This window comes from Tachypleus tridentatus, chromosome 8 (genome assembly GCF_004210375.1).
Source record: "Tachypleus tridentatus isolate NWPU-2018 chromosome 8, ASM421037v1, whole genome shotgun sequence".
In the NCBI taxonomy this organism is placed as follows: domain Eukaryota; kingdom Metazoa; phylum Arthropoda; class Merostomata; order Xiphosura; family Limulidae; genus Tachypleus; species Tachypleus tridentatus.
In genome coordinates, this window is record NC_134832.1 from 63,571,028 (window position 1) to 63,643,116 (window position 72,089).

Below are 72,089 nucleotides of genomic sequence, written 5' to 3' on the forward strand. Positions count from 1 at the left end.
GGGCTTTTGTGAACCCTTGTTGTACTTGGAAGAGTTTGTTTGTTTTGAATTTTGCACAAAGCTACTCGAGGGCTATCTGTGCTAGCCGTCCCTAATTTTGCAGTGTAACACTAGAGGGAAGGCAGCTAGTCATCACCACCCATCGCCAACTGTTAGGCTACTCTTTTATCAACAAATAGTGGGATTGACCGTCACATTATAACGTCCCCACGGCTAAAAGTGCGAGCATGTTTGGCACGACGCGATCCTCAGATTACGAGTCGCAGGTTTTAACACGCCTGGCCATGCCGGGCCTACTTGGAAGAGCCCTGAAACATTGATGTACTTGGAAGAATTTTCCTTAACCTTTGATGTACTCGAAATAAATGTCCTTAACCCTTAATGATATGATTATTTTTAGACTTATTCCATTCCTGGAAGAAAAATATGAAAGTTATAGACTGTGAATTTTATGAAAAATAAATATTTTTTAACGTATCACATTTCAAAACGTACTACCACACAGGTAGTACCACACATTATCAGGTATTCCTCAAGTTAAATCTTCAATAACATTTTACACCATTACATTTATTACGCATTTTTTTAAAGAATCTGAAATCACGGTTTACGAACATTATATACACAAACATATTATGTATTGTGGTGAAAGTAACTTGTTCAATAAGTGAGAGAATAATGGAATTATATTTATCAATGAAGGTACCTTACTTTGAAGGAAATAGGTAGAGTTACAATAGATTGTTAACAAAATTAAACATATAATAAAGTTCTTAAAACTTAATTTAGTTTTTTAGATTTTAAATCACAATAGTTGAAATATTTTTGTTTAGTTTTATAGAAAGTATGTCATGATATCTAAAAACGTTCTGCTAAGTTTCTGCGTAAAATCTAGAAGACAGTATTTTGTGTCACCTAATTCTGAAACATGTGGCTTGGATATTAATATTACAAGTGTGTGTGTTTTCTTATAGCAAAGCCACATCGGGCTATCTGCTGTGTCCACAGCATTACGAAGTCATGTTAATTCAACATTCTAAAGAAGAAACGTAACATTACAAAACAAGCAAGACAATTAATTAAGAGTTATTTTCAGTATATGTAGTAGTGATAAGATTATTAACAAAATCATAGAATTATGAGCATCTTTGTTGAAAGACTTCACAAAATAATTACTATAAGACCACATTAAGGTAGCACTGACCCTTGAAAAACGCTCCCAACATTTTAAATATTATATTATTCATGTTTAAACTAAATCGAAAGTTTAACTTTTTTTCCACTCAAATTACTCGTTTGTGTATTAAAATATTTACTAAATAACCTGCACTACGCGATAAGTCGAGTTTGTTTTATTTTAATTTCCACTGCACCATTAAACCCAATATTAGTATGGGCACATTGTTGTTACTATATATTACATTCTTCCACAACTTGCATTTTCTAAAATATAAAAATCTTTACCGATTGTTTTGTTATGAATTTAATTACCACTAACAAAGGCGGTAATGAAAATTAACTGCCCATATCTCGTTAACGCCGCAGAAAATTTGCAAAGATTTTAATTCAAGCTATAAGGATGTTCACAAAGACCACATGTATCAAGTTCCACTTGTTTTATGTCATTACTGAGTAAAGCTATAGTGTTAAACCAGTTTATGATATGCATTTTTTTTTATCTATACTACACTAATCATGCATATGAAACGTGGCTGAAACTGTACTTTCAGATATTATGACATGATACTTATGTTTTGTTTCCAACTTTAAAGTTATGCTTGTTTGTTTTTAAATTTCACGTAAAGATAAACGAGGACTACCTGCGCTAGCCGTGTAAGACTAGAGGAAAGGTAGCTGGTCATCACCACCCTCCGCCAACACTTGGACTACTATTTTACAAGTAAATAGTGGGATTGATCTTCACTTTATAACGCCCCGACGGCTGAAAGGGTGAACATGTCTGGTGTGACTTGTATTCGAACCCGCGACCCTCAGATTACAAGTCGAGCTCCCCAACCAACCTAGTCATGGCGAGCCAAGGTTATAGGTAATGTTTAAAAGTGTTAGTAATTTTTAACTGTTTTTAGCATGTAGATTTGTCCAATTTTAAGAGTCAGTGCTGCCTTAATTAATGTGTAAGTTACTTTGTGTAATGCTTGTGTATTACTTAGTTAATTTACATACTTTTCTTTTACAAAGTATAAACAATGCGATTCTTTTTTTTTTTAGATACAATAAGAGAACATTTAAGTAACAATTGATCTTCCATTCGTATGATACAATAAGAGCGACTCATACAAGGCTATTCTGCTATTGACAAACAAGCATCAGTTTCACGTCAGCATGCTTTAAGACAGTAACTTCAAACAACAGAGAATAGGTTATACTCATATGTTTCAATCATACATAGATTGTACTTTGTGTTTTATAAATGAACGAAAATGTAGGGTTAAAGAAGGTTTGATATCATAATCTCGGAAACAAAGACCAAATGCAGTCAGCTAAGAAGTATTATATCACAACGTTTATGAAAAGAAACATTTCTAGTTTATTATATTTTTATATTTTGCATCCTAAAACACTGACTGGAGTTCACATTATATGTGTGAATTTCTTTGGAGTGTAACAGCAGAGAAGATCGTGTTTGGAGAGGATGTATATTTATTGTTAATTACGAAACTACATAATTTCCTATCTGTGCTTTGCCTACCGCAGATATCGAAACCTGATGTATAGTGTTATAAGTCCTCAAGCTTGTCTCTGAATCACTGAAGGTATCGGATAAGGGACCAGCATAAAAATATCAGGCCATCCCATAAATAATGTCCGAAAATGTAATACAGAAAGTGTATCTTCTTTGTAGAAGGCTTTAATGACTAAAATATGTAGTAGGACGTGTATACAAATGTTCAGACAAATAAAAAAACTAACCCAACTCCAATTTTTCAGATCATTAATCAAATAAACCCTTATGAAGATGGATGTGTCTGAGGAACACATTAGGCATATAATGCTTTATGAGTTTTAAAAAGGCAATAGTGCAGCAGAAACTACACGAAACATTCAAGGCGATTATGGTGCTGAGTCTCTCAATGAAAGAAAATATCGAAGTTCAGATCAGGTGACTACAGCTTAAGCGATGTGTTCCGTTCAGGTCACCAAGTTGAGTTTTATGATGACTTGCTGCTGGCTGCACTTGATGAAGATTGTGCTGTAGCAGTTGAAGAATTAGCTCAATAGCTTAATTCAACCCATTCAACAGTTCACCGTTATTTGCAACAGCTTGGAAAGGTGTCAAAAACTTGGAAAATGGGTCCCCATGATTTGACAGAAACCGACCTTAGAGCAAGAGTGAACATTTGCACTTCTCTGCATTCTCATGAATGTAACTTACCTTTTTTGGACAGATTAGTGACTAGAGATGAAAAATGGATATTTTATAAAAATATTAACCACTGCAGACAATAGCTTAGTGCAGGTAATCTGACTAAAGCACAGCCCAAAATGGACCTCTGCCCTAGGAAAGTCTTGTTGAGCATTTGATGGGATATTGTTGGTGTGATCCACTTTGAGTTGCTGCAACTCAATGTAACGATTACATCAGACTTCTACTGTTAACAGTTTGAGAGCTTAAATGTTGCACTGAAAGAAAAGAGTCCTGCTTTGATCAATCATAAAGGTGTTGTGTTACACCAGGATAATGCACAGCCCCATACAGCAAGGATTACATCTGCAAAGAGTGAAGAGCTAGACTAGGAAAAACTTCCACATCCTCCTTATTCTCCAGACCTTGCCCCATCTGATTATCATCTATTACAAAGTTTGCAGAACTATCTTGATGGAAAGGAGCTTGGAACACATGAAGATGTTAAAACTACCCTCTTTACATTCTTTTCCTCCAAACCCCAAGAATTTTATGTAAGTGGAATTCAGAAGCTTGTGAATCCTTAGCAGGAAGTAATTAATAATGATAGAATATACATTATTAATTAATTAACAGTAAAAGCGTTTGAAATCCTTTCTGATAAAATTAGTTAAGACTATTTTAATACATTTCAGGTTCTTTTTTTTAGACTGGTTATGCTTGGTATGTTCGTACTGAGAATCAATATTCCAGGGAAAATATATTTGTTATTATTCTAGTTATATTTTGAAGTTAAAATTGTTTTATCTGATTTACTCTGAAGGAACCAAAAGTTAGCAGCATAAATAAAAATCTCGATGTATTATTGTATTTGTTGTTGTGGTCTTATAGTTATTTATTTCAAAACTCCAAATCTTAGCTTTCCATGATATTTACTATTAATATTGTATAGTCATTCGTTTCAAAATCGAAATATCGGAGTTATAGTATTTATTATGATATCGTTCAGTCATTTATTTCTGGAGTCTGGTCATGCCGTTTAATTTGAGGTATTAATAAACCAACTTAATATTTATAAGTGCAATACCTACGAAATATACCTTTTTATTATTGAACTTGAGAATAATCTTATATATACCCGTGTATTGTGCCGCCATTTGATTTTGTATCGGTTTCGTCTTTTTTTGTAAGACCTGAGAGACAATAAAATAGGCTTTATACAGATGTTTTCGAAGTGAGATTAGTTCGTATTATGATAGAGATTGTCACTGAGAAATAAAACAAAAATACAGTTTGTTATTCGTCACTAAACACATGAATCATTCAGTTCGAGATATGCCATTTGTTTTACAATATTCTGACTGTCATACCAACTGAGAAACAAACATGCAGGCGGCGCTAAACAAGTAACATTTTTTTCGTTCAGCGAAACTTCCTCCGTTGACGGTGTTAATGGAAATTTAACTTTTCTGATACTGTTTACAGAACTGGTAAAATCCATGTATTTTAATGTTTTGTGTAGTTAACAATTATATGAATGACACCAAGTCGACCGGAAACTGTTACACATGTGCTGGTTTTGTGTTATACATTTATTAGAATAAAACAATAAGGTCTGGTACTTCAGGCAAAAATAAAGATCAGAGGATTTAGTAGTTAATTTACGTTCTTATTTATACAGCGATGTAAAGATTTTTGAACAGCACCATAGTAAAACAATATACAGACCAGTATGTTTATTCATCTAGAATCGTGAACTTTACATGGCCGATCATGCATGACTCGTTCGGACTTCAAACTTAAGATTTCAGATATATTAATGGATTTATTTTATTATAATTTTTTGTAAATCTCATAAAGGTATAAATACTTTAGCTACTCCGTCAAAGATATTACAATTATTTTACAAACGTTTAAAGGATATTAACTGCTAAGTTACATTTGATACGTAGGATATCACTTGGTATATCACGTTGATGAAACGACTTTTGAAATTATAAGCAGATAATACAATGAATGACTTGTGTTTTATACTTTGTATAACAATAACTTTTATTATATTTCCAATAATCTCTTATTGCACGACTTGTTAATTTCCTTTCTTATGAGCTGGGCGTGGTTCGGTCGTCAAACATGCGCAGAGTGTGGCCTGGGCATGGTCCGGTCGTCAAACACGCGCAGAGTGTGGCCTGGGCGTGGTCCGGTCGTCAAACATGCGCAGAGTGTGGCCTCGTAATTAGTCGTTACTGAAAAAAAAAGTTTCGGGACTTGAGGACACAGATGTACTATAGAAGTAACGCTTAAATCCCAATATTCGGTAAAATTAACAATAAAACTTAAAATTGGTGCTGGGTATTGTTGGCTGGCCATTTTTCTTTTATATAGTCCATCAATCCTGAAGTAAGGTCAAGTACATGCAGCCTTCTTCTAGCTATATAATGAACATTCTAAAGCAAATGACATTCTTCAGACCGTAAAGAACAATACATTATATATATGACATGGTTTAGGTACATGACTTTTAACGTAATGTGAACTGTTTATCATAAGTAATATTTATACAATTTTTGAGAAGACTGACAACTGAGACCTGTCTGCTAGATCGTGGTGACATGGACTGTAATGGCCCAAACCAATTTAATATTAGGTATTCAACCGGCTCCATAAGAGCATACATTTTTTGGTCGTGATTATTCTATATGTCTGTGTTTTCTTCAGTTGCTGCATTGGTTTATTTGGATAGGCTGGAATTTCATTCGGTTTTAGTTCTCACTCATTCAGAAAATATGAACGATCTTACTTAATTTTATGATATTTGTTTGCAAGTTGTACCTTTATAAAATTAACGTAACTAGCAGTTAGTTTTAATAAGCTCAGAGTAGTTTGTATTCTAAACTTTAAGCATTATTTAATAGTGATATATATAAATGTTTGTTTTCATTAAATATATTAAGATATCTTATGCTTCTGTTATAACAAATGAAGAATATTATAAGTAAAAGTTTTGATAATATCAGTTTTACTTATACCTGAATTAGGGATTAACAATCTGTGTAATGAAGCCATTAGTACACTTGTAGGAGTAATAATAAACACATGTTCATTATTTGTTGTTATCTTGTCTGAATTGTCAATACGTAATTGGACATTTGCTTTTTAAAAGTGCAAAGTTACACAATTGACTTCCTGCGCTTTCTCCATCGCAGGAATCGAACTTCGGATCTTGGTATTGTAAGAACGTAAACTTTCCAGTGAACTCCAAGGAACAATCTAAAGTGGAAACTATGCAACGATCTAGTTAGTTGTCACTTTAATTAATACATAAAAAGCTAAAAATTAACAAGAGTTTCTCATGTTGAGATTTAATCAATTACGAATAAATGAAATATATCAAAGAAAAGCAAATGAACCATTTCATAAAATAGTGAGATGTTGGCTGTTTAGTAAATTTTATTTGTACAAATATATGTGTAATAATAACTCCATATATATAAAACACTTGGGTTTGATGTTAGACTAGTGTTAGGGTTTGTTTTAAACTAATGAATTAGGAAAAACTTCTCTTAATTTACTTTTTCTTTGAGCATTGCATCTTTAATACACGATTGTAATTTTGGTTATGATAACACATTTCAAACTCAAGCTGAATATCAACAAAGTACTAATTAATGTGTTCTAGTTATCAAGCTGTTCATAACCATATCGATTATATCGGTCTCCGCTGATTTATAGCATAATGAATAGTTTGATGTTAACCAGTATTTACTTTTACTGTCGAGTTAATTATTATCGTTAAGAAAAGACAACAAAACGTGAAGGTATTAAATTCCATCACATTTTGTATCAAGTAAAAAATTACAGTTGAGTGCTTTAGGTTTTAACACTTGCTTTCAATAAAAATACTTTGGTATAAAACGAATTTAAATGAATGAAAGTCGCTTTGGTTTGAAGTTCGCGCAAAGCTACACGAGGGTTATCTGTACTCGCCGTCCCTAATTTAGCAGTGAAAGGCTAGAGGGAAGGCAATTAGTCATCACTACCTACCGCAAACATTTGGGCTACTCTTTTACTAACGAATAGTGGGATTTACCGCACATTTTAATGCCTGCACGGCTGAAAGGACTGCGATTCGCTTTAGTACTTACTGAATCCGAAACTTTATAGTTACAAGTTATGAGTTATGAAATAGTAAATCTAAACACACTGGAATGAGATAATGTTAGACCATGTTTTTGTTTGTTTGTGGGAATTTTGATTGGCATGGCTAGGTGGTTAATGCACTCGACTCGTAATCCGAGGGTCGCGGGCTCGAATCCCCGTCACATTAAACATGCTCGTCCTTTCAGCCGTGGAGGCGTTATAATGTTATGGGCAATCCCGCCAGTCTTTGGTAAAAGAGTAGCCCAAGAGTTGGCGGTGGGTGGTATGACAAGCTGCCTTCCCTCTAGTCTTACACTGCTAAATTAGGGACGGTTAGCGCAGATAGCTCTCGTGTAGTTTTGCGTGAAATTAAAAAACAACAAAAACAAACAGTTAGTTGCTCAAAATTAGGAAAGGCGACAGATAGTATTAGTTATTTTTTCATAAATATAAAACCTTCAGTGTATATTAAGGAACGTTTGTTTGTTTTTGGAATTTCGCGCAAAGCTCCAAGAGGACTATCTGCGCTAGCCGTCCCTCATTTAGTAGTGTAAGGTTAGAGGGAAGGCAGCTAGTCATCACCACCCACCGCCAACGCTTAGGCTACTTTTTTACCAACGAATAGTGGGATTGACCGTCACATTATAATGCCCCACGGCTGAAAGGGCGAGCATGTTTGGTGCGACCTGGAGTCGAACGCCTCCACTGCAACCCACCTGGCTATGCCGGGCCATACTAAGTAATGATTATACTATTTGCAATAAGATGATATCAGTCTATATTCTTTCCTGATCTCATCAGCTGAATTGAGTAGAAACCAACAAACGTATAATTTAAAACATTGAAAGTAAATAACTATACTTCAGGGGAAATAAAAAAAAACACACTGATAGTGAGAATACTATTGGAAACTGTTTAATAAACAATTGATTTAAGTGTAAACATTTAAATTATTCTAGTGAAGAACCATATAAGAAACGATAATGCTTCTAGTATAAAGACAAAAAATGCCGAAGTGAACTATTACTAGCAGGCATGATCTGTTTGTCTGTAGTTGAGCACAAAGCTTCACAATGGGCTATTTGTACTGGGCCCCCCAAGGATAGCAAAACCCGATCGTTAGCGTTATAAATCAACACGATACGATAAAACATTATCGATTCTTGACCATGTTGCGCAAGAGTGATATTAAATATTGATTAATTTTCATCCACACGGCTAAGCCTCTTCTATTTTATTTCGAAATAGAGTTCGAGCTTATTCATTACGACAGATTTTGTTAGTATTTTCAACGATAGTAAGAAATAACTATGTTGTGTCTATTATAATACAAATGTTGATTATTTGAATATTATTTAATAAAACTAAAACCAGGGAAACTTTGGGCTTAAATAAAATCTTATCCTTCAGAATTTGTTTTTGAGAATCACTACCTAGACTTCCAGTTTGACGTCAGGGGTTTATAATTAACTTTCTTTTTAATAATTAACTCCACCTCTCGACGTTTATAGTCTGCATCGTAAAAAGAAGAATATGACGTCACTCTAAGATTCAATGTAAAGCGATGTTTAACCAGTTGTTGTTTTTCATCTTTCTAAACAACAGTTTTATTCGTATAATAAAAACTTAAAGTAATCACTGGTTTATTCTTTAAGAGTTAAATGTTATTGGTCAATGATGTTATCACCAACTGAAGAAATATATACACCATGAGGCATTTTTGAGGGCTAAACTCAGAAACCACAGACGAACAGGATTGGTCAATCCATTCTGGAGTGTATGCGTTTATTCAATTGCACAAAGCAAAAACTATCTTACGCATACAGTTATGAAAATTACTAGACATGGTCATAACAAAACCCATATGTGACGAAGTGAACACTAAACGTCACTGCTGCCCGCCCCCTACGAAATGAACTTGCGATCATGTGAGTTTCATCGGATATTATTCAATTAACTAAATCTCACTTCCTTTCTTTTGGTTAGGTCTTTAAAGTATGGTGTCTGCCATGTTTGGCTTAATATTTTTGATATTTACACGACTATTGATCCGTTAATTCTTGCTTTCGATTTGCTCGAAAACACTCATCACATACATATATATATATATATATACATATTACAAGTTTTAAGTATCCACTTATGCAACATTAATGCGTACAGGTCACAAAATTGAAGGAAGTGTATATTTGAAGTCTGTGTTTTTTATCCGTGATTTATGTAGCATTACATCACAATAAGACCAATAGAATGTCTTTTTTATTACAAATCATTTTAAATGGTTTATTTTCCTGCATATCTATTTCTCTTAAGTGAAGTGTCATATTTAGGAGCATATCCTTTTATGATAAAAAACGAATCAAACGTTCAAGTCTTGTTTAACCTTATTTTATATCTATAGGTTAGTTCCAGTCTCTTTTTATTAAAGAAAATGTTTATGTTTATATCTCTTACAAGCTGCAGTTGTAGTAAAAATGTATGCACAAAACTAGTGATAAGGAGTTAGGATGTCGAAAAAAAAGTTTTCATTTTTGTTGGTGAGCAAAGAGCTTTACATTGGGCTATCTATGCTTAGCCCATTGAGAGCATAGGAACTTGACATTTTGAGTTATAAGCCCTCATACTTATCGTTGAACTTCCGAGGTAGGGTTTAAATTACATTTTGCAAATCATTTTCAACATTCTTTAGGGCCCATTCCCGATTTGGTTCTGATATACTAAATTAAGATATTATATACAGAATGCTTCTAATTGTGAATACACTAACGTGGAGAAGTGATAAGTGTATAATTTATAATGAAAGACAAATTAAGTTATTGTCAAATTAAAAATGCTTTTTATGTGATTGTTGTTTGAACGAATAAAAGCCTGTAAATAAATTAATTCATGCGTTTTAAGTTAAAACTTGAGAAACAAATTGTCAGCGGTGTTAAGTACTAGCGGGTTTAAATGTGTTGGAAAACACGATTACAGGGATATTTAGGCTTTGTATGGTTTAATGTACCGCGCAAGCCATTTCTATTATTCAAAATGAACTTTAACCTTCAAGTCACTTACCTTGTAACCGCCTGCTTAGCTAATGTTGTAGGAAGTTTTAACGCTAGTTCAAGATTGTATGTGTAGTTAACTTTGATTTTGAGTTCTTTTATGATAGACAAATTGTTTTATTAACGTAATATATCCAACTTAAATCTGTACAGTTAAATATTTCTTACCGATTAATCTGGATATATGTTAATACATTATGTGCTTGTGAAGTCTCATGAAGATAATATAATACGTCAGTTATTCAATGATTTAGTGTTTAAGGAAAATCAAGTACAATTTATGTATTTTAAGAAAAACAAAAACAACTGCAAAAACGTAAATAAATTTGCCTCTAATAATCGAAATGGTTGAAGTTACTATTAGTAATTATTTGTTAATTATTATTGTATGTTTACTTGGGGCTCTTATCCAGTGAACTGTGTCCTTTTATCCTTTCCTTGATGTATGTTTACGTTTACGTGAATATTTAATTATATAGCTGTCACTATATTCTGTATCACGCAATTAAAAAATCTTTAATTACACTTCTACTTTTGGGTTTAATTTCTAAAATCAATATGATTAATTTAGTGTATTTTACAAAGATATTTGACGTGATCACTAAAAAAACGTGATAACTCATAATATATGCTTGATATACGAACATTAAGCAGAAATGTTGTAAGTTATAACTGAAGTTGTTATTTGATCATAAAACCAAATAATTCCAATTAATACGATTATTTTAAGCATATAGAACTACATTCTTGAGCTGAGTTTATAAAGCAGTATACACATTTGATCAGTCAGCGTGTCTGTTTGTTATACATCATTGTTCTGAAGTGTAATCTATAGAAAGTATAAAGATAAAACATGTTTTTATGTGTTTTTATAAAACTGTTAAACACTTATGGGATAAAATGTTCTCCCAATAAAATCACGTTTCTTGTCCTTCTAGTTCAAAATTTTAAACAGGTGTAGGTTTTAGTTACATTTTATATTCTTATAATGGAGATTTTGAACGTTTACTTCTTGCCTGGTTTTCTACTTATCAGAATAAAGATTATATTAGTATTTGTTGTTATGCAAAGTCGCTTTTTTTCCTAGTTGTTTGTAGTTTCCAAACAATCCAGTAACTTTTGTGAGATTAATTTAATATGAAGTTTCTGTCAGAACTTTTCAAATTATTTATTAAAGCGGAAACATACACAGTAGGCTATCTGAGCTGTGCTCGACACGTGAATAGAACCCTAAATTTTAGAGGTATGCACCCTCACATTTGTCGCTTAGTCACTAGGAGGAAAGTTATTTAGTGACGATAAAAATATCAATTGTGCTTAAGCAAGTTTTCCGGTTTAGACATAGTAAACATACATTTCCTTCATTATATATAATTTTAAAGCAGAACGTTATACTTTTTTGACTCAGGGTAAGTAAGACGTTTGTGAATAAAGTTATTATACTGTTTGTGCTATATTTATTAGAATAAGAACAAAAACAGATATTCAAAATATACATAAGTACACAAACACTTAATCAAATTTATTTGAAAAAAAGTCCAATTTCGACTGTTTCGTTTTTTCAATGGGCTCTTTCATGTGGTTAAAAGAGAATGCCAATTCTATGGCCTTTTCATGAAGTTTATTTTCTCTCTTCAAGTTTGCATAATTTGAGAGCGTTAATATAACTTAAAACTTATGATGAAGTAGGAATTTCTATTTCCTCACTATCTTTTCCATTTTGTTCATCTTCTGAATTTCTCACACTGTTACCATCTTGAAATTTTATTATAGATTTTAAATCAATTTCATCACTTTCTGTTAAAAAATGCTTGTCAACGTTCACAAGACGTTTCATGTTCACAGAATAATCTGCATTAATTTTCTCAATCAGAGTTTGGATTTCACTAGAATCGTCATAATACACAACCTCGCCACAATCTGCACCATTATTAAGAATAAATCCACAGTTTCCAAGGCACTTTATTATGCATTCATCTTTTATGCCTTTGGTTGAATGACTTAAAAATGCAATTGCACCTAACACGTCAATTTTTATGCCATTTCAGATGCTCTCTTACAGTCGTCCATGTTTGCAATAATATGCTGAAGCATCAGTTCTCTGCATTTCAACTTTATACACTGCATAATTCCATTATATAGTGGCTGTAGATCTAATGTTGTACATAGAGGTAGAAAGACTAAACGAACACTTGAAAGTTGAACTTTTGGGTGGCAAATTGCATTATCTAGGAAAAGTAGAATATTCCTATTTTCTTGTTCCATTATTTTGTTTAATTCGTTAAAAAATTCCTCGAATATAGCACTTGTCATCCACGCTTTATTATTCGCTTTCTATTCCACAAGAAGTTGGTTCTTCCTTAAATTTTTGAAACAGAACGGATTTTCACTTTTACCTATTACCTATAGTTTCTCTAGTTTTCCATCAACAAATTCGACCAAAAGTACAGTCAGTCAATCTTTCTTTCGAATAGCGACCTCTGGAATAATGACGGCAGAAAAAAGAACAGAATATATTTAACCAACACTTACTGTAACAAAATGTTCAAGAATTTATTAATATTTAAACAAAGTATTAATTAAACAAGAATTTATTAATATTTAAACAAATTATTAATTAAACAAGAATTTATTAATATTTAAACAAATTATTAATTAAACAAGAATTTATTAATATTTAAACAAATTATTAATTAAACAAGAATTTATTAATTAAACAAGAATTTATTAATACTTAAACAAATTATTAATTAAACAAAAATTATTAATTAAACAAGAATTTATTAATATTTAAACAAATTATTAATTAAACAAGAATGTATTAATATTTAAACAAATTATTAATTAAATAAGAAATTAATATTTAATCAAAAACATTTTTCCGCCTTACTCAGGTTCTAATCCTACTTGTTGATAGATGAGTTAGGTGAAAGATTGTTTGTTTGTTTTTGAATTTCGCGCAAAGCTACACGAGGGCTATTTGCCCTAGCCGTCCCTAATTTAGCAGTGTAAGACTAGAGAGAAGTCATCATCACCATCGCCAACTCTTGGGCTACTCTTTTACCAACGAATAGTGGGATTGACCATAACATTATAATGTCCTCACGGCTGAAAAGGCGAGCATGTTTGATGCGACGCGGATGCGATTCCGCCACCCTCAGATTACGAGTCGCACGCCTTAACCCACCTGACCATGCCGGGCCTGTAGGTGAAAGTTAGTTTTCCGTCTGTGTTACGCAGGTTCCGCCACATTGAGGGCCTTTTGTAAGAGAAATATTAAGATAACGCTTCAAAATTTTGATATTTCCAGCTTGCACAGGTTTCCGCCTTAATGCAATTTCCGGCTTAGACGGGTTTTTCTATACTGTAGTAGTAAGTAGTTAAGGGTTTGGTATTTCAACAGAGATATAATTCAGTAAATCTATTTCAATCTTAACTTACTTGTTTTACTAATACAAAAATCCTTAACGCAGGATACATGTCAATTATATTTGCACACGGTTCAAACACTAATGTATTTCGTTACAGATGTATACACATTTAAAAATAATATATCACTTACTACAAAGTAACATTTTAAGACCTACTGTTTCAATTTGTATAACTGAGCTCCAAGGTAGTCAATATGGTAAATGATTCGAGTTATAGAATATTGTTAACACGCAAATTACTTTGTGAAAAACAAACTACATTTTAACACTTCATCCACTTCGTAAATTATGTTTCCAGTGCCTTTCTATGATTTGCAGTTAAGTATACGAAAACTAAAAGTATGCATGTATACAGAATACATGGTTTTAATTTCAATATTCGATGTATTATTCCGACGTGAATCAGTGAAATCCTATAGATTGAAACATTGTTGTTTCTATAATGAATTCCAATATAGATTGAAACGTTGTTGTTTCTATAGTGTAATACTATATAGGTTAAAACGTTGTTTATACAGTGAATTTCCATATAGGTTAAAACTTTGGTGTTTCTGTAGTGTACTTTTATAGGTTAAGACTGTTATTTTTATAATGTAATGCGATATAGGTTGAAACATTATTGTTTATATAGAGTAATGCTACATAGGTTATAATGCTATTGTTTATATGGTGTAATCTTATAGAGTTTGAAACGTTGTTGTTTCTATAGTGTATTTTATAGGTTGAGGCATTGTTTTCATATTGTTGAAACGTTATTGTTTTTTACGATTTCATTCTATATAAGTTTAAACGTTGTTGTTTCTATAGTGTACTTTTATAGGTTGAAGCATTGTTTTCATATTGTTGAAACGTTATTGTTTTTTATGATTTCATTCTATATAAGTTTAAACGTTGTTGTTTCTATAGTGTATTTCTGTACAGGATGAAACGTTACTACCTGTATAGTGTAACTCAATATAAGTTGAAGCGTTTTTATTTCTACGGTGTAATGATATATAGGGTGAAGTATTGTTATTTCTATAATATGATATATAAAACGTTGTTTCTTTAGAGTAATACTACATGGGCTAAAACGTTTTTGTTATAATGATATTCTATATAACTTATTCATATTAATATATTTTAATTTGAATAATTCGAAAAGTTTGTAATGGATCACAATAGGAGTGAGAAACGTATTAAGAATCAATATATTTTAATAGAGTGGAAAAGAAAATCTGGCTAATTCCTTCTTACATTTAGAAGATGTGTCAGAATTACAGAACACGCTAAACATTTTAGTCGACATACAAAAAGGTGATACGTAAATGTAAGCGTTCACACCGTATAAAAACTCATAGATAGCGCCACTGTAGTATCCCGTTTACTGACAAAATGTACTCACAAACGTAGCTAGTATCGACTGTAATTGAAACCCAGCCTGACTGGGTGTTATTAAAAAGACTATTGTACATCACTAAGAGTACGTCACGTTTTGAATAATACAACTTATAGCCTTTTTTAAAAGCTTATTACGTCAGTGAGACACGCTAGTTTTCCAATGAAGATTATTTTATATAACGCCTTGCTTAAAAAATATCTTAGATTTGCCAGTACAAATGTAAATTATGGCATATTAAACGAAGATATGTATATATGTGAAGCAGCTTGTTTTCATTTAACTTTACACAATGTAATATGTTAACAATTTATTTAAGATTCCCCGTTCCTTAAGAGCGCTGATAGTTTGAATTCCTCCAACAGGCAACAAGAAACTAAAATTTCACAGCTGGACATATCAGTGTAGTCCTCATTCTCTACTTATTATTGATAACACAAACTATTTATAGTGTCTGGAAAATTGAATCCAAACTATAGGTATATCCCTATCAATTAATGGAACAAGCAAGATATTTAATGCGGATATCGTTTGTCGAAATGAACTATACAATTTACCTTTGAATAACGCACTAGGGAGAAAGTCTGCAAGAGCCAAGAATCAGACTATATTGAAGTGTATTTAATGTTAATTTCTTTGCACTGCTATATTATAATAGTTTGTTGAGAATATGTTCGTCTCTCTTTGACTGTTATGGAATATAGTCATAAACTAGTCACTCTACAGGGCTTAGTACAAACTGTACTTTGAAGTTCTGTCAGTAGTCCCTTAGGGCGAGGCGAAGAATGGGCGTCGATTCTCCAATAAATCTTTGACAATTACTTGGCTTTATCAGATAGAAGATACTTAAGAATTATTATTAAAAACTTCCAAGCCTAAGGTATGGTATCTCCTTCCTAAAGAGGTGTGACTTTTTAATTTTTGTTGAATTATGGCTGGCAGTATCTAACAGACGTATATTTTTATGATAAGTAGAGAATAAAATAATCTCTAAACTTATCAGCCGGTCTCATCTGTGTACGTTTCTTTTTCATAGTCATTTAGATTTATTGAAATTTGGCTGCTCAAAAGGAAACCTTCAGATCGTACGAACAGATAAATGTTGTTTTCATTGTCAATTCGTCAGTTGTCAAGCCTAAATTTTCCTATGTATAGCCTTTCGGGCTTGTTTCCAAGCATGTAGACATAGCCTTCTTTTCTATTCTGTGCGCCTCTGAGAAAAGAAGAACATAGATACAAGTATAAAAGGGGCATTTTTTATGGGTTGTAGGAACAGGCAACCTTTAGAAAAAAAAACCAAGACTTGACTTTGTGTGTCAATTGGCATTAGTAAAGGTGAACAGTGCATTATTTAGTGTTCTTTCAAAAGATTCTCACAATAGACTGCCAGCTGAGATTTGGGAGATCAATGGTTGCGCCCGGCTACTCTCGCAATATGCGTGGACTGACAACAACAGATAAACTGTCGAGACCGTTAAGATACCACGTATTGCTAAAAATGTTTCAGTATTTCATTACCATAAACATGTACTTCTTACAATCACGGTATTAAAAAGATCCATGTAATCAGAATAATATTTAATATATTGTAGACATTAAGTTAAATTATTAGTACTGTTGTAGAAAGTAGTACAATAATTGCAACCTGCTCTCTGTGAGGGCATGTTGGAAAATATAAAATATCCATCTTTTCACAAGAAATTACATAAAAATACACAATTGGTTTTAAAACATTTTACAACTTGTGCAAAATAAATATCCAATAAAATTCCGATTATCCACATACAAGATATTAACAATAGATTTTATTATAATATTGATACAATTGATCATTTTCTTTCAAAAGGAGCAATATAGAGCATGCCTAGCAGTTAGAGTGGTGGGCTGCCGACCGTCATGCCCAGAGTTCGTAATACATACTATTTAACACGCTCCACACTTTTAGTTATGAAACTAATAGGTGTCCTCTTTCTGTTTTTAGCCATATAAAGCTCTTGTAGCAGTGGGTAATGATGATTGGCTGTCTCTGGCCAGTAGCTCAAACCTATGGTCAAACAATTACACCCGAACCTTGTTAGTTCAGAAATCTTCTTTGATTAAAGTCAGAGGACAGTTAAAACGATTTTTAAATGAATATATCCATTATTCAGCTCAATTTGCTAACATTAAAGTGAGATGATGATTTTGTAAGTCTCAGAATTATTTGATTTCATCATTGTTTTAAGAGATTTTAACATTGTGACGTTATAATAGTTTGGAATAATGAGATCAGTTCTTAGACTTTGAGATTATGATACAATGCATATTTTAATAGTTTGAAAGAATGATATCAGACTTCAAGTTTCGACACTGTGGTGTTATAATACCTTGGAATAATGAGATAGGACTTCAAACTTTGACATGTGATTTAATAATACTTTGAACTAATGAGATCGGACTTCAAACTTCGACATTGTGATGTTATAATAACTGAAAATGATTAGACTGTTCAATACAACCTTAAAATGAATGTTTATTTTTGTTCGTAACCCAATGGTGAATGAAGCTAGATGTTTCTGAAAACATGCTTGAAAAGCACAAAAATCCATGAACTTTTTAATTGTCGGTTGAAATCTCGCTATTTAAAAACGAAATAAACTCGCAATAATCACTTGGAACTTACCAAAATGGACAAAGCTCATGAAAAAAACGTGGAAAAAGTAATCGAGAGATTCTATTTAAGTTCTTGATAACTGGATGTACAACCACAACGTAAACACCTAATTCACAAGGGTAAATGTGCTAACCATCGTACTTAATACAACTATGTTTGAATTTTTTTTTACTGTTAAAGTGACGATATAGCAGAAGTTTTATTTATATATATATATATATATTCAGAGTGTTCAATACATACAAGGTTAATGAAGCATTTCCTATAACATAAGTAATGAAATAGCATTTTATATTTTATTAAATAGGTTGTAAAGTAATACTTTAGATAAAAAAACAGGCCATTTGAGTGTGCAAGTAATTTTATCATGAGCAATATTAATTACCTATTCGATTAATACATAAGTTAGTTATTGGAAATTATGTCGGTAAGTCGATGTAACTGTGCACGTGTGTCGTTATAACGTAACAGAATCTACTATATTTTAAGTACACCGTGTACAGGAACGCATGTTCTAATTGAAAAAAAAAAGTCATTATACACCAGAAACGGATATTCTAACTGCAAAAAAAAGTCATTATACACGTCTTAACAAAACAAACGCCAGGAGTTTAACCATTGAATTCAACCTGTGATTTTGCACTGAAACAAAGTAAAGCGTTAAAAAGTCCCCACGGTTATTTCGACTGAACATGCAAGATAGTTTTGCTCTAAGATAAAATAAACTGCTAAAACCCTCGTGCTTTTTGACTGAATGTACAAGGTAGAAAAATGTGTTTAAACCCTGGTTATTTTTGACTGAACATGCAAAATTACTTGTTGACCTCATTTATTTAAAAAAACAACTGATGGTTGCTCGACAAACACGATTTCACGTGTAGGTCCTGAATAACATGTAAATATATATAAATACTGTACAAAGGGATATTAAATATCATTTATGTGTTTAAGATTTCACACTGACACTTATTCTTTATTATGCCCCTGAACATTTTGTAATGGACAATATCTATCAGTAATGAAATGCAGAACAACTGATTGACTGATACTTGTATATAGAACTGAAGTATCGCGGCTAGAACATTGGGCTTTATGATCCACAAATTGGCACGCACTGGACCATCCCAGTGCTGCTCCTTTAGGAAGAAATTTCTCAATTATTCCTATTATAAAAATGTGGTTCACTTTAAAGATCTGCTATGTAGATTATAGGAAATTTTTATAGTAATTTTCACAAGATTAATATATTTTTAAACAAATTTTTGTTTATTTCTTTTTAATATCATTTTATGAGTAATTTACTGAGAACTTTCCTCACTATCAGTTAATGTGTTAAATTGTTATATTATAGGTTTGTATATTTTTATCACTTGCCAAATTAACAGCAGTTTAATAAAATGAAAATAATTCGCGAACTGACTTCCCTGTTTAACAGAAAAACAAACAGACTCAGAGATTCTCAGTGGCTTGTAGGATATATCTTTTCTAATGGTTAACACATCTTGCTTGAGGGTCTGTAAAACTCGTTCTATCATCCCATTTATTTATTTATTTATTCTTGTTATATAATAGTACATAAAACAAATTCTGAGATTTCTTGAATTTCGGGATTTTAAATATAAAGTTACAGCTCGTGTAAGTATGAGAAAAATCTGTCTTGATTGTTACTTACAATTGTGCCTGTGTTTATTGTTACTTATAATTCTGTCCGTGTTGAATGTCATTTTTTCGATTTTTGTAGTGATCAAAAGTACTAGCTTACTCCCATAAAAAAACAGACCACAATGTATATTTCGAACATTCTATTTGATCAGTACTGATTTTCTTCTCACACTGCACCTCCTAAACGGTAAGACATCCAGAATCATTTATATTTATATTCATTATGGTGTATCTTAGAACCCGCTGTATTATGTTCATTTAAATGTTGTAGAACCAGATGTATTGTTACCGAAATAGGATGTATTAGAACCCACTATATTATCTTCACTATAGGACGCAGTATAACCTGTAGTATTATGTTCATTATGGGATATGGTAGAATCGTTCTATAATGTTCATTATAGGATATAAAGACCCGCTATATATTTGTTTATTACAAAGTGTAGCCGGATCTACTAGATTATTAATGAGTTCCTTTCTTGTGATATTTCTTGAAAGATAAAGTGCTTAAGCCTTTTAGAAATTAAAAAAAATCTCAAATAAAATCCCACAGTTTGCTTTGTTGTTGTGCACTTCATTGGTGGCACCACGTAAAGGGTGTAAATAACAAACTTTGGTATGTACATTTTCAGAGACACATGCTCTGAAAATAAGTGTTGACGTAACGAAACTGATACTTGCAGACGGCTTCTTCTTACATACTTCTAAACCAGCTTAAGAAAATACGTGTTATTACTAAACACGAAACGCTTTGAGACCACTATTGACGTAAATTTAGCTATAATTGTATGTCCTGGTTTAAGGGCGTTTAACATGACAATAGTGGGTGGATGTTGTAATGTCTACAAAGAATATAAGCAAGCTATTCTATTAAAAGGCGTGAATATATGCGCATATTGCCTCTGGAAAGCGTACACTCGAATTTAAACTCACATCATTATATTCATTGATAAAGATAACAATTATACTAGTTTCATGATGTCAGGTTTAATAAGTCTTGATAGAAAATGATAAACCCCCTATCTATTACAGAGTTTTTATCAATTATACGAACTCATACAAATATGACCTTCACAGCCTGTCTGGCATATTTAAGCAAGGTAAAAAGCATTGCCTTTATTCAGAGTTTAATAAGCCTTTGATCACGAATACTGCTATACTAATAGAAAGATAAAAATGTGAATGTGTTTGGGGTTGTCGCCTCCCTTTTGTATTTTATTTTGTTTTTTACTTTCACTCACTTCCATTTTGTATACCGAGCTTCTCTGTAGCCTTCATTCAATCTTTGTGATATATCTGTATGCTTACTCAGTCACAGAACCTCTCTGATTGCCATCTTGTTCATTTAGACCTGTATTTGTTCTGCCACGCAGAGTCGTATCCAAGTATGCGTTTTCTTTAGTATTATGCTGGTTTTCGATATTTGATAAACTGGTACAATTTAGTTTGTTATCTGTAGTAGCCATCTTTTAATTTAGTAGTGATAGACTAAAGGGAAGGCAACTAACTAGTCAACACTACCCAGCTCTTCGGTTACTTTCTTACCAACGAACAGTGAGATGGACCATCACATTATAACTCTCAAACGACTGAAAGGCGAGCATGTTCGGTTTGACAGGGATTCGATATAAGTTCATATCTATCGATCGATATTTACATAAGAATAAATTTCTATACATATATATATATAGAAAACATTAGAGTTTCATGAGTGATCCAGAAACCTATGTAGACAAGGTTTTTATTGAGTGTATAAAATATATTAAAGCCTACATATTGAAAGCGATGCAGTTTTGTTTGTGAAAGTAATATTTAAAGGTTCAAGTAGAAAAATTGGTTATTTGCCAAAAAAAAACTCCGACAGAAAAACTATGAAAATTTCTATTTTTATGACCAATAAACCTATGAACACATCATGTTCGTATGTAATAACAGCCTATTTTTAATCTATTTTTCTTAAAAATAAACTGTATGTTTTGTCTTTATGTTGAGTTTATTATCTATAGTGAAAAAACGTAAAAAACAGAAATATTTTTTCTTAATACAAATACCTGTACACATTTAGACAGACATGCATCGTTTTTGGCCTCTTTTTATTCTTAATAATTGTGCTATAAATTATTAACTAATTTAAACTATTTAAAATATTTATCTATTTGCAATGGGCGCCAACACTGAAAATTATAGTTGCTTAAGTTTTCTGATCTAAGCCTAAAATAATTTATTTCTAATTAATATTTTTCACAGTAATTATGACCTAAGGTCTCGTGAGTGGTGTCGAACATTGTAGGAATAAATGCAGTAAGGTTAGAAAATGAGGGTTAATGAAACCACATACGGAAACGTAAAAGTAGATGTAAATTGTATATATAATGTAACTTCAACGCCATTTGCATTCGAAATGACGTATTCATGGCCAAATGCAGAACGTTTAATTAAATGTGTCTTTATGCTATACATCATTATCATGATAGGAAGTGAGGAATTATTCTTGTGAGTGCCATCAATATACGTACAGTCATGTGCACAAACGTGAAACGTGATTAATATCTGTAATTAATTATCTAGAATACTGCTTAACTCGTTCTACATATATACGAGAAGGTTTTACAGATATACTGTTTGTTAGATTGCATTAAGCTAGTATTGATTGGACAGGTGTAGTCTGTAATTATTTTTTTTCGTGATGTGTATAGTAGTTATATGTGTGATATTTTTAAATACGTGATGGTGCAAAACTATCGAAATTATTAAGAATGGCATATTTTATACAAATCAAAACTGATAACTGTTCCGTACTGAAATCGACGAATAGGCGTTAGGATTTATCATTTATAATATTGTCACGTAACTGTTCTGTACTGAAACCGACGAATAAGCGTTAGGATTCTATCATTTATTAAATTATCACGTAATTGTTTTGTAGTGAAATCGACGAATAAGTCGAGAGAGTTTTATCAAAAATTATCATTATGTTAATAAGTAACCTTTCTGTAGCGAAACTGACAAATAAGTTGAGGGTTATATCAGTTACCATTATATTGTTATGTAACTGTTCTATATATAAATAAATAGACAAATAGACTTTTAGAATTGTGAATGCGTAATTTGATCGATCATCGCTATACGTCAATAAGTTATTTAAGAGGTTCTTACATTTCGAAAAGAGAATCGGTGAAGATTTGATTCCTATAAACGTATAGGCTTTGCTTACTGAAATATAATACGAAACTAACCAGTTGGAATACATTACATCATACAGGATTTGAAATATCGTCCAGGTAGTTTACATCAGGGCCAGTATGAGCCGAAATGATTCGTTGTTACTATACATCAAGATGCTTAATGAACCGTCTGATTAACACATATCATGGCCTGTATGGCTTGAAATTAACAACCCTATTAACGAACAGCGTAAGTTGTAGTATTTTGAATGAATTGATCAGTAAAGACACAATTTTAATGTGTAGGATTTCTAATGAACTGTCACTGTAACGTATCACAAAATCTGAAATGGAAATGTCAATTGTAATTTAATGTCACAAACTGTTACATAGATAGGTATAAAAATAAAACGTCAAGGGCTGAGTCTAGGTATTAATTTTTTTTCTGTAAACAGAGGAGATTAGAAATGACATTAAAGTACAATTTTAAACTTGTACCTGGAAAAAATAGCTGCTATCCAAAAATATGTATAGACAATAATACTTCTTGAAGTGGTTGTAGGGATTACATAAGCTGTCATATTGGTGAGTCAAACATACTTCTTGAAGTGGTTGTAGGGATTACATAAGCTGTCATGTTGGTGAGTCAAACATACTTCTTGAAGTGGTTGTAGGGATTACATAAGCTGTCATGTTGGTAAGTCAAACAGACAGTAGGAATTACATAAGCTGTCATGTTGGTGAGTCAAATAGACAGTAGGATTACATAAACTGTCATGTTGGTGAGTCAAACAGACAGTAGGATTACATAAGCTGTCATGTTGGTGAGTCAAACAGACAGTAGGATTACATAAGCTGTCATGTTGTCAAACAGACAGGTTTTTTTATCCTCGTTCACATGAACATTTAAAATCCTCATCTCATGTTGTTGAATACATGCCTAATAATAATATTATTATATTATAATAATATTACAAAACTAAATACTGTTGTTAACAAATATGAAAGTGTTCACTTATATTTATTTTAATGTATATCTCTTGAATAGAACAAGCTTTTAAAGCTTCATTTATATATTTGACAGTTCGTTAATGAAATACTTAAACAAGTTTGCCATTGCTAAATCAAATGTTTTATAGATTAGTACTGTTACAAATTGTCACGTGATTATCTTATTTTAAATCTCTACCTGATGATGTCAAGCAAACCTGGTGAAACGGTGTAAGAAAAATGAAGAAAAGTTTCATAGATACATGTGGCTAGCGGTAGTGTTGAACAGAAAATAAAATAAGTTATAAAAAGTATTTGGTACACTTGATACACACATATATAAATACTTAAAAATAATACATATCTTTCCCAATTCTTCATAATTCAAAAGATCATGAAATAAGCGACCTACTGTTTTGGATGTTTGAAGTTATGAAACTATGAGCAAGTCAATAATGTAATTCAAAAAAGTCAGTTACAAAGTTATAAAAGCCAGTAAACACGATAATAGCAATTCTGAATGTGTTTGTTTTCTTATAGCAAAACCACATCAAGCAATCTGCTGAGTCCACCGAAGGGAAACGAACCCCTGATTTTAGCGTTGTAATTCCATAGATTACCGCTGTACCAGCGGGTGACATTCCAAATATGAGTGGTATTTAAAAATAAGACAGACGATTAATTTGTGTTTGGTTTTATAAACCTGGTTTTTTAGGAAACCGATTTTTCAATTTTTATTTATATTCTCTTGTTGAACGCGCGAAAAGCCTAGTTGCTTTGCGCCATAAAATGCGAAACCCACCCACTCTTGTTGAACAGTAGCTATGTATAGTTTGGTTTATAAGCAAATCATCTGATAATTAAGTCACAGATTTATTGACACCAGTTATTGGTGATGAATGCATCGTAAATAAACTCTTGATATGCCATGAACTCATAATTTTTCAACTCAATCGGGATTTAGATTTATTATATAAATACATTTATATTGTAGATATTAACGCCTAGTCGTATTTTTAGCTGATGATTTGTTTCCTTTAATAGAGTTTTTCTATCTATGATTGACCTCCTGATAGGCTTCATATCTCACAAAACACATCTCACAACAAAAGCGAATTCTCGGCAAGTTTCCATGGAATTCATTTCAATCAGGTGTTGTCTAGGTTAATTTCTAACACCTTCATGCAAATGATGAAGAACTAGCCAATAATTAAAGAGTGATCCTCGGTGTATGGATATACATATATAAACATCCAGATAGAAAACTGAATAATCATTGTAAGGCACATAGGTTGATATAAACACTGATGAAAAGGTAGAGGAATGGGCTGCATATAGGACAGATAAGTTGCTTATGTATATATGTAATTATGGGAGAGATAAGCTGCTTATATATATATATGTGTGTGTGTGTGTGTAATTAGACAGATAGATAACGATAATGTATTTTATAACTTTGAACCTTGTACGTACGGGTGTTAAACAGTTTCAAGAACATTATAAACTTTTAATGCTAAAAATTAAAAAGAACTTTTAACTGTTTAATCTCTACTGAAAATTAATAAACATATTGAGAACGCAGTAGCTCAGAGAAAACTGTGTTTCCACTTTTGAAGCACGTAACAATACTAAACATTTACCAATTATGTAACGGTACTAAACATTTATCAAGCATGTAACGGTACTAAACATTTATCAAGCATGTAACAGTACTAAACATTTATCAAATACGTAACAGTGCTAACACTTATTAAATATGTAACAGTTTTAAATACGAATCAAGCATGTAACAGTACTAAACATTTATCAAATATGTAACAGTTTTAAACTTCGAATCAAGCATGTAACAGTACTAAATATTCATCAAACATGTGACAGTACTAAACACTTATCATAATCGCTGTGTCCGTCTTTGCCTTCATGTATGATGAAAACTCTGGTTGTATGTACATTTATTTTAGTAACAACATTCATTCTGTATATTAAACCTTATACAACATTAGTTCTCTACATCTCTCTCAATATTTTGATTTTCATATCTATTCTGTAAGTACATATGTTTTTACAGTAAAATATGGATTAAATGATCTTGAACTATTTAAAAAGAAACATGCAATTTGAAATCTGCTTACTATCAGATAACATTAGCCACTAACACTGTGCTGCAGCTTTATTACATCAGATAACGTTAGCCACTAGGCTAAAATAACATTATTCTGTAGCTTTATTAGCAATCTAATTTATATGTAACTTGATTTCTGACAAGCCCAATCTGAGAAAAGATAAAAGAGAAAATTATACAAATCATAATATGGTAAAAAGTTTCTAGAAGGTGAGTTTATATCTCATTAAATTGTAATATTACTTTATTATTGCGTTTTAGTCTTATTACTTAGGTGTATATATCCCATATAAAAACCAAATATGTATGTATTATATTCTTCCCTATATGCTGAAAGTTTGTTTTTTTATTTTTGAATTTCGCGCAAAGCTACTCGAGGGCTATCTGCGCTAGCCATCCCTAATTTAGTAGGGTAAGACTAGAGGAAAGGCAGCTAGTCATCACCACCCACCGACAACTCTTAGGCTACTCTTTTACCAGCGAATATTGGGATTCACCGTCACATTATAACGCTGAAAGGGCGAATATGTTTGGTGCGACAGTGATTTGAAGCTGCGACCCTCAAATTACGAGTCGAGTGCCTTAACCACCTGACCATGCCAGGCTATACCGGTTGTACTAATGTGGTAATACAACAGTACAGCACTCTGTATTCTTTGTGATCGATGTATATGTTACTGATTCTGAATCTATTTAAAGTTCAGATCAAATTGTCACACATCTTTCAAGTAATAACATTAGCAATCTTATTGATTATTTGAAAGAAAGATGTTTATCTCTCTCCTTTCGTTGAAAGAAATTGGTATAGAGTCTATTTACGATAAAAGTTCTAATGTGTTTTATCAACTGTGGCTTGATTTTAATATTAGATGATGCATTTTCAGGGTACCAATAGCACTGAAATTTTAAAGCCATCCATTTATACATGTGAATAAAATAATTATATATCACACTTAAACCTAACAGTTACATTAACCTTTTTAACTACCCACAGCTACATAGTTATCTACTGACGTATATGTGTGGATACATATGTATAGTCATCTGTTGGCTATGTAACTCAAATGTTTGTGAAGAAGCAACTTTTACCTGTAAGAAAAAAATGGAGACGGCTTGAATAGATAATGAAAAAAATCTTTATTACAAATGTACAACCTGATGATCTTGTTGATACGTTGTACAACCTGATGATGACATGATCTTGTCTACACGTTGTACAACCTAATGATAACATAACTTGTTGACACGTTGTATAACCTGAAGTTGACATAACTTGTCGAGACGTTGTACAACCTGATGCTGACATGATATTGTCTACACGTTGTACAACCTAATGATAACATAACTTGTTCACACGTTGTACAACCTAATGATAACATAACTTGTTGACACGTTGTACAACCTGATGATGACATAATCTTGTCGACACGTTGTACAACCTAATGATAACATAACTTGTTGACACGTTGTACAACCTGAAGTTGACATAACTTGTTGACACGTTGTACAACCTGATGCTGACATGATAATGTCTACACGTTGTACAACCTAATGATAACATAACTTGTTGACACGTTGTACAACCTGATGATGACATGATCTTGTCTACACGTTGTACAACCTAATGATAACATAACTTGTTGACACGTTGTACAACCTGATGATGACATAACTTGTCGACACGTTGTACAACCTGATGATGACATAATCTTGTCGACACGTTGTACAACCTGATGATGACATAACTTGTCAAGACGTTGTACAACCTGATGCTGACATGATATTGTCTACACGTTGTACAACCTAATGATAATATAACTTGTTGACACGTTGTACAACCTGATGATGACATAACTTGTCGACACGTTGTACATTTCTAATAAAGGCCCATCATGACCATGTGGCTAAGGCACTCGACTCGTATTCCGAGGGTCGCAGGTTTGCACCCCCGTCACACCAAACATGCTCGCCCTTTCAGCCGTGGAGGCGTTATAATGTGACGATTATTTCCACTATTCGTTGGTAAAAGAATAACACAAGAGTTGGATGGTGATGATCAGCTGCCTTTCCTCTAGTCTTACACTTCTAAATTAGGGACGGCTAGCGCAGATAGCCCTTGAGTAGCTTTGCGCGAAATAAAAAAAACAAACACAAATTTCTAATAAAATTTTCTTTATTACCTAATAAAGCCGTCACTAAATTTAATTTTCTAAAAAAACTAGTTTCTTTTTATCCGGAAAGCTTATAGCGATGTGTAATGCTGACATTGAAATAGTATTTTTAATATATTGCCTCCACCTTAAATAATCATCGGACTTTAAATGGATATTTATTGTATGCCGTGGAAACATAAAGTGATAAGACAACAAACATTTTGAACAGGTCATAAATAAAAGTGTGCTTTTTAAACAATATATAACGAACATTTGAAAGAAATACTGTTGTACGTTGCTTTAAATATTATCTTACGTATAACCGAGATAATTTACCTAAAGGATTTAATAATAAAATATATGACTGTGTTTTACTTCCATTATGAAAACCAAGTATCTATCTGCTAAAATATGAACTGCCTATTGTTTTTGTCTTTGACGTAAGTTCAGTCAGCCTTTTAGTCAATAACGTATTCCATATACGAATCGTTTATGTTATGTTTTACATGACCTCATGTTCCATTTTGAAAGTATACAAAATCCGAATATTCTCGGAACACAGATTTATAGCTTCAAGTTAACTGAAGTCAATAACGGTGTTATTTTACAAATAAAAGAAACAAGAACGTACAGTTCAATCCTTAAAATTGTATTTATCACTGAACATTCAAATAATGTTAGTTATTAGTAATAAATTTTGAGGATGTGACATTTAATATCAAATCACTTAATGTTTCTTATTCAGAATTATTAAACAGTCAGAGAAGAGATATAACTGAGTTCCTGTTACGAAGATGTACAAAAATATGTTTCTGTTTTGACGCAAATAGTAACTGTACTGAAAATATAATTGAGTTTTGTATCACTGAATCATATATGATTTCTAGTGATTTCTTCTACCATTGAGAAAAAAAGCACGCCACAGTTTTATAAGGCTTATTGTCTAATATACTTGCATTTTCATGAAAGAAAGCGATTTTATTAAAATAATGAAATGGAAGTTTATAAGACATAACAATATGGGTATACACACGCACATTCAAGACATAACAATATGGGTATACACACGCACATTCAAGACATAACAATATGGGTATACACACGCACATTCAAAACATAACAATATGGGTATACACACGCACATTCAAGACATAACAATATTGGTATACACACGCACATTCAAAACATAACAATATGGGTATACAAACGCACATTCAAGACATAACAATATGGGTATACACACGCACATTCAAGACATAACAATATTGGTATACACACGCACATTGAAGACATAACAATATGGGTATACACACGCACATTCAAAACATAACAATATTGGTATACACACGCACATTCAAGACATAACAATATGGGTATACACACGCACACATAGGCACATATAAATCTATGCCTAAAAATTTCCCTCTTTACAATCATAATTGTATAATTTTTTTATATGTTTTCTCAAGAAGGGGTTTTAAAGACTTATCAGGATAATATGTTATTGAAACATTGACCATAAAGTTATATCCACTTAGGTATTATTTACGTTAAATGTCCCTTAAATAGAAATGTTGCACGTAATATATTTCAAAAGAGATTTGTTGAACATTTACGTTACGTGTTTTTTACCAGTTTTGTAGCCACTATTTTGTCGAGAATTGTATATTATGTGATCAGATTTCATAAGAGTTATGGGGTACAATGTTCTATAATACACAAAACAGTCACAAATCAATAATTTCCTTGTTTCTGAACAATTTATTTACAAAGCAAGATAACCGGACAATATTTACATATGACTTCGAAACATGACTCTTTGACATAAATATACATGGAAAATCAACTTGCAATCAGTTTGCAGTTCATGTCCTCTTTTACTGCATCAATTCCTTTACTTTTATGAATTACGAAAAGCCTGGCTTTTCTCTTTTCGTTTTTCAACTTGAGCATCAACTTCCAATAATAACTGAGCCTTTCACAATTCTTGAACTAATTAATAATTGAAAAGGTTAAAACAACAGCTACAATGTACTGGTTTCTAAACTCTAGTGAACCCTAAGCAGCTAGCCCTGACATATGTGTGGTTATGACATAGTAATGGTTGACATGGCACTTAATTAGAATAATGTTCCTACACTTTGACAAGAGAATTGATACTACGTTTCAAAATTATATATATAAATTAAATAAAACACTGAATATAGTATATACACACTAAATGTTTATAGACACAATTTACCCTCAATGACTGTAGATTTATGTACTAGACCAGTTTACATGAATATAAGTTCGCATTCCACTATAAATTTTTCTAAGCGCTAAGCCTAAATCTTCTTAAGTAAAATGCACGTTCTTTTCTCTTTGCTTACTTTATCCTAAGCACTTGATCGTTTTAACTTTGAGTAAACAGAATCTAGTAATTAATCCAATGTAACAAAGTTTTACAGCAAGTATAGCACGAAACATTAGTGGTAAAAGCCTGTAAATGTCTTTTCTTTTCCTCTTGTTTGTCGGCTTGCCTACCTACATTTAATCTCAATAAAGTTGCTCATTGAGCATAATTATGCATATGCATTCTGCTCACCTTGGTCTCGAACGTTCCGGATTATTTTGAAGAGTCGTCAGAGACAATGTCTTGAGATTTTGTAGAAGTGTCACTAGAGGCGGAATCGATTCTCATGGGAGGTGAGCAAGATGTGTAGGTTACAGCAGGAAGAGTTCCAAACATCGCACGTTCGGCGTGAAGGCCCGGGAATTGGAAGGCCGGTTGAAGTCCTGATTTTAGCGGAAGAGATGGCATAGAAAATGGGATCGATGTATGCATCGTTCCTGACAGCGCGGAGATTGTGTGGGGTAAAGGTATCGTATTTGGCGGCTTCGGATGGATTGCCATAGTCATGTTGAGAAGTTGGGGAAAATTACTTGAATGAAGTCCAGCTGATACAAAGGGAAAGTCTGTCGAGGAGATAGGAGAGGTCCACGACGCTGCCGAAACACACGGAAGAGAGCAAGGAAACGCCGGCAGAAAATTTGGTAAGACGGGCTGATGAAGAACTGGTCCAAGACTTTGGTAGGATGATGGATGGCCAGGGACTTTGTAGTCAGAAGTGATCAAGTTCTCGATTGTAAACGGTTGTTTTTCCATCGTCCTCGATGAGTCCGTACAAAGAGGCTGCAGGTGTGAAGGTGCTGCAGCTAAAGCTGCGAGTCGAAGTTTCGCTTGCTCCTGAACAGCGTTATGTGTGTCATTTTCTAGCTGCTTTAGTTCGGCGAAAGCGGCTGCCGTAGCATGCCTCAGCGAACGGGGCAACTTGAATCTCTTTCGACGTCGGAGAAAACTGCCGTTCTCGAACATATCCCCACATCCAGGGTGCAGGGCCCAATAGCTGCCTTTTCCCGGTCGGTCGGGTCGCCTGGGGATCTTAATGAAACAGTCATTGAACGAAAGGTTGTGTCGTAAAGAATTCTGCCACCTCTGCGTGTTTTTTCGATAATAAGGAAATCTGTCCATAATAAATTTGTAGATGTCGCTTAATGTTAACATTTTTTCTGGTGAGCTTTGAATTGCCATGAAAGTCAGAGAAATGTAGGAATATGGAGGCTTTTGATCTCCATAAGTGCTTCTGCCCGGGCGAGGCATTTTCACCCTAATGCCCCTTGATCTGTGAAGATTTTCGGAAGAAAAGACAATCCAACGCTCACTTCGTTACTTTTGGTCTTCCTTGACCAGAGATTTGCTGATAAAGCGTTCCATTGGTCGCGTCAATATGGCGGCTTCCACAAAGGCTCGCTGCACAAACAAGGGGTGACCCCGAGTGCGTGACTTCAACACCTCGCTCAGCTACCACGCGCGTTTGGCCCGATGGCAGCAATACAATTGATGCAGACAAAACAGGTTCAGAAACACCTATCTAGACACTCAAGAAGTCTTAGCCACGCTTCTTCTAATGAAAGCAGGCCCTTAAAACAGAGGCGGGTCCATTTCAGCCAATCGGTTTTCTCAAAGGACTGTCAATCTGACAATGGGGAGTTATCATGGGCACGCACGTTCACTGTTAGGTGCCCCTCACCAGAAGACATAATACAATGAACTTTTCTCAAAATGTAAGTACCAGGGCTTAGATTATGTAGCGGCTGTGAGTGTTTTTCAGGGTAGCTTGTCTGTTATACAGAGTCGTTTTTCACTTTCCCTGCTTGAACGAATTAGATGCGGTCCCGCTCGCACCTCTTTTTTTTTTTTTTCACGCCTCTAACACTCAGAATTTAACGATTCCTAAACTTTTGATTCTGTCATCCTGTGGGTAAAACCTTCTACGACTTAGCCTTTTCACTTCCCAACAACTGAGTATAAATGCTTAGCTCAATGTGATACAAGGGATAACAGGGAAGTGGAATAGCTCTTTTGTTGGTCGGTTGGCTTTTTGTGACTTTCGACACGACACCAACACCGGTGAAAGATAAATTATGCTCTGGGAAATTTTCTGGTTCCCTGGTTTGAGTGGATTGGGTCAATATGCATTGAGTTAGCTTCCACCGCAAATTCACCCTAACAGTAACCTTTATGTTGCTGCCAGTAAAACTCTATACCCTCTCCAACAATTCTTCTGTAAAAGTTTTTGAGGGTAAATTTCTATATAGATTCTATAAAAATATAAAAGGTTTTACAATAATTTCGGTTTCAAGTGGTTTACCTCCTTAAAGTGACAACAAGAGTAGTGTAAATGTGAAATTTTGTTAGGATTAAACACACTGTTTCAATTCATCAGCACACGTTCGATTTAAATATCTTATTGAGCTTTCAGTAACATACGACTAGCATAGAAAAGTAATATAACAGTAATAGAACTCTTTACTTATCTATTTGTCAATTAAGTTTTAAACAAGGGAAAAATATATATTGCTTTGTGTAGAAATGTAAATATATTTAACTTGACATGCCCATAATTGTGTGAAACACACAAAACCAGTTGCGTCCTGATGGTGTAGCAAACTTGTATTTATTTTCAAAGGTTGTCACTGCTGTATTTTTAGAGCAAAGTTACATAGTGGGTTATCTGCCCTCTGCCCACTGAGGTTATAAGTTCGGAGATTTACTACCGGTGACCCATCGCAATAGAAAAACTCTATTAATTTCACTCCAATCAGTGTATGCTGTGCCATTACACCAATATCTAAAACTGTTAATATTTAACAACAGTCAAGTGTTATTCACTGAACAGCAAAAACATTAAATATTTGAAGTATTATATATATATCTTCGAATTTCTTGAACTTAAAAGCCTACAATGCAATAGAAAGGTATATACTTTGGCACTACAAGAGTATATGGACTTGAAATAGCACTAATCAGGAAAAGTCTTGTCAAAATATTTACACAAAACTGTAAATTTATGTTTTACAAAGTTTAATGAAGTTCACACAGGTTAAATTGTACAACAAAATATTTAATTGGCTTGAATATTGACCAATCACATCTGAATTTATAATTTTATTTCTAATTTTATAGCACACTTTACAATATGGTATATTTCAAATTATTATAGAGAAGTAAGGAGAACAACAAATGTTTTATTATCTTTTTTCTGGCACTGATTAATGAACCCGATGGAACTTGCTAAATGGCACAGCTGTATATCTGCGAACTTATAACGCTATAAACCGGGATTCGATACCTGTGGTGGGCAGAGCACAGATAGCCCTTTGTGTAGCTTTGTGATTAATTTCAAACATTAATATGGAAGTTTGTCTAATAAAGGAGCCGTGCGTGACTAAATGGTTAACATCTCATACTGTGACCTGCGGGTCTGACGTTTGCGTTCTGTTATTCACAAATAACAAAAACGAAATAGTGCTTCACACATTGAGGTCGTGAATGCGTTATAAGTGTAAAGAGTAAATTCCGCTATTCGGTTAGACAGTATTAATGTAAGAGATGGCGATGGATGCTATTGACTTAGTCACCTACATCCTAGTCTATCATTTCAAAATTACGGACGACTGAATATCTGATGACAACAAACAAAAATAATCATGAAATACATTATATTAGTGCATTGCTATTTCTTAAAAAATATACTTTTATTTTTCTGTGATTTAAAAATGTTTTATCGGCGCTTTTTTAACACGCTTGTGAAAAGTAAAATTTCAACCGAGATACTTTCGCGTTAAATCATTTCTGCATTGAAATTATCTGTATTAAAAATTCAAAGTTTCTTATAGTTTGTATTAAGAGGTAATTAGTGTACACGTGTTGAGATGGATTATGATATTCTAGTTATTCTCCGTTTTCTGTGCCCGTTGGTGAGACAGCGATATGTTTACGGACTCACAACGCTGGAGACCGAGGCTCCATTTCCCGCGGTAAAAAAAGCAAGTAATCTTATGTGACTTTGTCCTAAAACGAACACCCTATTTTAATGTTTAATGAAGTAATCCTTATCAAACATTAAAGCTAAATGATATTAATGTGTTACTTTGCTGTCTTGAAGATGCATACGTTCTCCTATCAACTTTACCCAGGCTTCACGACTGTATGTTGATTAATATAAATAATAATACGTAAACATCTGTTATTAAACACACATTTTATTATTATATCTGAGAACATACAGATAGTTAGGCAGAAATCAGTATGTACAACTTTATACGGTTTAAACTCCATAGTCAGTTTACCAAATTCCTAAATAGAGTTTGCTTGTTTCAGAATATCGGTCAAAACTACTAAGGGATATGTGTATAGAGAGCCGCGTCTAACTGTGAGATGGCAGAAGGAAGGCAGCTGTTGAACAGTACCCATTGTCAACTGTTCACCTAATCTTCCTTGATTTGACAATTATTCCTATAGCACACGCACAGCTCCAGTATGGGAAGTGCTATGTTGTCGCAATGGACAAGAACCATGAATACTTGAATACAAAGTCTGGGCACGTTTAAATTGGCCACGCTCAGTCCTTCTAGACAGAGAAACTGGTATATGTACTACAGTTAGTTTGTCATTAAATTAAACTAATCATGCATAGCTTCAGCTTGTTGGCTCGAATATATGGATATACGTGAAGGACATCTGATTTGTAACATAACCTTCAATAAATAGATCATGAAACCTAATGAAGTGAGTCACCGTCTATCTAAATTCATGATGTCAGAAAAACACGAAAGTTCAAGAAATCTTGACACCATGTGATAAAAACCCTATATCCCGAATGCTTTCGAAAGGTTCACTTTTACTCCTGAAGAAGAAAGTCCATCTTTCGAAAACCCTCGGGTTTTAGAGTTTTTATCACTTGGTGTCAAGACGTCTATGTATATAATGTTCAAAAAAGAAAATAATAAATACACGTATATATATAAATGTATGTTATTTTTGTGTCACATGCCGATTGGATGAGAGAGTGTACTGGCTATAATTATAGTAAGGATTTTAATCAATACATTTAAAGGATGCAGAAGTAAGCGATTCAATAGATAACTTTTTATGCCGAGAATAAAATGTTGTAAGTTGCACATTTTTATATATTCGATCAGTTGCCTTGTAGTAAATATCCTAAAATTATCTTCAATATAAAAGCAGTAGAATTATGCATTTCAAAGTAAATAATTAATAGCCTTTAATTAAACATTAGTAAAAATATTACTGGTCGTTTTCTCAGGTGAGCACATGAACATGCAAGTTCTTTAACCAGCAATCATGTCTTAAAGAAAACCCTCGACTAAGTCTATTGTACAGGTTATTGCATATTTCAAATATGCACAAGCGCTATTAATAAAAATAAAAAAGTTCAATCAGAAAAATATATATATTTACACTGACAAAATTATATATGCACACTCAATAATATAATATATATATATATATATATAAATTCTAAATCAACATCAAAAGACATTCCAATACATTTGATTAGAACAAATACAAAATACAGTAGAAATTATTTCTGTATTGGCTTCATGATCCCTGCTGGTACAGCGGTAAGTCTACGGAGTTACAACGCTAAAATCAGGGATTCTATTCCTCTCGGTGGACTCAGCAGATAGTCCGATGTGGCTTTGCTGTGGCAAACACACACACACACACACACACACATTAGCTTCATTGAACAATAAGAGCAATATAGTTTGAAATTACTTATATTTACTGTTGATTAGAATCTTAAAAGTTCAGAACTTGGGAAATTCTTACTTTCAAAATGGTGTTTACAAAAAATGAATGAAAACATTTCGGTTCTGCTCACATAGAATGAACATAACCTTAGTCTTGAATGAATAACATGTGTATAAATACATTATATCAGCTTGTACATGACTACTTACTTTGTATGCAAGATAATCATCTTTTATTAGTAATTTTGTTAACTTATATCTGCAAACTAACCTTCGGGTATCATACCATAATAAAGAACTTAGAATGTCGTAAAAGCCAAATCTATACGATAAAATATCTAAGATAATGGTAAATAACTGCTTTTGTTATCAAATAAAGTCGTAGAATGAAATTATCAGAAAACCTGTAATATCCGAAAGAAAACACGAACTAAAAATCATGTTATAAGCAAATGTATGCAAGCACTGTTGTCAGCTATGTATGTTCCTAATGTTCTGAAGTCGGTCATGGTCGTGTAACTAACTACGTTATACTGTTGATCTGACGGTCCATTTTTCGTGCCTCGTTACCGTGAGAAACATCGCGATCCACTCTTTGGGGTCTTGTGTTCGTTATAAGAATGACAGTGACAGTAAAAATTCAACTATCCCATTACTGTGACTAAAGAGTTAGTGCCGGGGGTTGTTTACTAACTATTTTGTCTTTTGTTTATCAGCTATAAATTGGAGACTAGCGCAGGTAGTTTTGTGTGTAGCTTTGCGGGAGTGTTCGAAACAAACAAACTCTAGTACTTCATGTCTATTATTGGAGTATGATATTAATCCACTGATATTTATATTCACGGATTCTAAGAAATTTCAAAACTATTATTACGTATAAACTTCTTAAAACTTAGAATGTTACCGCGGTTGAAACACGACTGTTATCTGTTTATTAAATTATTGGTTGCAGTGTGGAGTTATATAAGAAATAATTTACTTGAAGAAACTTGGAACATTTTCGAATTTCATTTTAAGTTAGTAGGTGGCTTTAACTTTGTCGTCTTGTGACTTCCAAAAACGTCCCTAGCATATACGTGAAATTCCATTACGATATTAAAAGCGCCGTTGAAACTATTAAAGAAGCGTTTCACTGAATCGATATTTAATGATAGGTGGCCTGGCATGGCCAGGTGGTTAAGGCACTCGACTCGTAATCCGAGGGTTGCGGGTTCGAATCCCCCGTCACACCAAACATCCTCGCCCTTTCAGCCGTGGGAGCGTTATAAGTGACGGTCAATCCCACTATTCGTTGGTAAAAGAGTAGCCTGAAAGTTAAAAGTGGGTGGTGATAACTGCTTAGCCTTCCCTCTAGTTTTACACTGTTAAACTAGGGACGGCTAGCGCAGATAGCTCTCATGTAGTTTTGCGCGAAATTCAGAAACAAACAAATAATACAGCTTTATTAAGAACTAGTGATATTCTGCAAATTCGCCAATTCAGTTCAGACTAAGTTCGAATACCTTTATGAGTTAGTCAGACATTAGTACCCGTGTGTAAAACGTTCAATTGTATGGAAAATATCAAATGTTTTTTAATCTAAATTGTTGCAATAAACCAATGTTAGGTAAGCAATATATGCATGCCAAACAGTGAATTATTAAAATCTTCATATTTGTATCTTTACAGGTTTCTGTCTTTTTATTTTCTATTATATCAACACATGCAAATTTTTTTCAGTGTTAATATGTGTATTCATAAACTATTGTGAAAGTGTACAAATTGAGACATATTAAAATCTTAAGAATACGATCAAACTGTCTACACTAGAAACCAGCCTTTATATTTGTTAATTTTAGGTTAACTTTGTGTGATTAAAAACTCTTACTTTTAGGTAAGGTTTTGTTAATGTGTTATCTGTTTATGATATCTCGTGTTCCTTGCTATAACAATCAGAATCAGTATTTTGCGTGTCACATACATATATATATACATACTCTCCTATGTACATACTATACCATCTACCGAAGCTTACTTCAACATTCTTACAATGTCATTGATCATAAGTATATACTTAACTGCTATACATTTTAGACATTCCTTTTTTAATATATGCTGAAGACGTTACTAATAATTTAAGGTAGATGCCTAGGTTTTTACTATAGGTAAGCCTAATTTTGTAATAGTTTTCTTCAGTTTTGTGGTAATATTATCGCTTATATAAGAAATCAACCACGTATTCTGAGCTTTAAATGTATATTTCCTATTTCCATAGTTCAAGGAAGTATGCCTATTTTCTTTTTTTTCCTATCAAAATATCTTACGTTTTGTATATAATTCTTTGGCTAAGCATTTTATCTTTAAAGAATTATCATTTTCATTAGCCTCCTCCCACACTTCCCTGTTACGTGTTTTATCATCCAACGAAGATATGGACCTCGTTTCTTATTGCAGGAACGGTATATCATATGTAATGGAAACAAACTGCTTTATAAAAATAACAGTACTTATTTCCCTATCCCTAACAAGAATTATGGTATTTAAAAACGGCAAATTTGCGCTTGATGTGGCATAAATAAGTTTCAATTTTATTAATGTATGAACTGTATTTGAAAACTAGTGGAAACTAAAAGACCCTGAATTAGTGTTTCATACACTAAATATATCACTTTTTAATTTGTACCAGGTTGAGAATCTTATATTTCTTCCTATTTTTCAAGAATTAAGTGTGTTTGTTCAAGCATATGCATATGTTCATATTTCGAATATTGAAGAACATGGCATTACACAAGCAGATTAGATATTCTCGGATGTTCAGATCTGATCTAAAAGTCTTAGTTTTCTAGAACGAAAAATTAAAAAAATGATTTTCATAAAGAAAAACAAGCCTAAAATGAACAAATATAATGGTTGGCCTCTAATGTAGGGATGTTAACTGTAGTCTTTAGATTTTAACAAAGATAGATCTTAGAGGTACAGGTCATTACTTTATCTATAATCATGCAAATGACTATTAATAAACTCCAGCTTGCATTATGAACGTAAAGAATATTAATTTATATTTATTTAATAAACGACCGCAGTGTCAGGTTTTATCTCTTGTGTAAACCCAGTTTTTCAAAGTGGCTACAAACGTTTTAAAATAATAATATGTGTATTTGTTTTAATACATGCACCTGAAGAGCGTAGTGAGTTTCAAATTCATTAAATAATAAGGAAAGTGAATTAGTATCGAAACTTGAAAGTGTTAGATTTCCTCAGTATAATGTATTCAATCTATGTTAGAGAATGTGCAGTAGTAGTACATCTGTAATATTTACGAATTTTTATTCACAGTTTGTATTTTTGTGTTTGTAATAGAAATATGTATACTTTTATTTACCTTCGCATTTTTTGCAAGTGTTATACTAGGATTTTGGGTCCATATTCTTAGCTGATTTTCTAACACTAGTATAATAATACATGCGTTTTTTTATGCCTTTAGGTTTTCTATAACTCGCTTTTCAAAGAAGAATACATAATTATTTGTCGTAAAAAGTCAATTTGTACATTTCAGAAGGTATTAGTTTGGCTAAAAATATTTATAAGATTTTAAAGCGGAATTTACGTTTTATTTTTCCATGAGTTACAGTATTTAACTTAAAAGAAAATACATTTCGTGTCAACACTTGTTACCTTAAAGAAAACATTAACACGAAGATACTCTCATCAAACAAAACCCCTGTAGATATCTACAAAATGGTAGAGGTTGTATCAGTTTCAGTATGTGGGAACTACGATAATTTTACCTTTGGAAGTCAATCGCGTAACCACTGCACTTTAGAACCACTTTTTAAAGATTGAAGAACGTTTGTGTTGTAAAGAGTCCGAAACTTGTCGTGCTAGTTCTTTTTGCCTCGAGTAACAAATCTAAGACCACGAATTAAATAGTGTGTCTGTCTCCTGCCTGGACCTAAACTGTCGTTTGATTGCTGCGTGTAGACAGTGTTGTCTGGTGTAGATCTGTTGACAGTGTGTAGTCTCAGTTCAGTCACGCTAACCTTGCAGGTGTACAGAAGCTCTCACAGCGCCTCGCCTGGCAGACGTCTCAGCCACTCACGTACCGTTATGTCTGTCTGAAGTTGACAACTGCAAATAACACATACTGGGCTTACTGACTATTGCCCAAATGAGGGTCTTCTCTTTTTCTTGCAGTTTTTGAGACCACGGTAATCCGTATAAATTGGCTTGAAAAAAAATGCGTCTTTTCTTTTTATGTACCGCTTTTAGTTTTGAAGCGCTAACAACATAATAATCATCTGTTTAAACGGACAGATTCCCTGAGCTGGAAGTGTCACCGCACTTAGTCGTAGGTTACTTACGCTGTCACACACGAAGAGACGCTGCTAAAGTAACGAGTGAACGTCGAATGGATGTTCTTAAACAAAATGTATTATCAGAAGTTTCCTTTCTGTAAGAGTCTTATCTGCGAATAAATAGAGATAAAAAAACTATACATGTAAATACAACGAATCTCCTTTTGTTATATGTCCGAAAAACCTGCTTTATGTTTAAAAAGGATGTGGTTACACTTAGTCCATATTAAAAGTTCGCTGTAAATAAATGTGTGGTGTAACAAACATCTATCTATAAAATATTTGTTGAAAATATTAATAACAGTAAACTTAGTAATACGTATAGAAGATGGAAAACAAAGTTTTTCATGTATTGCTTTAATACCCGGAACGAAAACTAGCAACATACAGTCTCATCGAAGTATTGTTCACTTATTTCATGGCCCGGCATGATCAGGTAGTTAAGGCGTTCGACTCGTAATTTGTTCGAATCTCCGTCGCACCAAACATGCTCGCCCTTTCAGCATTATAATGGTATTCGTTGGTATAAGAGTAGCCCAAGAGTTGGTTGTGGGTGGTGATGGCTAGCTGCTTTCCCTATAGTATTACACTGCTAAATTAGGGATAGCGAGCGCAGATAGCCCTTGTGTAGCTTTGCGCAAAATTCAAAAACAAAACAAACACTTATTTCAACCATCAGAGGAAAGTGTATGACTGCTATACGCTGACCAGGACAGAGAGTCTTAGGAACTATTAAAGCTGATGCTTTTCCTACATAAGTTTGGACACCAGTCACAGTTGTTACTAACAGTCAGGTGGTAAAAGAAATTTCATGGGGTTTTAACACAGAAAACAAGTAGCTTATATAAGCTTGTTTGAGGTCAACCTAGTGTTGAGAAATGCAAATTAACACGCTTACCTCTGTGACCTCATGGTTACCAAGCCAACCAACCGTCAGCTAGAAATTTGGCGCACAAATTCAACAACTCGGAAGCTTCAAGTGATAAAATCTTTATTTAAGACTCCACAGCTTTGAGGAGAATGTGAAATGATATTTGTTTCAGCCTGAGCAATGGCAGAGAGTCCAATAGCGTATTTTAACATTTACTCGATCCTGCGCAATGGCAGTCTCCCATAACAGTGTATTTTAACATTTACTCGATCATGCGCAACGGCAGCCTCCCATAACAGTGTATTTTAACATTTACTCGATCATGCGCAATGGCAGTCTCCCATAACAGTGTATTTTAACATTGACTCGATCCTGCGCAATGACAGTCACCCATAACAGTGTATTTTAACATTTACTCGATCTTGCGCAATGGCAGTCTCCTATAAAAGTGTATTTTAACATTTACTCGATCCTGCGCATTGACAGTCTCCCATAACAGTGTATTTTAACATTTACTCGATCATGCGCAATGGCAGTCTCCCATAACAGTGTATTTTAACATTGACTCGATCCTGCGCAATGACAGTCACCCATAACAGTGTATTTTAACATTTGCCCGATCCTGCGCAATGGCAGTCTCCTATAACAGTGTATTTTAACATGTACTCGATCATGTTCATTGAATTGTGCAACTGCATAAAAGTAAATATCTGCAGTTTTAATCTTAATAACTCACTTTAATCATTCTTCCAGTGATTCGTACTCTGCCTACACTGCTTGCCTCTAGAGAATGAATTACATATTTGTAGCTATTTCGATAATATTGGAGCTTTTTCATTTTTAAACATGTGTTTTAAAAGACCCCTTGTGAATATTAACAGCTCAATCACTTGTTGTGTTTAGGTTTACTCTTAATGAGGTATCATCTTTTTTTCAGAGATTCGTGAAGAAGATTTCAGACATTTTCTGTGATAAACTTGTACAATGGGGTTTTCTTTATGCTTCTCAATATATCATATAAAACAATTTTTTTGTTAAAAAATATAGGTTTTGTATCTTAGGACGGCTAGTATGGGTATTTACACTTTTACTAAACAGAAAATAACGTTTCGACCTTCTTAGGTCATCTTCAGATTAGCAAAGGGATATTGGATATTCAAAAATCCCATGTTTGAGGAATAACTTCTTTGTGCTGCAGTTCTTTATCGCAGACTAATCGCAATTTACAGGTCTCGAGTTCGAATCGCCATCCCACCAAACATGCTCTCCCCTTTCGGTCGTGCTGGCGTTATAAAGTTAAGGTCAATCCCACTATTCTTTGGTAAAAGAGTAGCCCAAACGTTGGCGGTGGTTGGTGAGCTGCTTAGTCTTCCCTCTAGTTTTACTCTGCTTACTGCTAAATTAGGGACGGCTAGCGCAGATAGCCCTCGTGTAGCTTTGCGGGAAATTCGAAAACAAACAAACAAACAATACAGCTTTATTAGGAACTAGTGATATTCTTCAAGTTCGCTAATTCTGTTGAGACTAAATTCGAACACCTTCATGAGTTAATCGAACATTAGTACCCGTATATAAAACGTTCAGTTATATGGAAAGTATCAAATATTCTTGAAGTTGTTGCTACAAACCAATGTTAAGTAAACGATATATGCATATCAAACAAAAATATTTAAGAGAAGCTTTAAAAATTCACGCTTTGTAAGCGTAACATAAGCAAATGAAACCTTGTAATCACTGTGTAACTAAACAGCGACGTGATAGATATTGAACATTGACAGATACAGTTACTGACACATTGCAAGTGAGGTTATATCTTTGAGATGTTTTGACTTTACAACTGTATATTTTTCACTGGACGGCGCTATAATAGAAAATAAAGAAACTTAGACTTCTGGGATTTTTTTGCACAAAATGAATGATAATACAACTTTGATGACAGGAGTGTTTTCGTAATAACGCATTCTTGTAATAGTGGTGTTTATCCATGTCTGTTTCCCGTAGTATATGGTTGTTGATATGTCTTGGTATCTCAGGTTTGAATCCCCATTACACCAAACAATCTTGTCCTTTCAGCTGTGGGGGCGTTATAATGTTATAGTCAACCGCACTATTCGTTGGTAAAAGAGTAGCCCAAGAATTGGTGGTGGGTGATGATGACTAGCTGCCTTTCCTCTAGTTTTACACTGCTAAACTGGGGACGGCTAGCACAGGTAGTCTTTGTGTATCTATTCGCAAAATTCAAAAAAACAAACGAACAAATATCTTGGTATCCATCGCTTCCAGAAACTTCATGAAGTCCTTAACCTCGTTTGTGTGTGTGTCCGAACTGTGAATATATCATCAACATATCTGGGCAAAATCAGAAATGACTGATCGAATACTTCTTATTACTAATACAGAAATAACCCTTCTTAGGACTTTTCTACAGGTGACAGCAGATAAACAGCTGAAACTTATGGTAAAATACGTACATAAATTTCTATAAAGATAAAATACGTACATAAATTTCTGTAAAGATAAAATACGTACGAACAAACACAGCAGTTTATGTTTTGTAACTACTGTTAGCTAAACCATTAAAGTTGCATATAAAGTACATACAATATGGCACTTTATTTTTAACCCTAATGGTTGTTAAGGTATGCCAGGTTAACTTGAGAGTTATTTGTGGAATCGTATCTAAAGACAATTCTTGGTATTAATGTTCGTCTAATGTTATTTAAACGTCATGAACATTGAAAACCTGCAGTTATAATAGTGGCATCTAGTTAAAGGAAAGAAGCAAATTATTGTTGTTTATAGAATTTTTATGATTACAATTTCTACTTGACTATGCTGCATAATTATCATATAAGAAATCAGAAAACGTTTATGCCTACAATAAGAAAACTTGTAAGTCACGAGATTCTGCAATTTTCATTAGACCGTCGAAGGCAGACAGGGAGGAAACTGAAATTTTGTTTCGTACGTCATTACGTAATTTTCTACGTCTGAAAGAAATACCGCACGTGCATTCAACAGCCTCGAGGAGACACAATCCATCTGTTTCCTATCAGCAAAAGCGGCGAGAAATTGCGTGACATGATCTTTAATGCACTTACTTAACCCACTTTCGTTACGAATTCCTACGAAGCAGGGTTGAAGGTTATTTCAATCATCAGTTTTTAGTTTGATCCAACTTGATCTTCTCATCTCCACTGGATTTTAAATGATGAAAATACGTGCAATTTTGGAACATTTACGAGAAAATCTTCATCTTTTTGTCTTTGAATTTCATTTTATATAATATAGACAAACACACACACACATACATATATATATATACAATTTTATAGCAAAACTTGAATTATTTTTTGAGAAAAACTATAAAAATATAATTTGCAACTGAATTTTACACACAATAAATTAGTGCACGATTAGCATAAAAAAGGAATAAAAACCAAACAATTTATGTAACGTTAAGTAACCTTCATCGACTTGCTAGTTTATCGTAGTTTATACTCTTTTCGGTTTAAAGCACGTCTGAAACGAAGTAATAACATTTCTAAAACAATTTTTAAATGGGAAATAAATTTATATTTGTATGACTTTATATCCCACTATCTCCCAAAACGATTATATATATGTTATAGTAGCTTCTTCTTTTTTACGAAAAGTAAACTACAAAATATCATCTGTGACGTTGACCTTGTATATTTTAGGGTTGGCTGGACATAACGTTCGGTCAGCGAACGAAAGAAGTATAATATATTATAATAGTATTTGCGTTCCTGAATTCATTTATGCTACTGTATTAGATCACTGTCCAAAGAAAAAAAAACACATTAATTTAGAATTATAAAAAATTACTCTCATGAGAAACAGGAGAAAGCATAACATTTAATCCAGAACCCAAGAGATCATAAGACCTGAAGGCAAGTGCTGGACGCCGGCCCTGATGAGTACGTCTATAGCGTACATTCCCTCGCTTTGATCAGTCAAATAATTTTCATTTGTTTGTATATAATGAATTAAAAAAATAATAAATAATCTTGTTTGTCAAGTGTTTTATAAAGATCTTACTAGTTTCTATAGCCCGGCATGGCCAGGTTTGTTAAGGCGTTCTACTCGTAATCTGAGAGTCGCGAGTTCGAATCCCCGTAACACTAAACATGCTCTCCTTTTCTACCGTGGGAGCGTTATAATCTTGCAGTCAATTTCACTATTCGTGTAAAAATGTAGCCCAAGAGTTGACGGTTGCTGGTGTTGCCTAGCTGCTTTCCTTCTAGCCTTACATTGTTAAATTAGGGGCGGCTAGCACATGTAGACGTCGTGTAGTTTTGCGCGAAATTAAAAGAAAAACAAACAAATTACGGATAAAAATATCAAATTTTTGGAATGACAAAAATGTTTTTATAAATTTCGTCAAAATGTGTAATTAGAGGCTTGTTTTGCAGACATAGTTCCTTTTTTGTTGATTTTAATATGTTCATCTCTAATTTTTGGATATTATTACAGAATTAAAATAATTTAAGAACACATTATATTACTGTGATGAACTTATAGTTTGAAAGTTTACTGTCAATAACACAAAACTAATTGGTGTGTGAAAGAGTGGAGTGTCGTCTCTCAAGTTATCAATTTGTCATGTCAAATAAACAAACTGTAAATAATTTAGGAAACATTCACTCATTTTTTTATTAAGACATAACAATCGTGTTATTTAACAAAATGTAAATGAAGACGGAGTTTTATGATGCAACATTTACAAGCCTTTCCTTGCCATGTTTTAAGCTTTGATGTAATGAGTATTATAACACAAATACATTATTGAAATGTCACGATAAATAACAAATGACGTTGTTTGACAATATATATGACAACTGTTCTGTGCATGTGGTTTTCTTGATAACTGGAAATGTTCGTGTTCTCGCCATGACCGGTAAGAGTCAGTGTGTGAAAATTATAGCTACGTAACAATTTAATCGTCATTCATGACGTAACACTTGCACGTTTCAGTCTAAGATTTTTTGACAGCCATACCCTCATAAGTGACAATAAATATCTGAACGTTTCTAGAGAAGTTAACCAAGCAGAACGAAGAACACGAAACCTTCACAAAACTCTTACGCATGTTTATCTTTTGTTCTCTTCTCGGAATTTTTGTAGATTTTGAAACACTAGGTAAGCCCTCATACAATATTCCCGTACAGAATTTATCTGAAACCTCAATCTAAGCGTAAATCTATACAAAAGAAGACAAGTCATTGATACCTTCTTATTTTGCTGTCTCTTAAATAAAAGTCAGACAGACAAATGGCTAGGCCTCAGGATTTTCTGTACTGTTTATTACTTCGATTTTAGAATCATATTAATAGCTATCTGTGTAATTTCTACACTTTATTAAACACGTTCTTCGAAGATCAAATATTAGTTATATTTTCAAATTCAGTTTCGGTTCTTATTGTACTTGTTAACCAACTGAAATAAACTGTTAAACTGCAAGCTAACTGATTGATGTAGAATCATTTGTTTGGCTAATCGTGAATGTTAACAGAGAAGATTCTTTCAATTGACGTCTATTTTTCTAGCAAATTTTCAAAGATTATGAGCACACCCGATATTCCATATGTACCACAACGTATTTCTTTGTGTGTGTGTGTTTTCTTATAGCAAAGCCATATCGGGCTCTCTGCTGATTCTACGGAGGGGAATCGAACCCCATATTTCTTTGTATAGCAAGATGATGCATAGAATTAGAAGAAAATCTGAAAACTATAAAACAATTTTTCGCAAGGACTACAAAAGAAAAATGCGAATGTTGAAACATTTCTGCTACTAAGGGTCTTTGAGATGAGATAAAACAAACAACAACAAACTCTTCTACGTATCAATAGTGAATATCTTTGGCTTATTTTATTCTAAATATCTATTTTAAAAAGTTTGTACTTCTGAAGGAAGACTTTGATTATACAGAAAGCTCAGTTATAAAACATTTATTTATATATTTCTGTATTATTACAGTGTTATTCAAAGTTTATTTTGCTGAATTGTTGTTCAAATCTAATTTATAATAATTTGACAATTGCATACTTATATAACTCCTAAGTTAGGAAATAACATTTATTATTAGTTTAATTATTGCAATACAGCGCTGTAGTTGCATAGATTTGTAATATCTATGTATTTGTAAATCTGTTTCGTTTTGAATTTGGTGCAAAGGTAACCGCGAGGGATATCTGCGCTAGCCGTCCCTCATTGACAGTGTAAGACTAGAGGGAAGGCAACTAGTCATTACCACCCACCGCCAGCTCTTGGGCTACTCTTTTACCAACGACTAATGGGATTGACCATCACAAATAACATACCCACGGCTGAAAGAGCGATCATGTTTGGTGTGACAGGGATTCGAACTCGCGACCCTCAGATTACGAGTCGAATGCTTTATCCACCTGGCCATGCCGGGCCACCTATCATTAAATATGGATTAAGGGTACATACGTAAAGTTTGGTTAATAGCATGGTTTTTAAGATTGTGTAATTACTTCTATTCAGAGTTATAAGTAGTATATCACCTTCTTCGTTTAAACAAGGTCTGTTGCAATTGTTTCGCACATGCAAACAGATACGTAAAAACAACAGCAACAAAGAAATCCCAATTTTCCCCTCGTAGTTGTTTGCTTTGTCTTCAGATGTATCAGATGACTATCAAACAGATTGTAATAATATATACTAGTGTAGTTTCTACTGAGCTACATAATTGACTTCTGACCTCCCAAACAAACAAAAATTAGGCTAAAATCACCTTCTTTTTTTTCTCTGCATTCTGAGCTTTCTCTTTTTTAACACAAACTGACTATTAAGAATAGACTGCGTTAATTTAAGACGACACTGGACGATGTTCTATGACAAAGTGGAACGAAGTCGTTAGACTTGTCTGTTTTGAAGACTGGCATCAAAGCAGATACATTACCAGAACTGAATACATAAGAAAGCGTCACATTTCCGGTTACTTCAGTCACAAACAACATGTAAAGATCATCAAACAAATATTTTTTCATGTGACTGTCAGTCCAAAGGCTGCATACCAGGATGTCACGACACAAGAAAAGAGAAAGACTGGAACAACGAGAGGCACGTGATATTTCTGAGATACGGGTTTGTAGAAAGGTAGAATTAACAATAAGAAAGTTCAATAATTAATTATATATTTCAAGGCAATTCTCATCAGAGGCGAGTACTAGATCGAGAAATAAACATATTTGTGGAAAGTTAAGAGCAACTAGTAATTAACTATTAGAAAATATTCGTTCCTGTTTATACTTTCAGATCTAAAGAAAGTAAATGTTTGTATACAATTACACTTGTTAATTTCTTAAGCACGAACTAATTTTTATTGGGTAGATGACATTATATAATTATTGAATTATCTGACTTAGGTTTTGCAATGTCATCGGTACATTATAAATTTAATCAGAGCCCTACTGTATAAAAATAGGTCAAGAGTTCGAATATCGATATTTTCAGTTTTTATTTCATTGTGAAATGTATAACAAAAAGTTAGACGATCCACCTATCCAAGTATTTTCTACCTGGTTTAGTATTGACTTTAGCACATTACAAAACGATATATTGAAGACTGATTTGTAAATGTTAAACATCTCGAGAGCTTCATTCCTAAAAGGAATAATGAGGTATGCGGGAACAGATCCAACTGATTCATATTAGAGCACTTATTTAATGAATAGACGTGTATGTTCAGATCCTGGATAGTGTTTATTTTAACTTCTTCACAAACGTTTTAGCAATAACTATTTAAAGTTACATTATCATGAACGTTTCTAAGTTATTGTACTAATATTGCAGAATTTCTTATGAGTGCAACTGATCCAAGTATACATAATAAACCGACAATGATTTGTATCGAAAACATATTTACGATAATCAAAAACTGCACTGAGGTTTCACATAATGAAACTGTTGTAAGTTATTCCGTTATTTCTAATTTTCATGATTATGGTTCCTCAATAAAACCATAAAATAAAGGGTAGAAACAAGAATTCTCTTCTCGATTCAATGATCTATACATTAAGGCACAATAAAAAATAAAACTAAGCTAAATAACTGTAGCATGATACACAAATGTGAAGTCGTTTATGTTGAATTTGCGCCGATTTAGAAAAATGTGTGGAATTTCAGTTTTTACAAATGTGAAGTGAAAAGTAATAAATAAGCTAACCTCAGCCTTTGTATGTTAATTTCCAGCAATTTTTTTATGCGGGCAAAATGTACTGGTCTTAATAACTTTCTAGAAGCTAAAAAAACATCAAACTAATTTTATGTTATTTGTAGCCTATTAATTACTTTATATATATTAGCTTCAACACAATTTTAATTTTATAATATTTTAATAATTTTCGTGAATCTTTTGTAAAACGCATTTTATATTTGTTTTTAACTGTCTAACTGTATTTTATATTTGCTTTTAACTGTCTAACTGTATTTTATATTTGCTTTTAACTGCATAACTGTATTTTATATTTGCTTTTAACTGTCTAACTGTATTTTATATTTGCTTTTAACTGCATAACTGTATTATCGAATTCCCAGAACTTACATTTTAAGTTGCTAAAGGAATCTCAGTAGTGTTTGGTTTATCACTAAAATATACTTTATGAAGGCAGATGTTAATATAAATTAATGTCTAAGTTTATGTCTTGTTTAACTATTTTTTGTGATATATATTGCTCTTTGTATAGCTTTGTGCTTAACAACAAACAAACAAATATTTACTTACATAATAACAATGTATTCAAAAGAATATAAATAAAACGCTACAGTTGTGAAAAGGATTGGATTCAAAGCAGAGTAAATACACGTTATTTTGTCAGAATGATATTCTAGTAAATTTATAACTATTATTATTTTAAATTAGGGTTTACACTTTTTTTCACTTCCTTTCCTCTGGTTGCACGTGAAACTGAAGAAGGAATGACACCTTTTAAAAGCGCTCGAATTGTCTTCTATTTTCATACAACGAATTTCATTCATAAGAAATAAGCAATAAATATTTTATTATCCCCGACAACTCAATGATAAATCTGAGGGCTTATAACACCAAAAATCAGTTTTCAATGCTTGTAATAGGCACAGCACAAATAGCTTCCACGATTGGTAACAATATGTATTACCTTCATAGCTGAGACTGAGAGACGTTTGCGTGCGTTCTAACTTAAGCTAACGTTTACAGCTGAAACCTTTGCCTTCTTGCATGGCCAAGCGCGTAAGGCGTGCGACTCGTAATCCGAGGGTCACGGGTTCGGGCCCGAGTAGCGCTAAACATGCTCGCCCTCCCAGCCGTGGGGACGTATAATGTTACGGTCAATCCCACTATTCGTTGGTAAAAGAGTAGCCCAAGAGTTGGCGGCGGGTGGTGATGACTAGCTGCCTTCCCTCTAGTCTTACACTGCTAAATTAGGGACAGCTAGCACAGATAGCCCTCGAGTAGCTTTGTGCGAAATTCCAAAAACAAACAAACAAAAAACAAACTTTGCCTTCTTGTCAGATATATATTAAACTTTCTATTTGTAAACAAAATTCATTACAGAGAAATGAAAGTTGATAATAAAAAATCCGAAAAAAATTACAGAATTTTTTAAATGCTTCCTCCATGTTTTTAGTTTTGGAAGAATCTTTCAACAAATATTCTCACAAACAGTGTAAGTGTAACACGGCGTCTGATATTGGTAAAGATGTAGAAATGTAGTGAGACAGCTATATCTAAAAAGTAAAGACTACTAATATTAACAAAATGTGCGAGAAGTTTTTATTAATTTATAAAAATAAATCCTGATTTTCAAGCACTTTAAGATCACTTAAAAACTACTAAAATATTTTACTCTATTTAAGGGTTAGTAAGGTCTTCTTTCGGCAGCCGCAATATTGTGTAGAGAGGTCGCTAGTGGCACTTGAAAAACCTTGAATGTGTTTTTGTTGTTAGGCGCCAAACTATACAATGGAGCATATGTGCTGCTTAACGTAGGTATAAAACTCGATTTTTAGTGTTATAAACTCACAGACTTACCACAAAAGAAGGAGACATCGATTGTTTAATAAAACATTCGCTTGTAAACGTTCTTTACAATACGACTCCATACACTGATGAATACCTCACTTTTCTAGTGTAAACGAACTTTGCTCTTATCTTGATTTTCTGGCGTTTTTTATAAGATGTTTATGTATCACGTAGTAAAGTATTCGTAAAAAAACAAACAGATAACTAATTTAATACGTAACAATGTATTGAGTACAAGTATTGTGACTATTTGTATGAAGCGATTTATTGAAGGCTGATTTCTAGCTATTACATGTGAGCGAGTACCAACTATAATTATTGTATTAAAAACCTTTGTGTGACGTATAAAACTCACATTATTTTCTAACAAATATTAAGGGTTTTAAAGTGTGTGTGTGTGTTTTCTTATAACAAAGCCAGATTGGGTTATCTGCTGAGCTCACGGAGGGGAATCGAACCGCTGATTTTAGCGTTGTAAATCCATAGACTTACCGCTGTACTAGCGGGAGCAAGGGTTTTAATATCGACTATTCTCAAGTTCTGCGCTAAAACGTATCTATTTATTTAGTCGATTGTATGGTTGATTAATTTCAATCAATTGTCGTAATGCGAATTAATAACCCATTTACGGTTTATAATTGACTTCATTTGTTTTCCAGGGTTTTATATTTTATAATCAAAAAATGCTATTTAGATTTCTCTACACAATGTCATTGCTATTCAAGTATCTTTTAAAGAGTTAAATGAGTATTAGAATATTATTTGTTGTAAAGAATTTTATGAACAGACGCCATATACTCCATAAAGAGAAAAAAAAAATAATTTCAAAGCAATATATCACAAATGTGTAGGTCAGACGAGTGCGATTTCAGAATGATTACTGTCAGACACTACAATGCTTGAAAATACGATGTTAAAAGTGGTCCTAAGAAATTTATCACACTAAATCCTGGGTCCACGAATGAATTTCACCACCACAAGAAAGTCAAGGCTAGGAATATGTGATTATGTAAGTAAACCTCAAAACGATAAATTAAAGCGTTGGGAGTTTAGTTTGTTCCAAGAAAGCGTCTTCTCTAAAACAGAATAGTTGACAGAATAAAAGACTCTGCTTCTGTTTATTTTGGTAAAAACATTATGTAAAACTAAGGTCGATTGTGTCACTTTTCATTTTTCTCCCTATTATCAGACGTAATACAGTGAAACGTTATATTATTTTAGTCAAGTGAAAATGTTTTGACGTGACTTTCTTGAATAAATACACTTACACAATATGTTAATAAGAAGAAAAATGAGAGAAGCTTACATATATATGTACACAGTGTATTGTTTTAACTATTATTTTACCATTTTCGTAGCATTTTGTCTAGAAAAAAATTTAAATGTATTAGATAACCACAGCTGTCAGGTGCACACAGCTCTATGTATTATTTTTGTAGCTAATATAACATTTTTTCTATCATCTTTTATAAGTTATTACACCTATAGCGGTAAATAAGTGTTATTACTTAATACAGTTTATCTCTGATTTGACGTATGAGCTTTATTTCAAAAGCTCTTACGTAGCAATAAAATCCAATCATATGATAACAGGAAACACTGCTTATCTATTATTTTCAGAACACGTAAAGTGTATATATATATATATAGAACAATGCTATAAGATAAAAAAAAGTTTGGTTTCCGAAACTCTTCTTATGTCCGTGACAGCCACAACTTTCATCCGACACCAATTGTTACGTCACCTGATGGCACTTAGTCCCCACCCACTTCACACACACCGACAATACAGACCACTTGGGTCTCCTGCAGAGTGCCATTGTGGCTAGTCTTGATTACTTTCGGTCCCAGAGCGGGCTATCAGGCTTATTTTTGTAAGTAATTTTACGTGCTTAAAGGAAGTTGAGACAACATTAAGAGTTTTTGATTAACCCACCAGTGTATGACGAATATTTGGTAGAAAAGCATGATAATACACAATCAATTAACGTTGTCACTGGGATGGCTTTGTTGGTGAACATATTTTGGTTTTTATCGCCGCTGGGTGGCTCAACAAAAGAAAACGACAAGATTAATTGGTGGTTCCTGACAATTGGTCTCAACAAAGAAAGTAATTAAATTCATCGTCTTTTACTTTAGAAGTTACAATCAGATAGTGATAACACATAGAAGTCGTCTAAAACTAGTGTTTATGTTTTAAATGCTTTCTTCGTATAGAAAATAAGTCGTAACATAACTTTCAAAGACAAAAAAGCAGTTTTTAATAACGTTCATCATATATTTTGGTGCCCGGCATGGCCAGGTGAATAAGGCACTAGACTCGTAACCCGGGGTCGCGGGTTACGTTGCACCAAACATGCTCGCCCTTTCAGCTGTGGGGGGCGTTATAATGTGACTGTCAATCTCACTATTCGTTGGTAAGAGAGTAGCCCAAAAGTTGGCGGTGGTGGTGATGACAAGCTGCCTTCCCTCTAGTCTTACACTGCTAAATTAGGGACGGGTAGCGCAAATAACCCTCGTGTAGCTTTCCGCGAAATTCAAAACAAAACAAACCAAACCATATATTTTTTAACATTTGTTAGTTATGTCTTACGAAGGAATCTGGATGGTCTTATCATAAGTATTTTTCTCTTATTTTACGTTTGTATCTTTTATATTATATTTTTGATCTGATTAAAAACCTGTAACAAATAAACCAAAACGGCAGTAACACGTAAAATGATAAAATCAAATTTAATCGTCAGAAACCTAAGTTGATAGATTAAATCTATAATATGTTTCATATTACTTGGTTATCACTTAAACTACAAATTTGTTTTCATCCGATTAATTTGGGGTGAATCTACATATCTCGTTATGTTCAATTACTTTATGTTATTGTCTTATAAACAACTAGTGTAAAGATTTAATTAACTAGATGGGTGAAAGCATGCTTTTACGTAAAATACACAAGTGATCCTACAAATAGCAAGTGGAGTAAATGCAATATTTATGACGTATGGTATTTTCGTTTACTTTTTTGTATGTATATTTTTTTGAAGCCCTGTGACCAACAAGGTTATAGACCCACAAAAAACTAAGTACTGCACAAATAGTTGAAAAGCTGGTTTATGAAGCAAATAAGGTCTGTATAGACCTATCTGTACTTCTAGGGCTATTAATTTAAATAAAAACACCATAACTCTTTTAATATTTCCATAATTTATGGGCCTGGCATGGCCTAGCGTGTAAGGCGTGCGACTCGTAATCCGAGGGTCGCCGGTTCGCGCCCGCGTCGCGCCAAACATGCTCGCCCTCCCAGCCGTGGGGGCGTTATAATGTGACGTTCAATCCCACTATTCGTTGGTAAAAGAATAGCCCAAGAGTTGGCGGTGGGTGGTGATAACTAGCTGCCTTCCCTCTAGTCTTACACTGCTAAATTAGGGACGGCAACACAGATAGCCCTCGAGTTGCTTTGTGCGAAATTTCAAAACAAACAAACAAACCATAATTTATTTACGTCTTAGAAAATATTACGAAGCAAGGTTATAATAATATATGGGCAACATACAAAGAAAAAACACACGGAAATATGCCACCAGTATCACATTTAATCTGTTTACCTACACACACACACACATTTCCACAGCTGTTTCATCACAATTATATTGAAAAAGGCTTTTGTATACATTGTTTATTGGAACAAACTTTTTCAGGTTATTATTCTGTTAAAATGACCACAAACACAATTTCTATATAGAACTTTATATCTAAGATCCTAACCCATTAATACACACCCCCAGCAACCAATTAGCAATCCTTATAGAATTTAGTACCCCCCAAACTAACTTTATGTTCAATAACCAAAAACTACCTACAAATAAATGGACTGAGTATGGGGAATCCTGTGTCACCAGTTTTAGTCAACATTTTTATTACACAGCTTGAATCATAAGCGATCAATTCAGCCTTACACCCACCACTATACTGGTACAGGTATGTTTGTTTTTTAATTTTTGGGCAAAGCTACACGAGGGATATCTGCGCTAGCCGTACTTAATTTAGCAGTTCAAGACTAGAGAGAAGGCCGCTAGTCATCATCACCCATCGCCAACTTTCGCCAACGAATAGTGATATTGACCCTCAAATTATAACGCTCCCACGGCTGAAAGGGCGAGCATGTTGGATGCAACGGAGATTCGAGCCCGCGACCCTCAGATTACGAGTCGAACGCCTTAACCCACCAGACCATTCCGGGCTCACGTACAGATATGTTGATGATACAATTGCTGGACTCACATCTACACAACACATACTTAGTTTTTTCAATCACGTTAACTCGATACACCCCAACATTAAGTTCACTTGTGAACTGGAAAAAACTGAACAAACAGCATTTCTTAACCTCAAAGTCACTAGAACTGATACATAATTCAAAACAGAAATTCACAGAAAAATCACCCATGTTTGACAATACATTCCCTGGGACTCAGCACATGAAACAAAACACAAACGTAACATATTAACAAACCAAATAAACACAGCCACAAAACTATGTTCACTCGATAAAATTAACGATGAAATCAACAGAATAAAACAACACTTCATCAACATCAACAAAGGTTCTTAAAAATACCGTAGAAAAAATTATATTCACACACCTAGACCAACAACAAACAAACAACAATAAATCCCAAGATACGAGAAACTACAAAACCTTATACTGCTGCATATTATATGTTCCTGACATCAGCGAAAAAATAACCAACATTTGTAAAACACTTATAACAAAACACAACATTCCAGTAAACACCAAATTTATTCAAAAACCAGGTACAAAACTAATGTTCATACTATGTAAAAACTACACCGACAAACACAACACCAACATAATTTATAAAATACAATGCAACAACTGCCACGACTTCTATGTCGGAGAAACCAAGCAAAAAAATAGAAAAGAACACAGAAAAACACCTTCACTCGTTTTTGAACACTGAAAATCAAATAAACACAACATAACCATAGAAAACACCCAGATATTAAGTTTGGAAAAAAATATAAACAAATACAAAATCAAAGAAATCCTACTTATACAGCAACCAAAACCAAAATTAAACCAATATAAAGGAATACCTTATACCTATACTAATTAATAACTTAACATCAACCTGCAACGCCACCTACAATCTTGTATCCGTTTATAGTCTCGTTACTAAGACATATGTCCGTTAACGGTCACATTCAAACTCTCTCTTTCTTAACATGAAGATGACCTAGGAAGGTCGAAACGTTCTCTTTTTATCAATAAAAGTGTTAATACCCATAACAGCCATTCTGAGATACATTTTTATTTCAAGTGGATTTCTCGTCATCAAGTATTAAATAAATAATTTATATTTATTTTATATAATTATTTATGATTATATGTTGTTTTTTTCACATCAAGTTCTCGTTATAAATAAGTGGGGGTTGCGCTTTAAATATATATATAAATGAAAGTCCCTTGCAGTGTGTTAGCGGTAATTTACGGAGTTACAATGTTTACATCCAGGGTTCGATTCCCTATTATTGAGAGAGCATAGATAGTCCTTTGTATGTATTTTTTGCGCTAAAACAACAACAAAACACAAGAAGAAGCGAAAATCAAGGCTTTAACTGATTGCTTGACACTATATAAACAGCGTGGCATCAACAACTGAAATATAGTAGCATAACCTAAACAAATGCATCAAAAATAATTATTGTAATCTCAAATAACTCAACATCCTCACCCCATGAGAACTTTCTTTTAAAATTATGAAAAAAAAGTACTTATCAGTAGAATCTAACTTGATTCTTTTGTCGCTCTAACTTATAAATATTACACGTGCATGAAACTCTTACTGAGTAGATAATCATACGGACGAAGCTGATGGCAAACAATAAACAATAGACATGACAACCGTTAACCTTGTGTATGGCAACATGTGTGTAAAGAACGTTTCGGTTGTTAATATCCCAAATTAGATATACTTTGATTGCCTTTAACTAATTGATAAAAAATTCACCAACTCTAGATAAAATGATTTTCTTATAATCGTTTTTTTCTGCTGCTGTTTAAATCATTCTATATGAGACATTCAAAAATCAAAAGTAAACAATTTTATGGGCGCTTCAAATACGCTTGTAGTTTTTGCTTCATTGTTTAGCTCACTGCTGAATATAATGAGAAGAGTAAAGCAAAATGGTTAAGACACTTCGTTCTCTAGCTCGTGCATGTTCAACTGTATTAAACGTTAGGTGACTGTCAAAACACAATAATTTTGAGGAAGTTCTTTTTACTTAACCAATGTAAGTGTAGCTATAATAGTGACAAATTTAGATTCACAAAATAACAATAATAGTAACCTCAGGGTTGAATATTGAGACTTAGTCTACAAATAGACGAACGTAAGTTATAATATTTCATTAATTCAAAATATCCACAAATTAGTGTTTTGGTGATATAATTGCCTGTTTATATAAACATCTTTATCAATCCTGAAAGGAAACTTTATCAGTAAATTCGTTTTGAGTATACTTACTGTTTAGAAATATAATTTTGTTATAAGTAACAGTTTTTACAGTAGTCAACTGCCAGTAGTTCGCCAAGAAGTACGGCTCGCAACTGGTTTACAGGTATCGGCAGAAATGTATTGATAAGGCATTGGAGTTTATTGCAAAAATTTCCTTTCGGGTACATAGGGGTGTGTGTGTGTTTTCTTATAGCAAAGCTGCATCTGGCTATCTGCTGAGTCCACCAAGAGGAATCGAACACATGATTTTAGCGTTGTAAATCCGTAGACTTACCGCTGTACTAGCGGGGAACTTATATATTTATATGGAAGATAGCTAAAGCCGTTTTCTTGGATTTAGAACAAACTTGCGGCAATACACTCACAGTAGATTGTTGTGTTATTATCTTAAGGTGAGCCCTTGCTGAAGCACTTACGATCAGTAAAAAAGACGAAACACATTGAAGGCTATTGAATTCTCTAAAATAACCACATTATAAAACAATATATTTATTTTAAAAGTTTCTCAATGAAAAAATTCAGCTCATAAACAGGTGATGTTTTTCAAAGAATTGGGTTAAAAACGGAAGGAAATTGTTCCTTATATCAGAGTTGACACATTAAAATGTTTTTATACCTTTTATTACAGTTTCTGAGCTTCGCGTGTCTTGTATGAGCCTCTACATTCACTACCAATAGGACGTGTAGAGGTTAAACCTAATTAACTTGTTTTAAGACTTGCAGGAGGCATGTAATTATGTGACTCGATACGCTGCCTCATTTTACATACTTCACGTATTTTTTCTATTTATGTATCGTGTAAAGTGGTTATATCTCGTGCTAAAACTGCACACATAGGCCTTGTTTTTTATACTTACTGTCTAGATTGGTTTTCCGTTTTTAGCTTATTTGAATTGGGCCTCGTGTGCAAGCAACAAGCCTTCCTGACCCAACAGCGGCAAAAGTCTCGTGCAGGGAACTTGGAACGTGTCGCGTGACTCGTGTGAAATCACGATGTTGATTATTATTCACCTTGACGTATGGGATGGCGGAACTGATCGCCATTTTGTTCTGAAAAGTGCGGAAATGATTTCATGTGTGCACATCTGAACTCTTTTTCCCATCAACCAACAAGTCTGAAGTGAAGTCTACAGAGAAGAGAACAATTAACTTGATTTTTTGTTTTAGCAACTTCTAATTTGTTTACACTAGCTTCGTCTCTTTCCAGACAAGTAGCTAGTTGCTGGAAATATATTCGTTGTTTTATTATCATTTCACCGAAAATAGTTATATATAAACATACAGAATAAGTGTTTGTTGTTGTTTTGTTTTTCTAATTTCACGCAAAGCTACACGAGAGGTATCTGTGCTAGCCATCCCTAATTTAGTTGTATAAGACAAAAGGGAAGGTAACTAACTAGTCATCGCGATCCCACCGTCAAATCTTGGGTTACTCTTTTACCAACTAATAGTGGGATTGATCGTACATTATAACGTTCCTACGGTTGAAAGAGCGAACTTGTTATGTGTGACGGGGATTCGAACACGGGACCTTCAGTTATGAGTCGAGCGCCCTAACTATCTGGTCATACCTGGACCTGTACCGAACAAAAGCAACACCTTTCAGTGCGAGCTAACTGCATGCTCTATAGCACCATTTGTGTTTACCAGAACAGTATTAAAGAAGTTTGGAGAATATTTTTATATTAGATGACAAATATTGTATACGACTATGAATAAAATAATGATACGTTAACACAGTGTTGAATGTTACACGTAAGAACAAATACAAACTTTCACTCGTAGAACAGGCCAGTTTTATGAAGTGTGCACTGTGTATGCCAGTATGTTCTGGTTTTTAAGGAACGAAACTGAGAAATTAGGTATTTATAGGCGAGTTCTCATTTGAACTTCTAACAGCAGCAAGAGATTACACCTACTTTAATTATTAGGACAAAATTCCATGTTCCAGGCAGAGTGGGTCTCAGTGAAGGTTCTAATGGTGTTTTTTTGTTTGATCGTGGTTTAGCGCAAAACTACACAGTGGGTTACCTGTATTGAAACTCAGTATTTCATTGGTTTAAAAAGTAATTCTAGATTACTTCAGTGATCAGGTAGGTACGCGTTAATCAAATAAACCTTGGACGTCGTGGTACACAACCCGGCACGCTAACCACTGTGCCATGTATGACTGGTCCCCAATCACATAATGCTTTATTTAAAAAGTAATTTTAGATTACTTCAGTGATCAGGTAGGTACGCATTAATCAAATAAAGGTTTGTTTTGGTCTTTATTGGCGATTTATTATCTATGATATACCTTTTATTCTTTGATAGTATTTTTAAGTTCCAAAAAGCTATTTAATTATATCAAATTTTTCATTAGTGTTGGGAATATTTCTTACCATATAATGGAATAGGAAATGGTTATGTTGCATTCTAATCTCAGCTTATGTTAGTTAAGTAAAAAATATTTAATATATACATTGAGAAATTATAGTATTAAGTCATCTCACAAAACTACGTATTGTGATGCAGGATCACAATTTTCGTATAGTACACTAGAATTACTCCATCTAATAGGAAAACAAATACAGATACAGTAGGGAAGTAATTTAACACATTCAGCATATTTGTTTGTAAACATATTGTTTTATTTCTTTATTTTTAAGAAACTTATAGTTTGTGGGTTATTAATTTTGATTGTTCATTCGTGGCAACGTTTCGAGAGAAGACGGGTATGCATGAGAATAATCCTAACAAGTAAAACTTGTCACATAATATCCATATCGGTGAATAACAGCTTAGTTTTGGTTACAGGTTAATTAGTTTCAGAATTCTCTAGGAAGTTACACTGACACCTGGACCAGAAGGAAGGTTGCTAGTCTCGGGCTGTTCTTGTTTGCATGAAAAATGGGTTCGAACCCCACTTTTATAGTGTAATCATGGCTCAGAAATGTGGAGCATGTTTTTACAGCAACTGGTCGCGAACCATAAACATCTTTGATTTACAATCAAAGCATGCTAATTATTTGGTAACGTTTGGCCCGTTTTTCTTACAAAGGTTGCTGATAACATATATTAACATATCTTCTATTTTTGACAACATCAAACTCATGAACTAATGTATTTGATAATTCTATCCTTTGTGAGACATGGGTTAAATGGCTAGGTCAGAGACCCTAACGTTCATGTATAGCCATTTCTAATTTAGAACTGCAAACTAAAAAGGGAGCATCCAGTTACTAGCACCCAATGCCTACACGGCTAAATCTAACCGAATAACAGGGTTGACTCTCACAATTATAACGCCTCTCAAAGTTGAAATTGTGAACTGTGTTCAGTGAAATTTTGTGTTAAAACCTTGGGCATCGTGGCACACAGCTAACCACTGTGCTATGTATGACTGGTCCCCAATCACATAATACTTTGTTGTCTGGTGTACTCCTTTTATACTTTTTGTCATTTAATTTTGCTCGAGACCAATCAAAACAAATTGCTTCACCAATATTTCTATTTGACATTCAGATTCGTATTTTATATAAAATCTTCATGTCCATTTCAAATTAAGTATGCATGGCCATTATTTTTATTTCCAAGGATAAACGTGTTATTTAATGTATTTCGAATGTTATTAAATTTCATTACAGTGTTTAATTCAAGTCAAATTACAGTAATTTCAAGTCCACAGACAAAATTTCCACTACGTCTTTTATTGTTCAGGTTTCTGAAAACCCACTGCATTTTTGTATAAAAATAAACCTTCAGTTTGTATATTTGTCATATAGTTAGTTAATGTAAGTTGTTTCATTTTCTTTGATCTTGTACATATTGATCAGGCAAAAATCTTTAGTAACATTATTATAAACTTAAGTATTTGTAAAAATAAATTATACAGTTATGTGTTTATTTTATTAGAGCCAAGTCACATCGGGTTATCTGTTGATTCCACCGAGAGGAATCGAAAGCCTGATTTTAATGTTGTAAATCCGTAGACTTACCCTTGTACTAGCGGGGGATTCAAGATTATGAAAGAATAAAACATGTATTGCATTCTTCCATATTTTATGAACTAGTAAAATAATCTCAGAAGAAAGTGTAGTTTTATGGAAGCTTATGATTAATGGGACTTCAGTATCGTTATTTATCGATTGAACATAAATACTGAAGATAAAAGAGCAAAGTATAGAAAATAAATATGTAAGGAAGATAAAAAAAAATTCAATATTTTGGGGAATGAATCTCACCAGGAATGAAACTTTCAATACTTTACTGAAGCCCCCTAGTGGCACAGACTTTCAATACTTTACTGAATCCCCCTAGTAGCACATACTTTCAATACTTTACTGAAGTCCTCTAGCGGCACAGCTGTATGCCCGCGGACTTACAACGCTAGAAACCAGGTTTTGACACCCGTGGCGGGCAGAACACACATAGCCCATTGTGTAGTTTTTTGCTTAATTTAAAATAACAACAATACAGAAACTTCGTCCACCTGCACAGCTACACAAGAAACACAGGAATGCGAAACAAAAATAAGGGCAAAACAAGAAACAAAAAACACTAAACTGTCAGTTTGAGGTTATTTTATATGGCAGGTGGAATACACTGGATAGGAAGTTCTGTTTGTGTTTACCTGTCATTTTCAGTACGCCTTAAAAAATCAGTTTTATGAATATGCTACTCCGATTATGGTCATAGCAAGTATGGTCAAGTAAGGTTTTTATTGCAATACGCACAGATGCATATCTTGCAAAATGAACAGTTTTGATATATTATATTTATTTATTTATTTCAGAGTCTGGGTTTCTTTGGTCCCAAGATGGCTGATTATTTTGATGCTTTATTTTAATTTCCGAAATATATAAATTGTAGAGCAAGTAATATGGAGTAACTGACAGTAACACATATCTTTCAGTTGTATATACAGTGTATGAAGAATTGACCAGCAATACACACACACACACATATATATATATCCATACTAGTGCACTCGATCTGCCACTTGAACAAGATTATTTAAGAAAACTGTTAAAATATGCAACAACCTCATGAAAGTGCACCTTGTTTTTTTGTTTCAAATTATTTTGTGTTCTTTATTATGGTTAATTTTCTACCGGAATACAAATGGTTATTTGCAATTTATAAGAATTATCTTAAAGTGCAGACCCAGAGGTTATTAGTCGCCACATTGGACAGTGCAATACAGCCATGAATAGACTATAGCTGGATAAATAAGTATGTATTTAAGCTTTTTTCTAACAAGAATGTTCGTAATGCTATGTCACGAAATTTAAGAATCTGACAGTGTAGAGTGTTTAAGACAGCAATTAGCTTTGATTCACATTTCAAATCAATCAGAAGCCACGCTCTCATTTACAAGATAAAGACAATAGTTGCGCAACAGAACCATTCACTCAATATTCCTTTGCGAAGAAATTCAGCATATCTCCCAGTGCAGTTATTAAAATAATACAGATGTAATGGGTTTTTAAAAGCTGGTGACACAGCGGTAGGTCTTTTTATTTACAACGCTAAACTCAGAAGTTCGATTCCTCTCGGTGGACACAGTATATAGTCCAATGTGGCTTTGGTATAAGAAGAAAATCAAACTTACAAGCCAGAAATTAAAAATATTTTAATCACATCAAGAAATTAAAAGGGGTCTTATGGCAAAGACGGTCGAAAAAACTGGAATCGCAGTAGTCTAATTTAACCACATAACTTATCAAGTTTCCTAATACAGCTACAATGGTTACTTGTCTACTTTAACGTAGTTCTGGAAGCTAACATCCAGGTACATTGCAGGGTCTGTGGAAAGATGTTGGTCTGAAATGGAACTCACCGTTTTTTAAAGAACATTATTACAATGATTATTGTGATAATAGGAACTAGTGTATAGCCATGGCCATTGGAAGAATAAGATTACAGACAGATGCAGTAATTAACAGGATTGTAACAAGGGACTTGGAACGTCGCTCTGATGAAGTGCTATTCACCTACAGTAGACATATTTTTACGTTAAGAAACAAACAGCTGACTCTTTTACGATTTTAAAGTACGACACTTTTGTTATATATGCCATTCCTTGAGAAATAGAATATACTGTATATGCACAGTAAAAAATACGTAGTTGGATATACCACGATAAACCAAGCTCTGGCTAGCTGTTGTTGTTTTATAAAAGAACTACAAAGCTTTGTACAAAGGTTGGGAATAGAATTTCGGGTTTTATACTAAAAAGTCACTAAAGCCACACCGATTCACAGTGAGACAGCTCTAGCTAGTGTTGTAGAGTTTATAATGTGTTTTCTTATAGCAAATCCACATGGGGCTCTCTACTGTGTCCATCGTGGAGAATCGAGCCCCTGATTTTAGCGTTGTAAATACGTAGACATACCCGCTGTCCCAGAGGGGGCGGACAGAGTTTATAATGAGTATTTTTTTATTTATTGACTTATCTCTGTGAAATACAAATTGCGATTAAAACAAATCTAAGCAGAGTCTTTTTCTAAATTTTTATTCTATTTTTCTCGATGTACGTTATGGATACTTACATCAGTTTCTTCTGTTAATTCAACCCACTGAAGAGGACGCGCAAATCGAGCATTTCATGCTATGAGCAAATTTTAAAAATAAAAATAGCTGGGAATACTTGAAACCGGTTGTTGTAAGTATTTCAAGAAAATGATGCTATTGTATTGATCATTAGGAAAATAATTCATCTCTATAAAGAATAATTCTTTTTGAGATTAAACTAATTACAGCTTATGACAGATTAAGCACCTACTTAACGATTAACTGGTCTTTCTTGTCAGATAACTTAGACGATCTGTTTTCTTAATTACTTTATACACGCTTGTCTACCCTTGGATGGCAAGGAAGAGTCAAGAAATATGATTCTGCTCAAAGGAAAGCGACCTCAAAGGGGTGTATTCTACTGATGGATTAGTTTCACACTTTAACAAACTGTTCGTTTTACTTATTCTATAGCTATTCAAGCATAAAATACAAGGCACCATACGATATGAGTCATTCGTAAAGCATAGTTATTAAACAGCCCGAAGTACGACTCATTAGTGTTTAGATGTGACATAATGTACGATGTTGCCATAGTAACAGAAAATAACTTTTACTTCTTCCGGATCACGCGCTGTAACAAGTCTATTAGACAGAAAGAAAAATATTTACTTGTGTTAAAACGTTACCGGCTCAATAAAACTGTTATTTTAAACCGAAAAAAACAAACACATTTATTGCAAATGAATGATCCAAGGAATTTTATTATGCAAGAAATTAAATTATAATCCTAATAAATCAAAAGCTACTAGTGGGATTACTGGGGAATTTACGGACTTACATCGCTAAACTCTTGGGGTTCGTTTACCCGTGGTATACAGATTTCAAATACAAGTAGCCCATTGTGTATAGCAATGCGCTAAAATAACAATAGGGCATTAAGTAAATAAATAAAAGGAAAATCAAATTCGCGACCCCTAGGCTATTCACTAACACAAAATACGTTTTTTTTTTATTTTGTGACGTTATATCAAAACCTTCTGATTTGATTCTGAAACCGATTCTGTGAGTTGAGTTCCGTGAATTTTCCAGCTAGCTGTCGACTGAAATGAACTCCTATATATGTGGTTAATATGTCAAATATTAAAAACTGTCTTGTCGTGCATTCCATGGCTAATAATTTAAAGCATGACTGTGGTCCGCCTGTCACGTGAAAATGAAAACCATCTCTTCATTTAGGCGTGATGACTCTATTCGCAGACTCACAAACTTGGTCAATAGAACTCCGGCAATAACATGTTCGAAAGCGGTGAACAAGACTTTAGTCGCCACGGCACATCAATCATCTAAAAGTTATGATGCACCTCGTGCGCGTGCTGCTCGTGATCATGTAACCATGGGTGCAGATCAGTGAGGCGTTAGATTAGAGACTGTGTGATCGGAGGAAAGAAGTGTGTGGCTATTGTTGAGATGCGAGAATCCGTAAAATCGATATTGTCGTCCGAATCATCAAATTAGTTTTACTACTCGATAGAATATTACTTATGATAAATGTTCTAGTGTTGCTTTATGTAGAGCTTTGTTTAACGCGATTCTATTGTTGTTAGAGTAGTTGTTTTTTTTTAGGATCACTATACTAGTTGGAAGAAGATCCTTACTCTTATACCTACTACAAATCCTTAGGTCAAAAATAGTAACTTTAAGAAATATAACAAAAGAAACACCAATACACAACATATGAAACCAAAGATATTAGGCCTAATAATTTCGGACTTTTTATCGCTGAAATAAAATTAATATTAGACCCGGCATGGCCAGGTGGTTAAGACGTGCGACTCGTAATCCGAGGGTCGCGGCTTCGAATCTCCATCGCGCCAAACATGCTCGCCCTTTCAGCCGTGGGGGTGTTATATTGTGACGGTCAATCCCACTATTCGTTGGTAAAAGAGTAGCCCAAGAGTTGGCGGTGGGTAGTGATGACTAGCTGCCTTTCCTCTAGTCTTACACTGCTAAATTAGGGACGGCTAGCGCAGATAGTCCTCGAGTGGCTTTGCGCGAAATTCTAAAACAAACAAAAGAAAAATTAATATTCATTTAAAATAATTATATTTAGATGTAAGAATTATATGAAATTGGTTTACATTCTTTTCATTCTATGCAGGAAAATAATCATATAAATTTCTAGCTCTTATATTATTTATATTCAATGTTTCAGTAGCAATAAATTATTCAATTGTAAATGTTTGTTTTGTTTATATGTAAATTCCATTTTGCTTTGATTAATAAAACATTTTATTTGTTTTTCACTGTAGTGTCGTAAAGAAGTATAACCTTAAGACAATACTCATCCGTGAAGTTGATAGGTTAACAACGCAGCTATATGTACTTAATGTTTAATTGAGAAGTACATTTTATATCACAATGTTTACTGAAACAAATGTTCAAACGAGAACTAGATTTTCAAAGGAGCTAGAAATAATATTTAGACTTTCTGTAGCTCCATATATTTGAAAAATGACACATTTGTTTTAGTGTTTCGCATGTGAACTCTAGTTAATTACCAAGAGCTTAATATTGACGTTTTACGAGTGATTATTAAATCATAACACGACATTTTTATTAAAGTTCGACATCAAAGACTCAAGTAGAGAATGATGTCTTTGATAGAATCGTAGAAAAGCCTTATAGCTATATATTAGGTTCAACAAGTTTGTGAGACAGTGAATTCTATTTTCTGTTATGGTTTTGCTTACCGTTCATTTTTTTTACTCCTTCTGTCCTTTAATTTATCTACGTATTATTAGTTGTGTTAAAAAAGACAACTCACCTTCTAGTTGATCACAATTATTTTGAGTAAATATGTATGTATTATGAAAATGACATAAAGGCCCTCAGCGGTAGCGAATAGATATTATTAATGTGGCAAAATATTATATAAATTTATGATCACATGAGATGTATTCTCTTGGCATAAGCAGTGAATAGGAACCTTGCCTCAAGCTTCATAAAGAGAGTTACGATATAGTTATATAATTATTGCTGTTTGTTACTCGATCTTATTAATATAAGAAAGTCCTTTTTGAATACTGTGTTTTTTATGTTTTTTTTGCTCTTTTCCTGATGGAATGATTAGAAATAATTAATATTGATATTTATGTTTTATTTTTCATTAACATTACTATCAAGTCTTGGAGAGGCACTTGTTTATTAACTGTGTTTTTGGTAAGTGTTCAATTTTATTCCAAGTAGTGTGTTGCAGTTCAATAAATTGTTGTTTTTTTTGTCGAACCCTGGTTGTAGATCAAACTAATTACATGATATAAAATTAAAAAATTAAAGAAAGTATCTATTGTATCAAAGAGAACTGAAGAAGTTAAACCTGTTACTCACATCTTACAATCTTCAATCATTCAGATGTGCATAACAATTCCAAATATACACACTACGTATATATAAATAAGATTGGGAAACGCGTACGTAGATTGGGCCCTTCGTTAATGTACGTTGTCTAGAAATTTAATATTGGAGCACATGACACTTTAGAATATCGGACAGAATACGAGATACTCTAGTATACTGGACTGTTTAAAACATTATGCCAGCTGGTAAAATAAAAAAATTAAAGATATGATTATGGCCCGGCGTGCGACTCGTAATCTGAGGTTCGCGGGTTCGCATCCCCGTCGCGCCAAACATGCTCGCCCTTAAGGCCGTAAGGGCGTTATAATGTGACGGTCAATCCCACTATTCGTTGGTAAAAGAGTAGCCCAAGAGTTGGCGGTGGATGGTGATGACTAGCTGCCTTCCCTCTGGTCTTACACTGCTAAATTAGGGACGGCTAGCACAGATAGCACTCGAGTAGCTTTGTGCGAAATTTGAAACAAATAAACAAACAATATTCAAGTTCTACTGAAACAAAACAAGTACCTGTTGACTCTTTAGTAACAGTCAGACTCCGTTTTCTGAAGCAGTAGAAGATTAAGTACAAATTCAACGACATTTTAACATCTAGTTAAGGCAGCTAGTTGGGCTATTCTTTTACCAACGCATAGAGGGATTGACCGTCACATTATAACGCCCCCACGGCCTTAAGGGCGAGCATGTTTGGCGCGACGGGGATGCGAACCCGCGACCCTCAGATTACGAGTCGCACGCTTTAACACGCTTGGCCATGCCGGGCCATAACTTGAATATTATACGATCCTTTCTTGTTGTACAAAATTATACGTTGATAAGTCACATTGTAAGCTGTATGTGAATTTTATATCAAATGAAGTATCTGAAAATGAAACTAAAGTGATGTATGAAAGTAAAATGTGTTGTCAAATGAACTTACTGGACTTTATCGTTTGAAAACTGTGAATATTGTGATTGGTTGATTTCTGCAGAATTATACCTAATTTTCGCTCACGTGTTCAGCGTGAGGGGCCAGGATTTAAGAAGACGAAAATAAGAATGAATGATAGAATCATTCTCCTTCTGTACCATTATCCACCTCAACAGAGAGCCCCATTCTATTATTCAGTGTTGTAGTAAGTAATGTGTAACCAATAGCAACCATCACTTGAAGAAGAATGGCAAACTCATGCAACTTCACAAAATATAACTTGTCACTTGTAAGTTGAATAGCAATAAATACTTGGAGGAAAACGACTGGCTTATGTCACTTCACAAAATACATTATATCTCCGATTATCTTGTAAGAGTGAATAGCAAACATTACTTGAAAAAAAACACGAGTCATGTCACTTCGTAAAATGTATCTCAGACAATATAATAAGTGTCCCGTACTTGTTTTGAAAATCCCGTAATAGATACCACTATCTTCAAACAACCACTCAAACATGTCAAAATGGTTCTTCTAATTCAGTAATGGTGATGCCTTATCTGGTTGGACGATTGTGCTATAAGAAACTAGGTAGTATACTCGGTAATGGAAATAAAAAGGCAATTTCTTTGTTTAGTTTTCGAGATATAAAGGCATTGACAATTTGAATTTTATTATAACATAATAACACAGATAATTTATCGTTTTTTTAAAAATATGTTGACATAGGCAGTTTAAACATTATTAGAGTATAATGACATAGACAGTTTTGATTTTCTTAGAATAACTGTGAAAAACAACTTAAGTTTCATTAAGATATGTATGGGAATAGATAGTTTTGGTTAAACTTAGGATACGCTGGCATACACAGTTTTTGTTTATTTTAAATAGCTAACACAAACAATAGGGATTTATTTAGAATGTATTAGCATAAATAATTTAATTTTTGCATGATGTACATACAGTTTAGACTTCTTGTGAAGTATCGATGTAAACAGTTTACATATCTTTAAGTTTTATTGGTAAAGACAACTTATGTTTCTTTAAGAGATGCTGGCATGGATATAGTGGCATTACCAACTTAGATTTCATATAATATACTGACATAGGTAATTTATTTAAGATATACCAGCATAGATAACTTAGATATCTATCTTATGATACATTGGCATTGACAATTTACGTTCCTGTAGAATTATACTGATATAGAAAATTTAAGTTTCTTTAGGATGTATTGACCCTGACAACTTAAATTTCTTTATTAGATACTAACATAAGTTTTTTATTATATGAGGTATAGGAGAACTTAGGATTTTTAGAATATATCAGGATAAAAAAAAAAAATTTCATTATCGTAGTCGTATATGGTAGTGATAATTATGAAGTGCTAACTTATCACTGCCTGTGGTATGGTTGTTATTTAATTGTTTTCCTGTGATATTAGAATAATCTACCTTCCTCCAACCAACTACAGGTCGTGTATTTATATGGTTTGTTTTGAATTTCGCACAAAACTACACGAGGGCTATCTGCACGTCCGTATTTAAAACGGAGAATTAGAGACTTGAACACATACACCAGGTCCTTAATTTTCTAGTTTTAATTGAACTTTGCAATGAATCTTGGCAAGAGAGATAAATTAAACCACTCTTCCACTGTAATCTGCACTCCAGCTATGTTTTGCTACATATACATTTTTATGTTAAAGTGTTGTATGTATAGTAACTCATTTTTGCGTGTTTTACGTGTGCTCTTTTTCTCTCAGGTTCTAAAACTTTTGTTTTCTACGTACACAGAAACAATCTACAAAACATCTAATAGAATAAGCTATATTTTCACTTAGTCATGTTTGTAGAATTATGTGACTAATCCCTCATAATGCATTATTTAATTTCGTCTAAAAATGCATATATAATTAATTTCACTCTTTAAATATTTTGTAACTGCTAGACATACAAGTATATTACTGAACTAATATTGTGGTGGTGCTATATAGTTTATCTTTAAGCTTAAAATATGTTTAAAATGAAACAAAAACACCTATATGATTAAGTTTGTGATGAAACATAAGTTAGGATAAACAGTTGATTTCTTCTATAGCTTTAATTACTTATATTAATTTACATTTTTACAGACTGTCTGGAAAGTAAATGTAATATTCTTCTGAATATCTCCTTATTGATTCATAAAAAGTTCCTTCAAGCTGTGGATAAATCATGTAAATAAGTACTTAACGCAAGTCAGTCTATTAGTCTGCAACTACGAAAACAATATGGTGGAAAGTTCTAACGAGGAACAGCTATTTGTTTATTAGGAAAATGTACTTGGATTTATGGCGATCAGTTATTCACAAAGGCGCTCTTAGAACAATGAAACGTAAACTATTCCCAATCACAAATCGTTCACATAAACCATTCACTAACAACCCAATATATCGTAATTAGCTTAGCAGAAATCAATGGTAATATATAGGTAAAAGAGTCATATTTTATGGGGTGGTGCATATTCTGAAACAATAAAGCATTGAATCAATAATAACGAAATATTATGCTTAACAAATATGCATTTAATTCAATAAAGACCTATAGTTTACTTTAATCGTTATACGTTCAGACTAAACAAGATAGAAATTCTTGTTTCTCGAGCAAAGTATATAGAAGTTTAAACTATAAAATAACGCACAAGACTCCAACGCTTGAATTTTTTTCTGTTGCGTGTTTTGCAAAATACTTGTTACATTATTGAAGTTCCCTATACATCATCCAAATTTGTGCAGAATTTATAGTTTGTCGACAGAGACATGTAATGTAAAGTGATGTAAAGAAAAGGTAACATATACGACAAGGCAGAATTTCAGTTATATCTGTCAGTATGTTATTCAAGAACAACAAAGTGACGGGAAGAACAATTTTCTTTTAAACACTAATGTAGGTCCTTCAGTTGAAATAAAAAGCTTTTACTAAAACTGCCTTTTTTCAAATTTTTATTCACCACTGTATTATATTAGAAGTAACTAAGTACACGCATATAAATTAGTGTGTGTATACTGTACAGAATTCTACGCCCAGCTTATTTTATTTTTCTCTTAGATTATCATTTTTATCCTCTGTTATAGATGTGATCTCTGCTAGGTATAGCAACATTTCACGCCTACTACCTCGTATTCCGTGTAACCCACAATCAGTAATCCAATTTAACGTAAGATGGCCTGCTTATTTAACGGTTTCAGGCACGAAATACATTACATTTCTCAAAAGCACAT

General features: G+C 33.3%; 1 protein-coding gene and 1 long non-coding RNA gene across 4 annotated transcripts; both read right to left on the minus strand.

Moving 5' to 3' along the window:
- Nucleotides 1-5,164: 5,164 nt before the first annotated feature.
- Nucleotides 5,165-32,320, minus strand: LOC143222533 (forkhead box protein B1-like). 2 transcript variants are annotated; one of them, XM_076449150.1, is made up of 2 exons: nucleotides 30,692-32,320; nucleotides 5,165-5,610 (listed from the first exon to the last, which is right to left on the minus strand). In XM_076449150.1, exon 1 carries the CDS (start codon nucleotides 31,745-31,747, stop codon nucleotides 30,713-30,715), a length of 1,035 nt encoding a protein of 344 aa, XP_076305265.1. In that variant the 5' UTR covers nucleotides 31,748-32,320; the 3' UTR covers nucleotides 5,165-5,610; nucleotides 30,692-30,712. The 2 variants fall into 2 exon arrangements, with proteins under 2 accessions (XP_076305265.1, XP_076305266.1); XM_076449151.1 differs by lacking the exon at nucleotides 5,165-5,610 and adding an exon at nucleotides 12,885-13,031.
- Nucleotides 32,321-34,676: 2,356 nt separating this feature from the next.
- LOC143222534 (uncharacterized) lies at nucleotides 34,677-40,576 on the minus strand. Of its 2 annotated transcripts, none has more exons than XR_013012302.1 (2): nucleotides 39,975-40,576; nucleotides 34,677-36,156 (listed from the first exon to the last, which is right to left on the minus strand). It is a non-coding gene; the product is annotated as an uncharacterized LOC143222534 (long non-coding RNA). The 2 variants fall into 2 exon arrangements; XR_013012301.1 differs by having other exon boundaries at nucleotides 39,862-40,576.
- Between the last annotated feature and the right edge of the window lie 31,513 nt (nucleotides 40,577-72,089).

Bases quoted from the DNA above. Each gene is read 5' to 3' on its own strand.
- LOC143222533 (XM_076449150.1), bottom strand. From the start codon at position 31,747: ATGCCTCGCCCGGGCAGAAGCACTTATGGAGATCAAAAGCCTCCATAT.